Source organism: Bos grunniens, chromosome 23, assembly GCF_055505025.1.
Source record: "Bos grunniens cultivar Pamir isolate PY7600 chromosome 23, Bosgru_T2T1.0, whole genome shotgun sequence".
In the NCBI taxonomy this organism is placed as follows: domain Eukaryota; kingdom Metazoa; phylum Chordata; class Mammalia; order Artiodactyla; family Bovidae; genus Bos; species Bos grunniens.
In genome coordinates this window covers 26,957,548-27,029,636 of record NC_141187.1, presented here as the reverse complement: position 1 = coordinate 27,029,636, position 72,089 = coordinate 26,957,548, and the positions used below count along the sequence as shown (strand labels likewise).

General features: G+C 37.0%; 1 protein-coding gene and 1 long non-coding RNA gene across 2 annotated transcripts; both read right to left on the bottom strand.

The window, feature by feature from the left end:
- Positions 1-23,648: 23,648 nt before the first annotated feature.
- Positions 23,649-28,965, bottom strand: LOC147346990 (uncharacterized). Its single transcript, XR_015152655.1, has 3 exons — positions 28,877-28,965; positions 25,133-25,186; positions 23,649-23,724 (listed from the first exon to the last, which is right to left on the bottom strand). It is a non-coding gene; the product is annotated as an uncharacterized LOC147346990 (long non-coding RNA).
- A 13,946-nt stretch (positions 28,966-42,911) lies between these two features.
- LOC147346989 (butyrophilin subfamily 3 member A1-like) lies at positions 42,912-70,476 on the bottom strand. Its single transcript, XM_086370795.1, has 12 exons — positions 69,537-70,476; positions 56,417-56,527; positions 54,753-54,773; positions 54,113-54,145; positions 50,252-50,272; positions 50,144-50,164; positions 49,977-49,997; positions 48,919-48,939; positions 48,540-48,566; positions 47,817-47,843; positions 44,854-44,880; positions 42,912-44,658 (listed from the first exon to the last, which is right to left on the bottom strand). The coding sequence occupies exons 1-12, from the start codon at positions 69,595-69,597 to the stop codon at positions 44,384-44,386; spliced, it is 666 nt and encodes a 221-aa protein (XP_086226921.1). The 5' UTR covers positions 69,598-70,476; the 3' UTR covers positions 42,912-44,383.
- Between the last annotated feature and the right edge of the window lie 1,613 nt (positions 70,477-72,089).

Here is a 72,089-nt window from a genome sequence, read left to right as displayed (position 1 = left end):
ATGCACAACAAAAATTCAAATAAAAAGGAAAAAATTACCATTCTTGAAAGAAAAAAAAATCCAAGAATAACTGGAAATGTTTTTACGCCTGGGAATGCTAGGGCAATGAATCTGGGTACAATGGAAAAATGTGTGTCAAGTTTATGGGCCAAGAAGAAAGCAGAATTTACACAGGCTTTCAAAGTGAAGAAGAACTAAAGCGCCTTTTGATGAAAGAGGAGAGTGAAAAAGTTGGCTTAAAGGTCAACATTCAGAAAACTAAGATCATGGCATCCAGTCCCATCACTTCATGGCAAATTAATGGGGAAACAGGGGAAACAGTGGCTGACTTTATTTTTCTGGGCTCCAAAATCACTGCAAATGGTGATTGCAGCCATGAAAGTAAAAGACGCTTATTCATTGAAAGGAAATTTATGACCAACCTAGACAGCATATTAAAAAACAGAGACATTACTTTGTCAACAAAGATCCATCTAGTCAAGGTTATGGTTTTTCCAGTGGTCATGTATGGATTTGAAAGTTGGACTATGAAGAAAACTGAACGCTGAAGAATTGATGCTTTTGAACTGTGGTGTTGGAGAAGACTCATGAGAGCCCCTTCGACTGCAAGGAGATCCATCCAGTCCATTCTAAAGGAGATCAGTCCTGGGTGTTCATTGGAAGAACTGATATTGAAGCAAAAGTCCAATAACTTTGGCCACCTGATGTGAAGAGCTGACTCATTTGAAAAGACCCTGATGCTGGGAAAGGTTGATGGCAGGAGGAGAACTGGACGACAGAGGATAAAATTGTTGGATGGCATCACCGACTCAATGGACATGGGTTTTGGTGGACTCCAGGAGTTGGTGATGGACAGGGTGGTCTGGTGTGCTGTGGTTCATGGGGTTGCAAAGAGTCAGACACGACTGAGCGACTGAACTGAATTGAACTGAAGGGACAATGAATAGACAAACTTCATTCAGCCTGTTAGGTATCTTCTCTCAACTATGCAGATCTGGGGAAGGCTTATTGACCTAAATGTGTGCCCTTAAAAATAGAGTATGATGAAGTTCCTGACTAGGGATGTGCCCAGAAGGTAAACAGGATGGAACCCTGTGGTTTCAGTTTAATGTCCTCTGTCTCTTCAAGTTTTCAATGAGCCTGTATCATGTCCTCAGAGACAGACTGAGGAAAACAGAAAATGCTGATATGTGTAGGAAGGAAATGATGTGGAATAGGGACAGTGGGAATTGAAATGGCTTTTAGGAGGAGAAACTAAATTGAGAGAACAGCCTCTGAATAAGTCTATAACAAATTTGGAGATATAAGACAGACATCCAGGGGAAGGACAAGACAGGGAAACCTATGGATTAAGAGATTGTGAATGGTTTGGTATGAAGAAATTAGTTATGTATAAGTCATTTGTGAGTAATAAGTTTTTACTTACCACTTCTTTCCTGTGGTTCTTTTGAAAAACAAAATGGAAAATTTAGGGTCAATCATGGAAACAGAAGATCAAAAAACAAAATTTATAGCAAATATTGACCACATATGTAAAATTATAGCTCTCAGAAAGCATACACAGCAACACATAAGCACACAGAAAACACACACTGTGGACTGTGTGACAGCTCTTTTTTAAAATATAGTATTATCCTGAAATAGACAATCAAGTATTATCTTAATTGGAGAAAATGATTAAAATACTAGTTCTGAAGTTGACCTTTCAAACTGTATTTTATCTATGTTGACAGAACTAATGTATAATTATTCATATTATTAGCTCTATAAATTTATTTGGCTACTACTTAAAAGATTGGGTTAAATCGATTATTGTAATATCTAAAATGTTAAGAGCCACGAGCATTGTTTAACATCTTGAACCAGTGTTGTCAAAGAAATAATGGGTTTGTGGCCTAGATGATTCTATTCACATGTTTGTCAATAAATGAATATTTAAACTACTGTAATGCAAATTTCTATTTTACTAAAGCCTAAATGAGACAGGTCTTTCATGTATAAAAATAAATGCATGAGGAAAAGGTATGCAAATACTAAATGATGGTGAAAGGGTTTGTACATCAAAAGACTGAGCATATGTTGGAGAAAACTCACACTTCAGAAGCCTAAAACTGGTAAATCTTTGAAATATACCAATACTAACATTTAGTCGACACAAAAGAAATGTCTGCCTAGTTTGTATCAAAATGAGAAAATCACAGAAGTACTAATGGGGAAAATGGAATGCCAAATGCAGAAGACAAACAAAATGTGGCAGACTAAATAAAAAGACATATCATGTAAGTTATTTGTTTGATGGTGCTCAGGAACATGGAAATCGATTGTTGGAGAAAAAGGTATAAAAACACAGATGAAACAATGTGTAGGTTCATAGTGAAAAAAACATTTTGAGTCATGCGTTTTCCTTCTTCACACTATTGATCAACAAAAGGAAAGCAATCCAATTCATTCAAATCTGAGGACAACGTCAGGAAGGGACCAGGTCAGAAACTGGAAACACTTCCTTCATTTGCTTTTGGGTTCAAATGGACCACCATTTATTGGAATTAAAACCAAAAGTTTCAAAGTCCACCATACTAATGAGAAGTACCCATTTTCATTCCACATATTCCATTGTGCAAGGTTGGAATGGCCCCATAAGGGGAGTTAAATTGTGAGTTCTCTTAAATAGTATCAGATCCTTGCATTTGTGTTGGCACTTCTGCCTTTCTCAGTATAGAAAATTAGTGTGAACTGATAGACAAGCAACATATTTAAAAGGTGATAAGGAAATATAAATGGACTTTTGTATACATGGGCTAATGGATCAGTAACCAGTTTTAGCTTTCTACTATACTGCTAAGTTCTATTTCCTCTGCAACAAAGATGTACATGAAAAACATCAAGAGAATAAAGGAGATAAACATTTAATGCTTGAATTAGTGTTTTCTGAAGAAATCTTTTAACTTTGTATTTTGCACCAATAGAAATTTTGAGTTAAAACAGGGTGCACAATACTATGGGGCTTCCTCATTAGATAAAGCATTTGTATACCTGGAAACAACTGGATAATAAGATGAAGGGGAATGCGAGAGTAGGTTTAAGCTCACATATAATAAAGGAATGTCACTGAATTAATAGTCTTTGAAAGAGCAGAAGGCAGAGTAATTTGCTCAACAAATTTGGAGTTATCTGTTTGCTTCAGTTTTGGGTCAGTATCAATCACATGGTTATTCTCCCTTGAACTTGAAAGGTCACAGTGATTTGACATCAGTGGTCATTTACACGAAAACATCTATTTCATGGGAATGATGTGGGGATCAGCCTGATATCCCTCATCCCTACAACAATTAGAATCAAATCAAGACAACATTCAGGAAACATAAAAAGGAAAACATTGAAGTATATAGACAAGAATAGGTATATAATGAAAAGCAAGGAATAGGAAGAGGTAGAACTAGGGAAAACCAGATGGAAGAAGTTCATATGAAAATAGTCCATATAAAGAAAATTGGAGAGGGATGAGGGGAAGGATGAGAGAATAGGTGCCAAAGAGATAGAAAAGGGAGGGAATGATAGTCATTTAAATGTCTGTAGGAAAAAATGTCAGAAATGCTTACCGATTTTATTTCCTAAAATATCTAAAAAAAAATTGAGAGTTCCACTTAAATATTGAAAGATACAAACACAAAATAATTCCTTTATAAAATTTGCATTTACAATTCAGTTTATTAGTGTTCAGAAACACACACACACACACAAAACACTGATATAGAACATGCACAGACACAGAAGAGCTCACAGGAATATCAACACCCAGAACCTCATACATCTACAGTAAGAAACCCTCCTTTTGCTTAATATATTCTCCAGAAATTCAGAGTGGGCAAAAATTATGTCAATCTACTAGATTGAGATATAATTTTAGGAACATTAGTCCTAGAAGCTACCTTTTAAAAAAGTTTTTAATCACTTTTGACATTAGTTAGGCATTCATTGTTCACTTTATAAGATACGATAAGGTATTTGGAAGCTAACATACATGTGAGGAATCAAGGTAGCTTTGTTCAGTAAACGAGATACAAATATTGAATTATAGGATTAAAAGCATTCTAGAGATTACTCTTCATTATTAACTATGTGCCTCTAATCACATATATGTCAACCAATGAATACATCACCTTGATTTGGGACGTTTCTATTTTGATCCACACTTGAAAAAAGCATATATGGTTGACATATAATGCCTGTACGAAAAATACAACATTCAATGCAAGTGAAGCAAGAATTATCACTTTTGCAAGAAACTATTCCAAGGAGATCCAACCAGTCCATTCTAAAGGAAATCAGTCCTGGGTGTTCATTGGAAGGACTGATGCTGAAGCTGAAACTCCAATACTTTGGCCACCTCATGCGAAGAGTTAACTCATTGGAAAAGACCCTGATACTGGGAGGGATTGGGGGCAGGAGGAGAAGGGGGCAACAGAGGATGAAATGGCTGGATGGCATCACTGACTCAATGGACATGAATTTGAGTGAACCCCAGAGTTGGTGATGGACAGGGAGGCCTGGCGTGCTGTGATTCATGGGATCGCAAAGAGTCAGACATGACTGAGCAACTGAAATGAACTGATTCCAAGAATAACTTCTGAAATATTTCTTTATCTGGGAAGCCTAGGGTAATGTATTTGGGCACAGTGGAAGAATGAGTATCAAACTCATGGATCAAGAAATAAAGCAGAATGCTTACATGCTTTGAAGGACAATGAGAGGCAAACTTCACTGAGCACATTAGGCATCTTCTCCTCTATCTCTGCAGGTTTAGGGAAGTCTCGTCACAATAAACATGAGCCCTAGATACAGGCATTTTACAGAGGTCCTAACAATGGATGTGTCCTTGGAGATAAGCAGAATGGAATTCAGTGCCTTTTAACATAATATCCTTCATCACATACTCTTTATAATGAGCCTATAACATGTCTGGACAACAGGAACAAGCTAATGTTTACAGGAAAGAAGGATACAGATTGGAAAATAGAATGAAGGACTGAATAGAGAGACTGTCTAGGGAAGCCTATAATTCAACTGGGAGACACAAAGTCAGGCATCCGGGACAAGCACAACGCAATGGAAAGCATCTGGATTAAGAGATGGGGCCTCAAGAAATCAGTCATGTTAGAGAGGTTTTTGAGAAGTTTCAGAATACTTACCATCTTGATCACAAACTTCTATAGAAAAATAAAGTGAAATTTGAAGGTCAGTATCATGGGAATGGAACACTATGAAAGAAACTGTATTACAAAATTCATATTTAAATTCATTTTGATCTGCATGCAAAAAAAAAAACTCAAAACCTAATACACAGTATGGATGAAGAGCCATTTGGCAAGGGACTATTCTTCCAGAAGATTACAGTGTTAAGCAGGAAAAGTTGTGTCTTAATGGGGTAAAAGCATTGAAATGATACTTATGAAATTTACCTTTGAAACATGTGCTTTTCTTAACATAAAATCAGACATTACTATACATATGGTTATTGTAGTATGAACCACTTCTGGCCTCCTACAACTGTAAAGAGATAGTTTGGAAAGTTCTATTTCCCCTGAAACAAAATGTAAATGAAAATATCAAGTGGATACCTGAGGCGAAACTTTAGGCTTGACTTAATGTTTTATGAAAAACTCTTTTAAATTTCTAAGGAAAGTTGCTTCTCAATTCATTAACATAACATTTCATTATTGAGTGATACGGTATTAGGTGACCTTTTGTTAACAGGTGACATTATCATAAACACAATGAGAAAATGTTCAGTTTGCAGACCTAATAATTTAGAAATTTTTAAAAACAACATACACTATTTGGTAGAACACATCTATACCCAGAACAATTAGGTTATGTGGTCAATGTGAATGTGAGGTTAGGCTTAGAGCTCACATTGGCCAAGGAATGACATCTGAAACTCTAGTCTTTTAAAGAGCAGAAGGTAGACAAAATTTGCTCGGCAAATATGGAGTTATCTGCTCACTTAAGTTTTGGCTCAGAGTTAGTCACATAGCTATTATCCCTTGAGTTTTAAATGTCACAGAGATTCTACATCTGTGGTCACTTGTAGGAAAATGTATTTAGAATTGAAAGAATGTAGTGATCAACCTGATATCACTTATCTCTACAAATATACTAAAGCTAGTTAATTCTCTGGAGACAGAAAAGGAGGAAAAGAAAAAAGACCTAATGTTTAGAGAGAAGAAAAGATACATGAAAAAAAAGCAAGTAATGAGAAGGGATGGAATTAGGGAAAAGAGATAAAAGGAGTTAATATGGGGGTAGTCCATATCCAAAAGGTTGGAGATGGGAGAGGGGAAAGATGAGCATGGTGGATTGATACATGGTAAGAAAGGCAGGGAATTATTAGCAGTCATTTAAAGGGTGTTGGGGCAAATGATGTTAGAAAAAATTTTTAAATACTTTTCCATGATCATCTAAAAAATAAAATGAAGAGTCCAGGCAAATATGAAAAGAAACAAAGATAAATTAATCTTATGGACTCTTTTGAAGTTATAAATATATTTTCCATTATTCACACTCACACAAAACAGGAAAACACATATGGAACATGCATATACACTCAGGAGCATAAGCATATACTCATACACATGCACACACAAACACACACATATACAAAGAGGCTCACACATTCTCAGTGACCAAACCCTCTCTTTTGCTCAACATATTCCAGAAATAGAGAGTGGTATAATCTGAGTCATTTAAGAACATTGAGAGATAATTTCAGGAATGTTGTTTTTGGAATTTACCTTTTAAAAAAGCTTATAATCACTTTTGACTTTAGTTAGATTTTCATTTTCAGTTTGTGAGATATAAGTTATTTGGATGTTAGCACACATGTCGAGAGGTCACAGTAGCTTTTGTCAATAAACTAGATACAAATATTTAATTGCAGGATTGGAAAAATTTTTTCCAGAATTTACTGGGTGTCTCTATTCACATTTATGTCACCAGTGAACATACCTACTTGTCTTATGTGGTTTCTGTTCTGACCCTCTCCTAAATGATACACATTTGATTTAAATTCAGGATGCAAGAAACATAAAATAATCAATATCAGTGAAGCAAGTTATAAATTACAGGATATGAGAGTGACTTAGATTAATGCATTACACAACAGCCACACTGAAAATGACAATAATTCCCAGATATACTACCATTAACTGGACATGAAGTAAATGCTTGCAGATTTTGAAACAACAAGACAAATCACAGAATTATAAATAGGGAAAACTGAAAAAAATAGTCCATATAGCAAACATACATTATAAAGACAGAAAGGTGAGACAAAATCATACAAGAATGTGTGCATATTGACTTTGAAAAAGATGGAGATTGAGCACTGATGACAAAGGTACAATAACAGATGAAACCATGTCTAGATCCACAGGGAAATACATTAATGAAATTTGCTTTTTTTCACCTAACCTTTACTAACAAAGTCAAAGGAACTAATAAACAATTCACAAAATAAAGTAACCATGACAGGAAGGGAAGAGGACAAAATTTTCAGACACAGCCTTGGTTTACTTTGTGTTCTTAACTGATACACACTTCTGAGCATTTAACCATGAGTTTCAAAGGACATCTCACCAATTAGGGGATGATGTTCTTGTACTTTTATAAATGCCTGGTTTCCAAATGAATAAGAATGAAAATGACATCATAAAGTGGGGGGTGGTCATCCCTCTGTCTGAAATAAATGTCATTACATTCATCGATCTTGCATTGGGTTAACCTCCTTTTCCAAAATTCAATGAAAACAGACAGAAACTGAACTACAGGAGAGGTACTCGAAAAGGATATTAAAGACCAGAAAAAGGATATTGAAGAGCAGAGCAAATGTCATTACTCTGTCAATATTCATCTGTCCACAATCCACTTGTAGAAGAAGTTAAGTGAAGCTTCATTGTTATTTAATCACTAAGTTGTGTCCAACTCATTTGTGACCCCATGGACTGTTGTACCAGGTTCCTCTGTCCATGGGATTTCCCAGGCAAAAATACTGGAGTGGGTTGCCATTTCCTTCTCCAGGGTATCTTCCTGACCAAGGGACTGGACCTGCGTCTCCTGCATTGGCAGGCAAACTCTTTACCACTGAGCCAGCAAGTAAGCCTCCATGTCAAGACTACAACATACATAATTTTGATACAGATCTGAATTAAATTATCTTTGAAATAAGAAAGTCACTGAAAACTGTCATTAAAAGATGTTAATATTTTAAGGATTATATCATGCTGCAGGAAAAAAAAAATATTTGGCAACTTACTAGGGCAATAGTTTCTTAGGCTCTCACGTTGAGAACCAAGAGAAGAATGTAAACAACTGGATATTTCCTAGGATGTATATTTCTTCTCAAAACACTAAACAGAATTCAGGTTACTAAGACCATTAAAGTGTCATTCAAAATGTAAAGCAAAAAACAAATAGAAAGGAAGAGAGTACTATCGTTTGTAGAAAAAATTGCAAGAATAACATTGGAAATATTATTATACCTGGAAATGTATTCAGGCACAGTGGAAGAATGAGTGTTGTTTATGGATCAAGAAATGAAAGCAGAATTTATACAGGCATTGAAGGGACAATGAATAGGCAAACTTCATCAGCCTGTTAGCAATCTTCTCTGATCTCTGTGGGCTTCAGGAAATCTCATTGACCTATGTGTAGGCTCAAGATATGGGAACTGAGATGCATCCTGCCAGATAAATAGGATGGAATCCAGTTCCTTTCAACTTGATATCCTTTATCTCGTTAACTTTTAAGTAAGCCTATAGCAAGTTGCTAAAAGTAGATAAAAATTAAATAGAAATGAAATGATATAGAATGGAAAAGGAACTGAAATAGAATTTAGAAGGGGAAATTAATGAAGTGAACTCTCTATGGGGAAATCTCTAAGTAACATTGGAGAGGTAAAGGTAGACATTCAGAAACAGGACAATACAAAGAAAGCAGGTGGATTATGAGGGTGGGAATGTCAAGCCTCAAGAAATCACTCATGTAAATGAAGTTTGTGAGAAACAAGTTTTAGGATACTTACCATTTTTCCTCTGGGGTCCTTTAGAAAGATAAAATGGGAAATTTAAGGGCAATATCATGGAAATGGTACACCAAGAAACAAAATTTATTGTAAAAGTCATATTTAAATTTTAAGTATCCAAATGCAGATACACATACACACACACACACACACACACACACTGGCTTAGAGCTCACTTGGTTAAGATTCTCCAAAGGGAAATAAGTATAAAACATAAAAGTATTGTATTAATTGTGAAAAATTTTAAATAATAATTCTAAATTTTCAGTTAAAGAAATGTTCTTTACCTATATTGAATGCACTACTCGTGTTATTATTTGGCTTACTAGCTCTAATAAGCACCTGTGCTTTTACTACATAGATGCAGTCAACTTCGTTACTGCTATACCTAAGAGAGATTGCACCAGGACAAATCACAGAATGTGGGAAATTGAGTGACAAATGAATACATCACACAACCATCGAAAAGACAAAAAGATGAGACAGATTATAGAAGAATATTAGTATCCTGACTTTGAGGAAGATAATGATTGAGCATTGAAGACAAACGTTCAATGACAGAGGAAACTATGACTCAACACCCAGGTGTAGTACATTAGAAAGTAATGTACCCAATACATTAACAAGTTCTTCCCTTTTATTGCCTAACAGTTACTGACAGTCAAAAGACAAATACAAAATTCACCCCAAAAGAAGTAACATGTCAGGAATGGAGGAGGACAAATTTTTCAAACACTGCCGTCGTTTTCTGCGGGGCCTAACCAATACTCATTTCTGAAAATCGGAATCATGAGATTCAAAGCCCATTTCACCACTTAGAGGGAAATACAGTCTTTCTTTGTGGTTCAGATGGTGAGTCTGCCTGCAATGCAAGTGACCTATGTTCCACCCCTGGTCGGTAAGATCCCCTGGAGAAGGGAATGGTTATCCACTTCAGTATTCTTGCCTGGAGAATTCCATGGACAGAGGAGTCTGATGGGCTACAGTCCATGGGGTCACAAAGAGCAGGACATGATAAGCGACTAACACTTGCAGTTTCCACTTTTTTCATGTTGCACTTCCATATATGTCCGGGTTCCAAAGAGAATAAGATTGAAAATGACACCATGCAAAGAGGTAGCATAGCTTGGCCTCAGTGATAAAAGTCATTTCAATAATTGGTCTTGCCTTACTCCATTGTCCTTTTTAAGAACATGCAGACAACAAAGAAAAATCATTTGTAAGAGAGGTACTTGAAAAGACATGAGGAGGGACCCTCTGTCCACAAATTTACCTGTAAGAGTAGTCATGTAACTCCTGTCAAATATGTTTATTTGATATTACTGAGTTGGATTTTCTTTGAAATAAAAATTGTCCCTGAAAACTATCTTTAAAGGATACCAAAATTATTAAAATTTTATCCACGTTTAGAAAAAAAAATTCTCAGTGACTTCCCAGGACAATGGTTTCATTATCTTTTACATCAAAAATTGAGACTTGAAAGAGAATACAAACAAGTGAACATTTCCTGAGATACAAATATAATATTGGAAATCTTAAATTCAGGAGAGTTTGGATAAGATACTCAAGCCAGTGGAAGAATGTGCCTCAAGTTTATGGATGAAGGAAGAATATCAGAATACACACAGGCTTTGAAGGGACACAGCAACTGCACTCTGTAGGCAGTTTCTCTCAACTCTGCAGGTTTGGGAAAGTCTCATTTGCTTAAATGTGGATTGGTGAAATTGGAATGTGATAGAGGTGCTATCTAGGGAAGTGTCCTGGGAGACACACAGAGTGAACTCCTAACCTAATGCTCTTCATCTCATCAACTTTTCAGTGAGCCTTATAACAAACCGCCAAAAAAATAGAAAAAATAAAAACACACTAATAGGAAATGAATGATACAGAATAACAATAAAGAAATTGAAATATATTCTAGGTTGAGAAAATAAATGGAGAGAACTTTCTATGGGAAGTCTATAAATAAAATCTGTAAAGGTACACATCCAGGAGAAGGGCAAGACAAGGAAAAGCATTAAGTCTGGAAAGATAAGGGGCAAGCAATTCAGTCATGTAATAGGGATTTGTGAATGATGAGTTTTTAAAATACTTACTCTTTGTTTTCTGAGGTTCTTCAAAAAAAAACAAAATGAAAAGTTTAAGGTCAATATCATGAAAATGGAAAACCAAGAAACAAAATTTATGTATATACACAGACAGACATCACACACATAAGGGATGACATCTCACATTGTCAATAAAGGAATAGGAGTCAAAAAAAAAAAATCTTAAGAAAAAACTATTAAAACAATAGTTTTGAAGTTTATATTTGAAAAATATTCTTGGGCATCCCTAGTGCCTTGTGCCTTCATGGTAAAGAATCTGCCTGCCAGTGCAGGAGACATGGGTTCAATCCCTGGCCCAGGAAGATCCCACATACCACAGAGCAACTAAGCCCACGTGTCACAACTATTGAGCCTGTGCTCTGGAATTCGGGAACCACAACTACTGAGCCCATGTACCACAACTGCTAAAGCCTGCGCACTCTAGAGCTTGTGTTCTGCCCGCAACAGAGAGAAGTCACTGCAATGAAAAACCCACACACCACTACTAGAGAGTAGCCTCTGCTCTCTACAACTAGAGAAAAGCCTGCACGATGATGAAGATCCAGCACAGCCAAAAGCTAACTAAATGAAATTATACATAATATATATATGTATATACATATTATTTAGCTTTTTTGCTATTTTGTCATAACAAGTGATTTGGTATTAGGAATATTAGATTTATTATTTATTAAGTATATTATTTATTATTATTAATTATTTATCCATTAGGGTTATTAGTACTAGTACATTCTTTGGGTTGTTACATAGTAGATGGTGTCCACTTCATTATTATAATACCTAAGATGCCTTTGAAAACATGAATATTGACTTAACATCTTTGACCAGTGTTGCAAAGGAAATGCAGGAGTTGTTTCCTGGATAATTCTATTCACATTTTTATCAACTGATGAATACATAAACTTTCATAATAGGAATTTCTACTTTAAATAATACCTAAGTGAAGTACTTCTTAATGGAATCAAATGAAAGAAGGGATTTAAGTACTAAATGACAGTTAAACTGTTGTAAAGCAAATGACTGAGCATATACTGGAAAAAAATCATACTTCAAAATCTTGAAAGGATTAACCCAAAGGAAATGTCTGCCTAGATTGTATCAAGAAAGAAATTACAGAAGTAGTAATGAGGGAAATTGAATAACAAAGGCAGATGGCAGGCTTCCTTTGGAAAGACAATCACAAGAGAAACCATATGCACATGCATGATGTGAGTCACATGCATGATGGTGTTGAGGAGGATGATAATTCAGTGCTGAAGACAAAGTTATGAGAAACACATGAGAGTTTGCTTAGGTTCACAGTGAAATATGCTGTGAGACATGCCTTTTTCCATCTTAAATTTATTAATGGAATATAATAAAGGAAACAACCATACATTTAAAATAAGAAGAAAATGGCAGAAAGAGAAGGAGGAGGTCAAATATTTTTTTAATGCTTCCTTGGTTTTCTCTTAGATTCAAACTGAAAGACATTTATGAGAATCCAAACCATATGGTTCATGTCCATCTCACTAATGAGAAGTCATGCAATTTAAAGTTCATGCACTCTTTTCCCAAATGGATATACAATGGGAAACAGCCCCATAAGAAGAGACAGATTAGGAGTTCCTCCAGGTTAAGCAACATCAGTCTTTGTTATTGTGTTAGTCTTTCTAACTATATAAAAATAAAAATATATATATTAATACCATTAACAGACATACTGGAGATATATTTTAAAAGTGATGAGGAAACGAACAATAAAGGGACCCTTCTCTACACATGAGTTAATGGAGAATTAGGCACTTTTAGCCTCCTACAAAATATAAAGAGGTATCTTGTTAAGTTCAATTTCACTGAAACAAAAATGTAAATGAAAAATATCAAGAGAATACAGGTGGTAAAAGCTTATTATACAAATTCATGTTTTCTGAAAAACTCTTTTAAAAGTTTCCAAGGAAAAATCACTATTCTTTTCACTAACACAACATTTCATTAATGAGAAATATGTTATGAAATGAGCCTTCTTTAAGGCTCTTTAATTTCCTTCTGGAAAATTCTTAAACAAGTTAAGAAAAAATGCAGTTTTCAAAAACTAGCAATTTTGAAAGAAAACAAAATATTAGGTAAAACATTGATTAACCTCAGAACAAAGGGTTAATAAGATCAAGGTTTATTGGAGAGTTAGCTTAGATCTCACACTTGACAAATGAATGACATCAGAATTTATAGTCTTTGGAGGAGCAGAAGGTGGAGAAGCTTTATTCGGAGTTTTCTTTTCACTTAAGTTTTGGGTCAATATCAATTGTATGGATATTGTCCCTTGAACTTGATAGGTAATAGAGATTCTACATCAGTGGTTATTTGCATGAGAACATACACAGGATGGAAGTGATGTGGTGATCAGCTAACATACCTCAATTTTACAAAAATCAAAATCAAATCCACAAGTTCCTGTAGACATATGAGTATTTTTAAAGCTAATGTTTACAGAAATATAAGGTATCCAATGAAACCAAGGAATAGGAAGAGATGGAATTACATAAAACAAATACAAAAAATTACAATGGTTGCAGTCTATATAAAATATTGGTAAATGAAGGGAGAAAAATGAGTCAATGAATGAACTATAAAGAGAAAGGCAGACAATGTTACAGTTATTTATAAGTTTATGAGGTAGACAGTGTCAGAAATATTTACCAAATTTTTTTCGAAGATCCCCTGAAAAATACAATGAGAAGATCTATGTAATTATTTTTTTAAAAAAAGAGAGAATTCACTTTATTTAAAATATTGTTTGTAAAAATCAAAGTTATTCTTAGTCTAATTCATACAAATACAGGACAGTAAGACACATATGGAACATAAATATAAAAGGAGCACACACACACATTTAACACATTCAGAATGACCAAACCCTCACTTTGCTCAAGGATATGTTCTAGAAATTGAGAGGGGCATAAAGAAAGTCATTTTACTACATCGAGAAAAATATTAGGAATTTTAATTCTAGAAGTAATCTTTTTATTTCTTTATTTTTTATTTATTTTAACTTTACAATATTGTATACTAACGCATATATATGGAATTTAGAAAGAAGTAGTCTTTTTAAATAGTTCATAGTCTCTTTTGACATGAATTACACGTTCATTATTCAGTTTGTGCTTCTGTTAGGTCCATACCATTTCTGCCCTTTATGGTGCCTATCTTAATGTGGAAAATTCTTAAAGAGATGGGCATACCAGACCACCTGACCTGCCTCCTGAGAAATGTGTATGCAGGTCAAGAAGCAACAGTAAGAACTGGACATGAAACAACAGACTGGTTCCAAATCAGAAAAGGAGTATGTCCAGGCTGCATATTGTCACCCTGCTTATTTAACTTATATGCAGAGTACATCATGAGAAACGCTGGGCTGGAGGAAGCACAAGCTGGAATCAAGGTTGCTAGGAGAAATATCAATAACCTCAGATATGCAGATGACACCACCCTTATGGCAGAAAGTGAAGAACTGAAGAGCTTCTTGATGAAAGTGAAAGAGGAGAGTGAAAAAGTTGGCTTAAAATTCAACATTGGAAGACTAAGACCATGGCATCCAGTCCCATCTCTTCATGACAAATAGATGGGGAAGCAACGGAAACAGTGAGAGACTTTATTTTCTTGGGATCCAAAATCACTGCAGATGATGACTGCAGTCATGAAACTAAAAGATGCTTGTTCCTTGGAAGAAAAGCCCTGACCAACAGAGACAGCATATCAAAAAGCAGAGACATTACTTTGCCAACAAAGGTCCGTCTAGTCAAGGCTATGGTTTTTCTAGTAGTCATGTATGGATGTGAGAGTTGAACTATAAAAACAGCTTAGCACCAAAGAATTGAAGCTTTTGAACTGTAGGGTTGGAGAAGACCCTTGAGAGTCTCTTGGACAGCAAGTAGATCCAACCAGTCAAACCTAAAGGAAATCAGTCCTGAATATTCATTGGAATGACTGATGTTGAAGCTGAAACTCCAATCCTTTGGCCACCTGATATGAAGAACTGACTCACTGGAGGAGACCTTGATGCTGGGAAAGATTGCAGGCGGGAGGAGAAGGGGATGACAGAGGATGAGATGGTTGGATGGCATCAGGACTCAGTGGATGTGAGTTTGAGTAAGCTCTGGGATTTGGTGATGTACAGGGATGCCTGATGCGCTGCAGTCCACAGGGTCACAGAGTCAGACAACACTGAGTGACTGAACTGAACTAAACTGATTCCATTAGTAAGATAAAATAAGAGTTTATTATCATTTTTTAAAATAGTTTATTTTAAAAAAACAGTTTATTACTATTTAAAAAAAAATAGTTTCCCTGTCTTTTACCAGGGAAGCTAAAAGGATGGAATTGTCTATTTCAAAGTTTATATCTTTAAACTCTATCTGTAACAGTAGTCATGTGCTCATTAAATAGATTAATTTTTGAAATGAATTCCATTGAAATCTAAAATACAGTTGTAATACATCATTACCCAAAACACATTAAACAGTAAAAATTATATTTCTGATTGAAAATGATTCAAAGAAATGGGAAGATATTCCATGTTCTTGAATTATAAGTAATAATACTGCTAAAACGTCCATACTGCTGCTGCTGCTGCCGCCAAGTCGCTTCAGTTGTGTCCGACTCTGTGCGACCCCATAGATGGCAGCCCACCAGGCTCCGCCGTCCCTGGGATTTTCCAGGCAAGAACACTTGAGTGGGTTGCCATTTCCTTCTCTGAAAATGTCCATACTACACAAAGCAATAAAAAGTTTAATGTGATCCCTAAAAAATTACTTCTGACATTTTTCACAGAACTATAGCAAGTAATACTGAAATTTCTATGAAACGACAGAAGACCCAGAATTGCCAAAGCAATCCTGAAGAAAGAGAACCAAACTGGAGTCATAACTCTTCCATACTTCAGACAATACTACTATTTTCCGGAAGAATCATGTAAAATTATTTGTATACCTGAAAATGCTTGGACAATATGGTAAAGAGAACTGGATAAATGAGCTTCAAATTCTTTTTTTCTTCTCTCTCTCTTTTTTTTTTATTTTTTTAAAATATAAATTTATTTATTTTAATTGGAGGTTAATTACTTTACAATATTGTATTGGTTTTGCCATATATCATCATGAATCTGCTGCAGGTATACACGTGTTCCCCATCCTGAACCCCCCTCCCTCTTTCCTCCCCGTACCATCCCGCTGGGTCATCCCAGTGCACCAGCCCCAAGAATCCAGTATAAAATTCAATTTAACTAATGATTGATGTTTACTCATGTCTGAGTGGACAATACATGGAAAAACATTACGCACATGATAGACATCTTCTTTCATCTCTAAATGTTTGACAAGTATCATTGCCATAGAAATGTTCCTTGAACTTAATATATGTGATGGACATCTTATCTCTGGATGTGTTTCAGAAGGGAAAAGAAAACGTATCTATCAGACTAATGCCCTTTGTCTCACCAACTACTCAGTGAAATGACTGCAAGTGTCTGGAAAAGCCAATATCCAGAGGTAAAGAATGGTTTGGAATTTAAAAAGCAGGAATGGAAAATAAAGGACGCTTGGGAAACTAAAATGACACTAACTCTAGGTCACTTAAGAAAGAAGCGCCATCCCAGTGCACCAGCCCTGAGCATCCTGTATCCTGCATCGAACCTGGACTGATGATTCGTTTCACATATGATATTATACATGTTTCAATGCCATTCTCCCAAATCATCCCACCCTTGCCCTCTCCCACAGAGTCCAAAAGACTGTTCTATACATCTGTGTCTCTTTTGCTGTTTCACATACAGGGTTATCGTTACCATCTTTCTAAATTCCATATAATACGTTAGTATACTGTATTGGTGTTTTTCTTTCTGGCTTACTTCACTCTGTATAAGAGGGATGGTATGGGGAGGGAGGTGGGAGGTGGGTTCAGAATGGGGAACACGTGTACACCCATGGCGGATTCATGTTGATGTATGGCAAAACCAACACAATATTGTAAAGTAATTAGCCTCCAATTAAAATAAATAAATTTATATTAAAAAAAAGAAATCTGAGAATAAGAAGAAAAAAAAAAAAGAAGTGCATAATTGTTTAATTGGGAGGGAAATGTAGACATTCAGGAGATGAGCAGGCCGATAGTAGATACAAATTAAAAGGCAGAAAATGTTAATGCAATGAGGAACCATCATTTTAATGGAGTTGGGAGCAACAGGTTTTTTGAAAATTTACCTATTGTCATTGCAGGCCTTTCTGAAAGAGAAAACAAAGAGATCAAAGTAAATACAATATAAAAATGGGAAGGTAATTTAAATGCAATGAAAAACATATGTTTCAAAGTGAACCCACATGGATGTGCACACAAATACACACATGTACATACCACTGCATGAACACACACACTCTCACAATAAACACACGTCCAGTGGCTGAGAGCTCAAATATTTCCAAAGCGTATTTTTCTCAAAATGAAAATGGGCATAAAATGAATGAGTGTTCTGATTTGATAGAACATTTAAAAACTTCAGTTCTTGTGGTACCCTTTAAAAAGTTCCTCATCATATTTGATCATTCAGTTTGTACGATCTGATAAGTACTTTGCCTTTTAGTTAATATGTACATTCATTTTGGTTATTACATCTAAGTGATTAAAGTAGCCACAAACACTGAATTGGAGGACCTACCACTACTTCTAGTGGTACTACAGAATATATAGCTGGGCTCCACCATTAAAAATATTTTCATCAAATAGGAATACATAACACTGTGTATGTGAAGTTCTCTTTTCCTAAATAAAATTTCTCTTAAGTTCCCTGAGAACAAAAATAAAATAATGATTGTGAAGTGGGTCTGAATCAAGTAACTTAGGTATATTTTGGACAAAACTTTCATTTCAGACACTTTGAAAACCGTAATGGCTATAGAGGACTAGGATTAGTAAAATTTACTTGACTGAAAAGGAATGCTTGCATTCATTGTAATAACAGGACAAATCAAATAGCAATATTGGGAAAATAATTTAATAGCAAATGAAGATGAAACCCTTAGTTGCAAAGATAAGATTCAGAAAAAAAAATCATGTAAAATATTCACAACTTGGAGTCGAGAAAAATGATCTTTAGAAGTTGAAGTGAGAGGCACAGGTAACAGATGAAACCATGTTTACATATAAGGAAACACACTTATAGGACTTAACTTGCTCCCCTTCACATTTATCAATTAAAAAATAGAAAGAAACAATTTATTCAAAATTAGTCATGATGTCATAAAGAAGGAGGACAAAACTTTCAAATACTTCCAAAGTTGTTTCTGAGAGTTGTATTCTGAGAATACAGACTGCAATGTTCAAAGACCATCTCATCAATCAAAGAAAGATTTTTGCATTATTGTACATGATGCACCTCCTGATGACAAAGGGATAAGGAGATAATTATGGACTGCAAGGCAGTATGATAGCCCTCCCTCCAGGTTAAAGGATATGGCATATGCCAATCATTGTTTTGTATTGGGCTTTCCAACTTTTTCAGAATAAAGGGAAAACACACATTTGTAACCAAAAAGAGATACTTGCAAAGAGAAAGAATAGATCAAAGCCACCATTGCCCAATAATCTGTGCATTATATACAGCTTCATTGAAATAGTAAATCAATATATAGTTGAATTTCCTTTGAAATAGAAATTGTTTAAAAATACAAATACATGGAACCTGTTTAAGTTCTAATTGCATTATATTTGTATTGTAAGATAATATCTTAGGCAATATCCCACAGTAATGATTTCTATGTCTTTCACAGGAAAAATTAAGAAATCAGAAAAGTAAAAATGTTAGTCACTCAGTTGTCTCTGACTTTGTGAACCATGGACTGTAGCCTGCCAGGCTCCTCTGTCCATGGGATTCTCCAGGCAAGAATACTGGAGTGGGCTGCCAGTTCCCCATCCTGGGGATCTTCCAGACCAAGGGATTGGACCCGAATCTCCTGCATTGCAGGCAGATTCTTCATGGTCTGAGAGGTACATAGTAATGGAACATACCCTGAGAATTAAATTCTTTCTACAAATACAAAATAGGAACTGAAGTTCAATAAAAGTAGTTTCATTGCAAAGGTAAAAGAGAAAGAACAGCACTATAACATACATGAAAATTTCTATGAGAATCATAAAAGAATATTCATATACTTTGTAAGTGTTCTTTATATATTCTAGATGTTATTGTTGTTGTTTAGTGGCTGAGTCATGTTGGACTACTTTTCGACCCCATGGACTGTAGTCCACCAGCCTCCACTATCTGCAGGATTTCCTAGACAAGAATGCTGGAGTGGGTTGCCATTTCCTTCTCCATGGGATCTTCTCCCAGGGACTGAACCAGAATGTCCTGCATTAACTGGTGTATTTTTAACACTGAGCCATCTGGAGGGTTCAAATATTCATATATTTTGGAATGCTCTGGTAATATGCTCTATACCAGTGGAATAATGAGGCTCAAATTCATCTTTGACCAATGCACAATATCAGAATTGACACATGCCTTTTTAGATAGACAAACTGAAATCAGCAAATGAGAGTCTCCTTTCATCTCTTAGATTATAAAAGCATCAGTGGTATGAAAACTTGCTCACACACGTGGCCTCTGTGACAGGAGTCCTAATATTGGATGTGTTCCAGGAAAAGGTACAAAATGGAAACCATGTCCCTATCAGACTAGAGCCCTTTATCTCATCGCCCTCTGAGTGAAATCATAGCAAATGCTTGGGAAACAGAAAAAGCTAATGTCATAGGGAAGGAGCACTTTGGAATGAAAAGAAAGGAATATGGAAAATGCAGAAAGAGGGAAGTTGTAAGAAGAGAAACTTAATCTGGGAAAAGTCTATAAGATGTTAATTGAGAAAGTAAAGGTAGACCCCCAGGAGAAGCGTGAACCTGTGACTGACATCAGATTAAAAAGCAGAGAATATTAAGGCAACAGGAGAGTAGTCATTCTACTCAGGTGGGGAGGATGTTTACAGGATTTCAGAAAATTTACTATCTGATGTCTGATGTTGTTCTGAAATAAAAATGGAGAGATCAATGTAAATATCATGGAGAAGAATGTGAGAAAATTCAAATTTAATGCAAAATTTATATAATAATAAACCAATGAGGACAATGATGCACACACACGCACAAATGCTGTGACATAGGGCCAATTTTACCCTGAGGGTATACTCCCTGAAACAAAAGTGTTATTAAATTAGTGAATTTAGTGGTCTGTGAGAAAATTTTAGGGAATAGTAGTTCTCATGGTTGCCTTTTAAAATATTCCTTATCCTTTTCGACATTACTTAGGGTTTTATTATTTAATTTGTATGACTTCATAAGTACACTGGTTTTCAATTTACATGCACTGTTTGATTCTATTTATTATACAATCTGTTTTCCACAATAAATACTAGACGAGAGGATCCTGAAGCACTGCTTCCAGAGATACTACAGAGAAATTTACCTGAGCACCTCAATTCACATTTTAACCAACTGATACATAAATAACCTGTGCTTTGTAAGTTTCTATTTTTAATAAATGCCTAACTAATGTTCTTATTAATAAAATTCCATGAAAAGAAGGAAATGAAGTGTTACATGGCAGTGAAATGCAACTGTAATGGTTTAAATCAAATCACCTGACGCATCTTGGACACAACTTTCCCATCTGCATTATGGGAAGTGCCAATACTTTAGATGTATTTGTTTAATAAATTGCCTGGCTCGAAAGGAATATCTGCATAGGTTGCAACAAAAGGACATATTAAGGAAGAAACAGAGTGGGTATTTGAATAGCAAATATGATGGCTACCGTCCGGGCAAAGATAAGTTTGAAGAAAATAAACATATGGAAGTCCAATAAGAATGATGATTTAAGGGGTTTAGAGAAAATACAAAAAGCAGATAATACTTTGATTATGTACACAGGGAAATACATTAATGTGATTTGCCACTTTCTTCTTCATATTTATTGAGAAAATAAAAACAAGAAGAGACTATTAATCCAAAATGAGGACCCAATGGCAGGAAGAAAGGAAGACAGAACTTTCAAAGTCTATTATAGTTCTCACCACGATCCTAACTGGCACACATTTCTGAGAATTGGTGCTACAAGATTGAAAGCCATCTTGCCAATCAGAAAAAACTGTGTGTGTGTTTTATTTCCTTATACCCCTTATTGAAAAAGGAACAAGGCTGCCAGTACACCACACAAGGAAGTAGACTGAAATGCTGTTCTGTTTCTCTGGGATACAAGATATAGCAATCATCCCTCTTGTATTTTGCCTCCTACATCTTTCAGAATAAAATGAAAATACACACTTATTCATAAGAGACATACTTGGAAACAGATGAAAAGAACAGTATAAAGCTGCCCATCTGTCCACTACTCTATCTGTGGAAATAGTCACATAAAGAGTATATACATGATAAATCAGTATATTCTTGAGTTGAATTCTCTTTGAATTAAAAATTTCCATTGAAAAACTATCATTAAAACAGGTCATTCAACCTTCTAAGAAGTGTATTTGTGTATAAGGAATATGTTTTTCAAAAACTTACAATAATAGTTGCCCATGCATTACACGTGAAAAATTGAGAATTAACAGATACTCAATGTTTGAACACTCCTTGTGCTATAGAACTCCTCTTTACATATTTAATAGAAACTGCAGTTTGTGTTAATGATAAACATGACACTGAAAATACCCAAATCACAAAACAATGTTTTGGTTAAAAAAATTCTGAGAATACTAATGGGAAATATTTTCACACCTGGGATTCTTTGGACAATAAATTCTGTCACAGAGAATAAGCCTTAATTTCTCATTGTCTAATGGATTGTAACATAAATTTCATAGGCTTTGGAAGAACAAAGGATGGACAAATTTCACTCAGTATGTGAGATCACTTCTCATGTCTTTTAGTTTGGGCAAGTTTCATTGGCATCAAAATGAGCCGTTAAACTTGAGATATGTGCAGAGTTCCCATCCTGCAATGTGTTCTGCAAAAATATGCAGAATGGAAACAGTGAGCCTTTCAACTGAATGCTCTTCATCTCAACAACTTCTTAATGAAACTATAACAGGTATAGAAAGACAGAAAATACTGATGATTATGGGGAAAAATTATATGGAGCAGAAAAAGTGAGAACTGAAAAAGATTATTAGAGAAACTAAGGAATGAGAACATAATCGGAAGATCTGCAGCTTAAAAATTAGGGAGGGAAAGGCAGAGACATAGGAAAAGAACAAGACAAGGAGAGGTGTATAGATTAAGAGCATGGGAATCTCAAGGGCTCAAGAAATCAATCATGTGAGAGCAGTCTGTGAGTAACAAGTTTTCAGAGATTTTACTCTTTTTTCCCTGAGGATCTTCTGAAAAATAAAAAGGGAGATCAATAAAAACATAATGTAAATACAAATCAAAGCACAATTAATTCAAAATTTATGTTTAAAATTAATCCTATCACAAGTCAGATAAACACATTCTTACACACACACACAAGCATGCATACATTGCATGAGGTACACATAAACTCATGCATACAGATGCACCATATCTAAGGTCTCAATTTTGTCCATAGCATGCATGCGTGCTAAGTTGCTTCAGTTGTGTTCAATACTATGCAACCCACTAGTATCTATTTATGTATCCACAAGTATAGATTTATAGGAATTACCTTTGACTTCTTCACATTCATGAATAAAATAATTGAGAAAGAAGCAAATCAATATGAGGACACAATATCAAGAAGGAAGGAGGATAAACATTTTATATACTTCTATAGTTTTGTCTGAAGCTCTAATTGATACACATTTTGTAACCAGGAAGTTCAAAGACCATCTTATCAAAGAGAGTAAACACTGTTTTACTAGAATACACCATTTGCTGTCAACAACTAAACTTGAAAATGATTCCATATTAGGAGAAAGAGTAGCACTTCCTCTGGGATAAAGATGTATATATAACAAGCATTGATTTTTCGTTGAGGCTTCTACATTTTTCAGAATAAAATAAAAACCTACACTTACACAAGAAAGATGCTCATAAAGAGATAGAAAAACAGCAGAGTATAGGCACTGCTCTGCCCAAAACTATTTTAGAGGTAGTCAGATAAAGCCCAGTATATGTATTAATTTGATATATTCCTTAATTGAATCCTCTTGATTAAAAAATAAGTTGAAGAAATGGCATTAGAAACAGGATGCTATAGTCCTAATAATTATATTATTGTAAGGAAAAAAATGGCAACATTCTAGAATAATTGCTTCACATATCATGTAAGTGAAAATTAGGTCACAGGCCACACAGTGCACTTGGCTCCTGCTTCTTTTGACACACAGCTGGTAAGAGGAGAGATCCATTAGAATCAACATCCCAGACAAAGTATATTATCTATCTCCATTGCTACTTCATTTGATTATATTATGAGTTCTTTCCAATGAAATAGCAAAATTTATAGGATTGTTTCTTGCCTGGAACCGGTTTCCACTGTGCCTTTCTCATGACCTCTTTCTGCATGAAAAGGAAAAATATTAAAATCATTTACTTCATAATTTTTGTTAAATTCATTCAATTTCCCAGTTTTCTTACTCTGATGAAATACACATAACAAAATTTATTATCTTAACCATTTTCCAGTGTAGAATTTGGTTGTGTTAAGTATATTCATATTGTGCAACCATCATGAACAACCATCTTGCAACACTGAAACTCTGTACCTATTAAAAAATAATACCTACGGTTCCCTCTTTTCAATCCCTGGGAACAATCGTTCTACTTTCATTTTCTTTCCTTTTTAAAAAAATTTCTCCCTTTTCTTCATGCTCCAGTTCCTGGTAGAGCAACCTTCTATTCCGTTTCTGTGTTTGGATTTTTTTTTTTTTTTTTTTTGAGTTCACATATAAATTAGATCATGCAATATTTATCTTTATATGTCTGGTTTATTTCACTTAGCAAAATGTCTTTCATGCTCATTCATCTTGTCAAAAAAAGGTAATATTTTATTCTTTCTTAAGGCTGAATAATATATCATTGTATCCTATACATATTCTCCTTATATACTTGTCTGTTGATGTAAAATTAGGTTTTTCAATGTCTTTATTGTTGTATAATGCAGCAATAAACTAAGAGCGAAGATATTGCTTTGAGATCCTGTTTCCTGCTAGTGGTTTTATGATTTCAGGTCTTATGTTTAAGTAATTCACAAGGGAAATAATTCCAGAAGAAAAATCGGAGCATCAGAAAATAAACAACATCAAAAGTGGTAAATATCTATGTGTATATGTGTAGTTGAATCTTAATCACTCAGTCATGTCCAACTCTGTGACTCCATGACTATAGCTTGCCAGGCTCCTCTGCTTACATGGAATTTTCTAGGCAAGAATACTGAAGTGGGTAGCCATTCCCTTCTCCAGGGGATCTTCCTGATCCAGGGATTGAACCTGGGTCTCATGCATTGTGGGCAGATTCTTCATTGTCTGAGCCACCGGAATAAAAATCTAGGTATATAAAATAGTTAACTTTCCTCTTATTTTCTTCTAAAGACATAAATATCTGTTTTATAAAAAATCAAATATTGATGTGTATTTTTCATAAACTATGAAAGGTAGGGGAGATAAAAGGACCTATGTTGTTGCTGTTTCTATATTTTGAATAAATATAAAATGCAAGAATGATGTAAAGTGTTAGAGCTAAAAAGTCAAAAGATAAAACAATATCCTATCCTGAAATTATTTGAATAATCCAAAGAAAACTGAAAAGGGCAGACAAAGTACAAAAATCAGAGGAGATAAGTAAAAATATATTATACAAAATGGTAGACATGCATCCAACCATATTCAGAATTATACCAATGCACTGCAGAACATATTCTAGAAGCAAATTGAATGCAGAATATAACTAGAAGAAAGGCAATACTTACACTACTTTGAATGCTTTTTTAGCAACTTGTCAACTTCCACAAAACAACAAAAATCTAAAAAATAAAAGAAACAAATAATTGGGAAAAAATTTTAAAAGTCAAAATTTGGGTCTTTGCAGAGAGCAACAAAATTGATAAAATATTCATCTATCAAATCAAGAATAATACAGATCAAGAGATATTACAAATCACCAACATTAGGAATAAAGGTAGAGCTGTCACCATAAATTCTGTATATATTAAAAGGATAATGAGAGAAGATTTTATCAACTTATAGGGTAAATTGGCGGAGAAGGCGACGGCACCCCACTCCAGTACTCTTGCCTGGAAAATCCCATGGACAGAGAGCCTGGTAGGCTGCAGTCCATGGGGTCACTAGGAGTCGGACACGGCTGAGCGACTTCACTTTCAATTTTCACTTTCCACTTTCATGCATTGGAGAAGGAAATGGCAACCCACTCCAGTGTTCTTGCCTGGAGAATCCCAGGGACGGGGGAGCCTGGTGGGCTGCTGTCTATGGGGTCACACAGAGTCGAACACGACTGAAGTGACTTAGCAGTAGCAGCAGGGTAAATTGGACAACCTTTATTAAATTTTTTAAAATTCCTTGAAAATACAACATACTAGAGGTGATGCAAGAGAAACATAGAATATCATTATCCCTAAAGTCTATTAAAGAAATAGAATTTATCAAAACCTTTCCTCAAAAAAAGTTCAGAACAGTGATTTCACTGGTGAATTCTTCTGACTATTTAAAGAAGAAATAACAAGTCTTTTACAAACTCTTGCAGAAAATAGTAAATGAGGAAACATTTATCAATTTGTTTCATGAGATCAGTATATATCTGAAAACAAAACCAGGCAAAGATATTACAGAAAAAGTAAGTTTCACACCAACAGCATTAATAAGCAAAAATAAAAGAAATCCTTTACAAAGAAACTGCAACTCCAAATCCAAAATACATGAGAAGACGGGTCAGCAGAATTTGTCCCCACTGCAAGACTGTTCAATACTCTTAAAGCAATCAGTGCAACTCTTCATATTAACAAAATAAAGGGAAAAAAACAGATAATCATTTCAAGGACTTTTAAAAAAGCCTTTGACCAAATATGCCATCTATTCGTGGTTTTAAAAAAAACTAAAATGCCATTGTAATAGTAATGGGGGGAATCTCCTCAACTTGATCAATGACATTCATGAAAAAATCCTAAAGCTTATATTGTACTTAATGTTGAAATACTGAATGTTTTCCTTCAAGATTGAAAGACAGGAAAAGGAACCCATTCTCACCACTTTTCATCAATAATTTACTTGAGGTACTAGCCATTGCAGTAAGAAGGAAAAGAACATTTTAAAATCAGAAAGTTAAAAACTAACACTATCTCTATTTGCAGATAATGTGTAGAATATACATGTAAACTTTCTAAGGAATCTACAACGTCTGCAACTAATGAGAGTATTTAGCAAGGTTACAGAATACTGTTAATACATAAATATCAATTTAATTTTATGGATTAGCAATAGACAGATGACAAATTAAATATAGAAAATGCATTTGTATTAACAAAAGTGTGAAATACTTAAGACTATACATAACAAAAGACATGCAGGATATCCTCTGTGAAAACTGAAGATTATTGTTAGGAAAAATTAAAGAAAGCATGAAAGGAGAGAAATTCCTTTTTTATTTTTTTTTTTTACAATTTATAAGTCTCATAATTGTTAATTGTCTGCCGCTGCTGCTAAGTTGCATCAGTCGTGTCAAATTCTGTGTGACCCCATAGACGGCAGCCCACCAGGCTCCTCCGTCCCTGGGATTCTCCAGGCAAGAACACTGAAGTGGGTTGCCATTTCTTTCTCCATTGCATGAAAGTGAAAAGTGAAAGTGAAGTCGCTCAGTCGTGTCCAACTCCACAACCCCATGGACTGCAGCCTACCAGGCTCCTCTGTCCATGCGATTTCCCAGGCAAGAGTACTGGAGTGGGTCACCAGTGCCTTCTCCAGTTAATTGTCTATTCTCCCTAAAATCATCGATAGCACCAACCTCATCCCCATGAACAATTTAGCTGCCTTTTCCTTTGTGGAAATTCACAAACTGATACTGAAGGGCGTAGATTAGTCAAAACAATATTAAAATGAAGAAAAAAGTGAGAGTTTATATATATAGTTTTAATTTCCATAAAGGTACATTAACTCAGAAGTATGACATTAGCATCAGGAGAGACATATAGACTAATGAACCTGAGAAATACAGAAATCCACCCTTATTTATATGCTTAAATAGCAATAAAAGTGCCAAACTCATTGAACGGGAGAGAGAATAATTTTTCAATGAATGGCATTGAAACAACTGAGTATCCACTTGGAAAAAAATAAGCAGCAACTCTAACTTCATAATATTTAAAAAATCAAATATTAATAGAGTTGCATATAAAACAAGTTATAGATGTTCTAGACAAGCACACAGGGGAAATTTTCAAGACTTTAGGCAAGTATTTCTTGGAACATATAAAACATGAATCAAAAATAATTTATAAATTGGATCTTCAAATTTTTAAATTTTTTTCTTCAAAAGATATAATCAAGGAAAGAAAGGAAAATATTTACAAAATAGCTGGCAATTTTTTGTGATACAGCAATGCCAGTTCTACAGTAATCTATTCCCTTATAGGATGACAGAGCATAGTACTCTCAAATTGGCAGCAAAAGTCTAATTGGTACAATTCTTTTGTTTTCTTAAAAACTAAAGCTTTGATTTGAGCATCTGTATGAAGGAAAGTGGAGGGCATTATGTTTTTAAATCTTACAGGTCTCTTTTAACATGCATTGTATTTTCATGGTTTTCATATCCTGTTTTGTTGTTGTTGTTTAGTGGCTAAGTCATATCACACTCTCACAACCCCATAGACTGTAGCCTTCCGGGTTGTCTGTCCTTGCGATTTCCCAGGCAAGAATTCTGGAGTGGGTTGCCATTTCCCTCTCCAGGGGATCTGCCTGACCCAGAGATCAAACCTGTGTCTCTTGCAAGTCTCTTGCATTGCAGGTGGATTCTTTACTGCTGAGCCACCAGGGAAGCACATCCTGTTTTAGACATTAATGTTAAATAAGTAAAAGAGTATGAAGAAGTCTTATGAGGGATTTCAGTTTATAAAGGATTGACTTTAAGTAGTTCATGCATTGGAGAAGGAAATGGCAACCCACTCCAGTGTTCTTGCCTGGAGAATCCCAGGGATGGGGGAGCCTGATGGGCTGCCATCTACGGGGTCGCACAGAGTCGGACACGACTGAAGCGACTTAGCAGCAGCAGCAGCAGAGAAGTACAAGGCAGAAACAGGACTCAGAATGTTCTCACCTACAGAAAAAAATGTCTGTTGGACAGATGGTGGTGGAAGGAGAATTCAGAAATGAAGGAAGCACACAGAGACCATGGAAGGGATCCATGACCAGTAGGAAAAGAGCCAGACTAGTTGTGAGAGCCAGAGAGAGAAGGGTGAAAGCCCAGTATCCAATGCTGGAGAGCGTTCGGCTCTTCTAGAGGAGCTCTTAAGGTTTCTAACTAGAAAAAGAAAAAAAGAAAAGATGGACAAATCATGAGGATCAGAGCCACTAAATCTAGAACCTTTTATCTAAATTCACCATGTCTCTATTGATAGTGCTTTCTCAGGCCCTTCATGCGCACACACACACACACACACACACAAACCACTTCTAAATTCTCAGGAAACAAAATACCTTTAACTCACCTGGCTTAATTATCAACAAAGCAGTGTCAGTGTCCTCTCTTCTCTTGAGCCCCCTTTGAAATACTGAAGTCTCAGTCAGACCACCCAGCTATCTCCCTCCCTGTTCCGTAACCAACAGGGATATGAGGGTGGCACAAGGGCAGGAAGCAGCAAAGAAGGGAACTCTGGACTGTACTTTACTCCTCTTCATTCATGTGATGGTAATAAATATGGTCTCACATGAACCTAAAGCTGATATATATGCCCATGTGAAGACACACACACATTTAAAACTCTGTGAAGAATGGCTGTCCTTACTGTTTTTATTATATTATTTTCAAGAGAGTAGTGCAGAGGTAGATATTTATGTAAAATATTATCATACAAACTTTCTAGAATTATGCTATTCCCTTTACAGAGTAAGGAATTGTGTGTGTGTGTGTATATATATATATATTTTTTTGCAATCTAAACTTATTAATCTTACAGTTTGTGGAAAATCTACCTGGGACAATGAGGGTGGCTGATTCTTAATTTTATAGTCCCATAATTGTTTATAACCTGTCTGTGCAAAAAGTTCTGATAGATATTTACAATTGTCAAGAGTTTGCTTTCTCCAGGATACCCCCATGCCTTAAACAATATCAATCCATAAAACTAAATTAGAGATTCTAATAGTTACTACAGGCAAGAATTCAGAAACAACCCAGCTTTCATTTGTTGGTCATTTGCACTAACTTTTTAGGATATAAACTGAACTCTAGGGGTTATTACCTGAGTATACTAGATACATCTTGATTCCTTCCATTTTGATCCCTGCTTGAGAACACCGTTGACCCTCATGGCTGTCAGTCCCCACGCTAACATCAGCATCATGCATTTCTTTGGCCTTGAAGTCAGTCATTCCCTGTCTGAGAATGATCCCTGCTCTCAGGTGGGCAATTTGGATGACTGAATACAAGAAGTCCCCACACCTACCCCCTCCTCCTGTCAGACAGAGTAGTGAAAATATGTATCCCAAACATGTTGTAGATGAGAAATGCAGAACTCTGCTATTTGGAGGATGTACTTTGAAAATAACAGAAAAGATTAAAAGCAGATTTTAATGGTCTTATATGCGCAAAGGACATCAGATAAGCAAGCTCCTCTAGATCCTTCTTTCTTCCATGCTTTGTAGAATTTCAAGAACTTGAAGAAAATTGTGGCCATAGTTTTGTGACTGTATAGATATCATAATGTCAAGATGACGGTTTTCATATCCCTCCTAATCTATGAGCCTATTACTTGCTATTCACTGCCTAACTACTGGTGAAATTGTTGTTTCACATTAGTGTAAAAAAATCAAATAGGAAAAAATTAAGCCCCAAATAACATTCAAGTCCTATGATAAAAATCCTATTGAAAGTATCAGGAATTTCTGCTAAGTAAGTGTACTTAACTTTCTAAGCTACTCAGTGACAGACCTTTGGCCTATTGCTGACTAGACTAATGTGGGGGTGGTTTCTCTACAGTTAACTCACTATGGAGAACAGAAAAAAAGTTAATACTGATAAAGGCATTCTGGGGAATCTTTAGAAATCCTTCACTTTAAATCCTAATCTTATTGGTAAAAATGACTGGCTCAGCTTCCCTAGATTGAGACTAGCTTGTGTCTCACTCAGGTATGTCAATCCTCTGTGCAACTGCCCTTCCATTTCAGTTTTTGGCACTTCTAAGCTATATATATATATTTTTTTTTTTTTTTTAACTTTTGGATTGTGCTGTAATTTTGTGTGTCTGTGATTTTGTGCTATGTTACTTTAAGTGTGAACTCCATGGCCCAACCTGTTGATGTCAGAATGGGAATTTAGCCTGGCACAACTCTTACAAGGGCAGATGGAGAAATGCCATGATGTACATTCTGCCAAGTACATAGTTTCCTCTCAAAATATATTTTCAACAATAGAATTAAGTCAGATATCAAATAAAAGGATAATCATTTACTTGTCCCACCTAATGCTCAGATTCCTTGCTATCCAGCTTTTTACATTTTTATTAGTTCATACTTTCTTGTGAAGTATGAAAAAGAGTGTAACTGAGTTAAGTGCTTTTAGAACAAATGAACAGTTGAATTAATGGATTTCATATGCCTTTATATTATTTTTATGACTCAGTTGTAACCTACATTTTTAAGTAGGTCATATGGCATAATTCATGCATCTTCTTTTTCAAGAGCTTGCTGATTTTCCCATCTCCATTTCTCCCCATGAATTCTCTACTGAGTGTAATCAGGAGTCTGTCTCCCTGTCATTCTCTTCCTCTTCACTCACTTCTTGGTATGTTGTTGATCTTTGAACACAGGACTTTAGAAAATATGAGAAAGGCATACAAATGTTTTTATTGCCCAGATAAGAATGACTGAAGAAATAAATCAGCCAGAACTAATACTTAGCAAAGATATCTCTCAGGGCTATAAATTTGTTCACCTTTGTAATTTCGTCCATAAGGTTGGGGAGGGGTGGTATTGCTCATACTGCTGGAATAGGAACTTAATGTAAAAACTTTTTTGTGTTTCATCATTGAAAACTTGAAGAATATTCTAGGTTTTATAAAAAGGAATTAAAATAGTGGTACTTTTCAGAGGCAAAAGTCATGATAAAATTAGTGCATGAGAGCTATTAGAGGAAAGATTTTAAAAGGACCAAGAAAGCAAATATACAGATGAGAGGGACTTTCAGAAAGAATAGAGAGAAAAATGCAAGGACCCCACAGAATGTTGGAAGATCATTTCTGCACAGAGATAAATAACATCATCTATGGAGGTCAGTATTAACTGGTTGGTAGTAACAGGAGCATGAATCTGGGCTAAGTTTAACCTTGTGATTATAAGATACAAAGCTAATGACACATGGTAGTGTGTGAGCTCCTCCCTCAAAAAAAAAAAAAAAAAAAAAAAAAGACCAAATGGTGACAAATCTAGACCCTAATTAACTGAGAAACAAAAATGCAACTAGGACAATTTCTATGATTTACCTGCACAAACACTCCCATGGTTTCTTGCACTTTCTCATCATCTCAAGCACTCAGAGATGTCCCTCTTCTCCAGAATCTACAGTTCCCTTTGCTGTCATAATATTTCTCCTGGTTCAGTATGGTCTTGGCCTCCATAGGTATTAACTTTCCACTAGATCCATTACTTGTGCAGATTATGTTAGTCACCTCTTAAACCCAGCCTGAGAGTATTTTAACCACCATGTTGGTAGATAATGTTTCTCTCTTAAAGATCTTTTCCACCATATGTACCCTTATTCAGACTTCAGTAGTAATCACTAAACCTATGACACTCAAATCTTGTTTGATTCCCATGAAATACTTGTTTTTTTGTACCTATGGGACTCTGTAGGCCTGTTACAGGGTCTTTCTATTGATCCCAGCTCCTAACCTCTTCCCTTTACCCCAGTTATATTCCTCTTGAGCACCCAACAGATATTTAATGACTTCTAGAACATCTCATTTTGGTCATTTTATTTGTTCTTTAAATTCAGCATATGCAAACATGACTTCACCATTTGCTCCTCAAATTTTGTCCTATGCCATGTAATTTTGTTCTCAAAGAATGTCAAATCATCCACTCATATTTAGGAAGTTCAGTGTTATCTGATCATTGTTCTTTAGGGAAAATACATTTTTGAAAGATACAGCATTTTCTATTTTTACTTATCAGTATTTCAATAGAAATTTTTCATTCTTATCATAATTTCAGGGGATTATTCCTAGGAGTACAGTTGTATGTGTTTGATATGTTAATGCTGTCTATCCAACCTTATATTTAGCCAGAATATAAGTGCAAATGATCAGGTTCCTACGGGTTTAAGTTCTGCTATCTTTGAAAACATGGTTCAAAACCTGGCAAACATGCATTTGTTGAGAGTTTTTCTTTCTAGGAAAACTTTTTCTTTCAAGTACTTCAAAATTGTGGGAAATTTTATACTACTCTCCTCTTTTCCCCTGCTACCCCTGCCAACCTCCTGCACTGCCCCAGCACTTAAGAAATGTCCCATGGGAAAAAATATCTTTCAGAGTGGGAGCCTCTAATTTCTACTTGATTGCTGCAGATTCACCTGTCAAAGGCTACACCAGTGTCCCTCTGCTCAAACTAAGCCCTTTCCTGAGTTAGCAAATGACCCCCAGGAAATAAACTGCCCAGTGAATCAGCTCATTTGTTCAAGTCAGTATTTCTTCCTTAGCTTTTGGTCATTGAGACCAAGCTCACTCTGCTTCCAGCACAAAAGTCCAATAAGAGTATAAATAGGATGTTAAGGCAAATGCCATGCTGCATTTCTGAGTCTGTCTGACTCTTTGCGACCCCATGGACTGTAGCCCATCAGGCTCCTCTGTCCATGGAGTTTCCCAAGAAAGAATAATGGAGTTGATTGTCCTTTTCTTCTCTAGGGGATCTTCCCAACCCAGGGATCTAACTCAAGTCTCCTGTGTCTCCCACATTGGCAGACAGATTCTTTACCACTAAGCTACCTGGGAAGCCTCCCAGGTTGAGGCAAGGGATGTGACTTTATTAGGAAAGACAGCAGATTAAGAAGATGGCTTACTAGTCAGACAAAGGCCTCAAAATAGCCATCTTCTCAAGGTCTGGATACTAGATTCTTCTACAGAACAGAGTTGAAGAGAGGTGAGGAAATGAAGTTAAAAGGCCATTAATCTTGCAGATATATGTTAGAATGGCAAGCCTCAGGGAGAGGATGTTGCTCATTTCTCCCTTCCTGTAGCCACCCACAGATGGACAGGCTCCCAAACAAAGGCATTTTGGTTTAACATTCAAGTAGAGGGGCAGGGTTCCCCAAGGCAGGCCATTATGTATAAACAATATCTTTTTAGTGAGCAAAAGCAATGGGAAGGTTAACGTCAAAGAAGCAGATCCAACATGGAGACAAAATTGGCTCTTCTAGTAACATTTTGACTTGTTTAAATCTATAATTTAATTTACTCATTTCATTTGTTCTTGATAGGGCCCACATGGGGTCTCATTGATAAGATGGCTTGTTATGTCAACCTTCCAATGTCCCCTTATGCCACAGCTGGGACATGAACATGGAGGGGCCCTTGGCTTTAGGCATGAGTGGGCCCAGTGGTCTTTTTTGCCACATTTGAAGCAGGGCCCAGGTGGCTTCTTTTCTTTGTTGGTTGATGGAGGCTTGGAGCCATGTAGGGCAGTGGCTAAAAGGTGATATTCAGCCTGATCTTGTTGGGCCTTCTCTAGCTTTGCTTGTTTTTCTTGGTTATTGAAAATCTTAAAGGCTAAATTTAAAAGGTCTTGTTGAGGATTTTGAGGGCCTTCTGCCTTTCTTAGTTTCTTTCAGATATCTGGGGACGATTGGGAGATAAAATGGGTGTTAAGGACAATGGTGCCCTCTGCTGAAGTGGGGTCTAATTTTGTATATTTTTGTAGTGCTTCTATTAACCTAGGTAGAAATTATGCTGGGTTTTCATCTAGTCTTTGACTTATCTCCTGGAGCTTATCAAAGTTCACGGGTTTATGCCCTGCCTTGTGAAGGCACACAACAAGGCAAGCAACCATGTGATTACAGGCTGCTCATCCAGGTCTCCCTGCCTGATAATCCCAGTTGGGATCATCTAAGGGGACAGCCATCACCCTTATGGGCTTTGTGTATCTCATCAGCATGCGCCTGAGAGGCTTGCGATACTCGTTCCTTCTCTTCTGGGAGAAGAGTGGAGGAAAGTATGATGTAAATACCATGCCAGGTTAAGTCGTAATGAAGGAGGAAACAGACAGAACAGGTTCTATCTTGAAAGCAGGACTCCATCTTGGGTAGGACTGTGGACTTTGAGCTATACGCCCAGTATCTATGGAAATGACATACCAACTAGAAAACCAGACTCTCTGGATGGAAGAGCTAAAGGGCTCGTACCTAGACTCCCTGCACCTAAAAGAATACCTTTATTTTCTGTGTAACCGAATAAAATTATAAATTCTATTATGCTTTTTGGGGTATGACCACAGGCCTATTGATAATTGTCCACTGTTAACTACCTAGGCTTAAAGCATATGAATCACGGGTTAACTTTGATTGTATCTTTCTTTTCTTTTGTTCAGACTAGTTTCAGGGAATTTGGGGAGGTGGGTTTGGGCACATACACTTAGAGTATATAAGGTTTTCACAAAAACTGGTTGGAGTCCTTGCCTTTGGCCCACCAGTGTAATAAACTGCAGTTCACTATCTGCATTGTACTTCTTAGTTTGTTTCCCAGAACACGGGGCTACAACAGTAAGACAGGTCAGAGTCTGAGGAGAAGGAGCCAAGATGCTTTTCAATCTGAGATAGATCAGTGAGGGAGAATGGGACTTGAACCGAACAATGCCTTCTGCTCCAGCTACTTCCCAAAAAGGGAGGAGTAGGGCAAGGGAAGGAACAGGGTCCTGCGGTGAAATTTCCTATTTTAAAGTTGTTCAGGACAGGGTATGGGGAGGGGATCTAGGGAGGTCGGAGTAAAGGCTTAGGACCCTCAGGGTAGAGGGTGGGGCTGAGGTCTCAGAGCTTTTCTCAGGCACAGGCTGGGGAGGGGTTTGGGAGCTGTCATGGTGGCAGATGTCTGCACTAGAGAAGGAGGGAGGGAGGAGGGGACCTAAGGTGGAGGTTGTGGAATTGAATCTAAAGTGGCTGCAAAGGGTCTGGGAGCAATAGGCGGTGGGCTCTGGTTGGAACGGTCTAAGGAAGAAGAAGAAAAGTCTGAAAAGCGATCAGGAGACATTGTATTAGGAGGAAGTGGCCCAGAGTGGGCTATTTAGAAGTAGAACAGAATTCACAGAGAGAGGGTTGAGAGCGAAGAGCAAAGAAAGCCTGAACATAAGGGATTCTATTCTTATTGGGTTTCTGTATGTAAGAGAACCCCAAATAAGATGGTAGGTGTTGCAAGAGGGCATCAGAGGGCAGACACACTGAAACCATAATCGCAGAAAACTAGTCAATCTAATCACACTAGGACCACAGCCTTGTCGAACTCAATGAAACTAAGCCATGCCCTGTGGGGCCACCCAAGATGGGCAGGCATGGTGAAAAGGTCTGATAGAACGCAGTCCACTGGAGAAGGGAATGGCAAACAACTTCAGTATTCTTGCCCTGAGAATCCCATGAATAATATGAAAAGGCAAAATGATAGGACACTGAAAGAGAAACTCCCCAGGTCAAGGAGGTGCCCAATATGCTACTGGAGATCAGTGGAGAAATAACTCCAGAAAGAATGAAGGGATGGAGCCAAAGCAAAAACAATACCCAGTTGTGGATGTGACTGGTGATAGAAGTAAGGCCAGATGCTGTAAAGAGTAATATTGCATAGGAACTTGGAATGTCAAGTCCATGAATCAAGGCAAATTGGATGTGGTGAAACAGGAGATGGCAAGAGTGAACGTGGACATTCTAGGAATCAGCCAACAAAAATGGACTGGAATGGGGGAATTTAATTCAGATGACCATTATATCTACTACTGCGGGCAGGAATCCCTTAGAAGATATGGAGTAGCCATCATAGTCAACAAAAGAGTCTGAAATGCAGTACTTGGATGCAATCTCAAAGACGACAGAATGATCTCTGTTCGTTTCCAAGGCAAACCATTCAATATCACAGTAATCCAAGTCTATGCCCCAACCAGTAATGCTGAAGAAGCTGGTGTTGAACGGTTCTATGAAGACCTACAAGAACTTTTAGAACTAACACCCAAAAAAGATGTCCTTTTCATTATAGGGGACTGGAATGCAAAAGTAGGAAGTCAAGAAACATCCAGAGTAACCGGCAAATTTGGCCTTGGAATACAGAATGAAGCAGGGCAAAGACGAATAGAGTTTTGCCAAGAAAATGCACCAGTCATAGCAAACACCCTCTTCCAACACAAGAGAAGACTCTACACATGAACATCACCAGATGGTCAACACCGAAATCAGACTGATTATATTCTTTGCAGCCAAAGAGGGAGAAGCTCTATACAGTCAACAAAAACAAGACCAGGAACTGACTGTGGCTCAGATCATGAACTCCTTATTACCAAATTCAGACTTAAATTGAAGAAAGTAGGGAAAACCACTAGACCATTCAGGTATTACCTAAATCAAATCCCTTATGATTATACAGTGAAAGTCAGAAATAGATTTAAGGGACTAGATCTGATAGATACAGTGCCTGATGAACTATGGATGGAGGTTCGTGACATTGTACAGGAGACAGGGATTAAGACCTGTCTTAATCTCCAAGGCAAAGAAATGCAAAAAAGCAAAATGGCTCTCTGAGGAGGGCTTACAAATAGCTGTGAAAAGAAGAGAAGTGAAAAGCAAAGGAGAAAAGGAAAGTTATAAACATCTGAATGTAGAGTTCCAAAGAATAGCAAGAAGAGATAAAAAAAGCCCTCCTCAGTGATCAATGCAAAGAAATAGAGGGAAACAACAAATGGGAAAGACTAGGGATCTCTTCAAGAAAATTAGAGATACCAAGGGAACATTTCATGCAAAGATGAGCTCGATAAAGGACAGAAATGGTATGGACCTAACAAGCAGAGGATATTAAGAGGTGGCAAGAATACACCAAAGAACTGTACAAAAAAGATCTTCACGACCAAGATAATCACGATGGTGTGATCACTGACCTAGAGCCAGACATCCTGGAATGTGAAGTTAAGTGGACCTTAGAAAGCATCACTATGAACACAGCTACTGGAGGTGATGGAATTCCAGTTGAGCTATTTCAAATTCTGAAAGATGATGCTGTGAAAGTGCTACACTCAATATGCCAGCAAATTTGGCAAACTCAGCAGTGGCCACGGGACTGGAAAAGGTCAGTTTGCATTCCAATCCCAAAGAATGGCAATGGCAAAGAATGCTCAAACTACCACACAATTGCACTCATCTCACATGCTAGTAAAGCAATGCTCAAAATTCTCCAAGCCAGGCTTTAGCAATACATGAACCATGAACTTTCTGATGTTCAAGCTGGTTTTAGAAAAGGCAGAGGAACCAGAGATCAAATTGCTAACATCTGCTGGATCATCAAAAAGCAAGAGAGCTCCAGAAAAATATCTATTTCTGCTTTATTGACTGTGCCAAAGCCTTTGACTGTGTGGATCACAACAAACTGGAAAATTCTGAAAGAGATGGGAATACCAGACCACCTGACTTGCTTCTTGAGAAACCTATATGCAGGTCAGGAAGCAACAATTAGAACTGGACATGGAACAACAGACTGGTTCCAAATAGGAAAAGGAGTACATCAAGGCTGTATATTGTCAACCTGCTTATTTAACTTATATGCAGAGTACAACATGAGAAATTCTGGGTTGGAAGAAGCACAAGCTGGAATCAAGATTGCCAGGAGAAATATCAATAACCTCAGATATGCAGGTGACACCACCCTTATGGCAGAAAGTGAAGAGGAACTAAAAAACCTCTTGATGAAAATGAAAGTGGAGAGTGAAAAAGTTGGCTTAAAGCTCAACATTCAGAAAATGAAGATCATGGCACCCGGTCCCACCACTTCATGGGAAATAAATGGGGAAACAGTGGAAACAGTTTCAGACTTTATTCTTCTGGGCTCCAAAATCACTGCAGATGGTGATTGCAGCCATGAAATTAAAAGACGCTTACTCCTTGGAAGAAAAGTTATGACCAACCTAGATAGCATATTGAAAAGCAGAGACATTACTTTGCCAACAAAGGTCCATCTAGTCAAGGCTATGGTTTTTCCAGTGGTCATGTATGGATGTGAGAGTTAGACTGTGAAGAAAGCTGAGCACTGAAGAATTTCTGCTTTTGAACTGTGGTGTTGGAGAAGACTCTTGAGAGTCCCTTGGACTGCAAGGAGATCCAACAAGTCCATCCTGAAGGAGATCAGCCCTGGGATTTCTTTGGAAGGAATGATGCTAAAGCTGAAACTCCAGTACTTTGGCCACCTCATGCAAAGAGTTGACTCATTGAAAAAGACTCTGATGCTGGGAGGGATTGGGGGCAAGAGGAGAAGGGGACGCCAGAGGATGAGACAGCTGGATGACATCACTGACTCGATGGACTTGAGTCTGAGTGAACTCTGGGAGTTGGTGATGGGCAGAGAGGCCTGGCGTGCTGCGATTCATGGGGTCGCAAAGAGTCAGACACGACTGAGCAACTGAACTGAACTAAACTGAAGGAATTCTAACCACTTGCCCTTGCGATGGCAGAAGTTATTGAGGTCCCGTAGAATATTATAATCAAGAGTTCCATTTTCTGGTCATTTGGATCTGTTATGAGGTCTTTATTGCAGCCAGACAGTGTTAGAATAGTAAATAAGTCTTTTTGGTCTTATCTCCCCTTGGAAGCCCAAAGCTTTTAGGTTTTGGAGAAGGCATCCTAGAGGAGTAGATTTTGAGGACTGGGATTAAGAATTTCCCATTGCGGCCGAATAGGGAGGTTAAGGGACGAGGAAGCCTGGTGGGCTGCCTTCTATGGGGTCGCACAGAGTTGGACACGACTGAAGTGACTTAGTGGCAGAGAAAGTGAGGAGAAAGGGCTGAGAGAAAAGGTGTGCCCCTTCTCAGAGAGTAACAATAGTGCTTTGAAATGGGCGTGCCCTGTTTCAAAGTCAGACGGAGTACAAGGCCGAGGGCCTGAGGGCTGTGGGATTCCTCCCGCCTAGTGCTAGGACTTGGAAACGAGGTGAGAGAGAGAGGATCCGAGGAAATGGGATTTCACGCACCCTTGTAACCAGTGGATTCAATGTGGGCAGGTGGGTGGATGTCAGTCCAGCAAGGCGAGAGGAGAGTCCTGCCCCGGAGCTCGTCTCAGTTTCTAGGCAAGGTCCAAAGGAGGGGACCACGGGAGGTGGGCTCCTGAGAGGAGCCCACTCAGTCCCTATGTAGACTATCTTCAAATCTTAATGCTCTTTCCACCATCCTTTACACTGATTCATATAAATTCCAGAGAGGTTAAACAAATATTCAGATCGGTGATCAGTTTTGCCATATAAAATTTTGAAATATTAGCACTGAAAATATATCAAAGAATATTAGAAGAAAATCTGAGAGGAACATTAATATCAAAATATCTATCTATATCTATCTATGTGTGTCTATATGTAGACACACATAGAAAGATAAAGATAATAGTAATTGGATGACAGTGGAGAGTAATAAGAAGAGATTGAAAGCCCTAAACTGCCCGATTATTGTTTGCATTAGGAGGTTTTGAAAAGTCTACATCTCAATGGCTCCCTGTAAAACACCAGCAGGGATATGGTAAAAGATGCATTCCCAGTTGAGAACAGTATTCCCACTACTATCCTCCCCACCAGACCTGCCCTCATGGGCTCATTGTGCCCCACTACATCTGGGACATGGAATCCATACATGTTCAAGCTAGAAAATCAAGCTGATATCTTCCCTCCTTAGAAAGTGAGGTACTGTTTTGGTCTTCTCCAGGTAACTGAAAGTTCCTACATGCTGGTTTCACATCCAGAAAGTAAAGCCATTGCCAAATAAATTGACTTTAGCTATTTCAGAAAATTTCTAATATGATTATTATGGCTTAAAATTCTTTGAAAGAAACCAATATATCCTTCACCAGGAGAATGGATAAACAAACTGAAACACACTGATGATGGAATGTGAAAGTGATAGTCACTCAGTCGTGTCTGACTCTTTGTGACCCATGGACTATAGCCTGCCAGGTTCCTCTGTCCAGGGAATTCTTCAGGCAAGAATACTGAAGTGGGTAGTCATTTCTTTCTCCAGGGTTCTTCCCAACTCAGGGATTGAACTCAGGTCTCCTGCAGGCAGATTCTTTACCATCTGAATCATGAGCGATGTTATTCATCAATGAGAAGAAATGCACTATCAAGCCACAAAAAAGGCTTGGAGGTAACTCAAATGCATTTCTCTCAGTGAAAGAAATCAGTCTGAAAAAGCTACAATACTATATGATTTCTACTATATGACATGCAGAAAAAGGCAAGACTATAGAGACAGTAAAAAGATCAGTGGTTGCTAAGGATTTGGAAGGAGGGGAGTAAGAATGGACAGGTGGAGGGTGTAGCCCAGTTGATGTTGGTTTATCAGTTATAATGGGTGTACCACACCAATGCAAGCTGTTACTAGGTGTAACAGTGTTCATGGAATAAGGGATATAGGTAAATTTTCTGTATTTTCTGCAAAACTCTTCTGTAAACCTAAAGTTGCTTTTAAAATAAAGTCTATTATAATGTTTGTAAAATGGATTAAAGACGCCCAGAAGGCACACAAAGAGTAAATAAGCACAGGATTATTATTATTAGATGGATTCAAATGATAACACAATGAAATAACATCCCATACTTATTTTAATGGTTAGAATTAAATATCAATAATAAATAGTGAAACAAGAAATTAAAACTAACAATACCAGGTGCTGGTAAGGATATGAGGCAGTTGGAACTCCCAATCATTTCTAGTAGGAGTGCAGAATGGTACGGCCACTCTAGAAAGAGTTTGGCAGTTTCTTATAAAGTTGTAACTGCTCTAATCACATGACCCAGTCATTTCATTTTTAGATGTTTACCATAGAAAAGTGAAAACTGATATTCACACACAAATGTTTACATAAATGTTTACAGCATCTTAATTGTGGCGGTCTGAACCATGGGTTTGCAAAGAATTTCCAGACATAGAGTATTGTAAAAAGGAGGGAGTTTATTAAGAACAAACAGCAGAGATAATGCGGTCACTGCTAGTGTCTCAGGTGCACTCTCAGTGCAAATTCGACACTTTTTTGTGGGTTAGTAGCCAGTTTTTCAGAGAAGGCAATGGCACCCCACTCCAGTACTCTTGCCTGGAAAATCCCATGGATGGAGGAGCCTGGTGGGCTTAGTCCATGGGGTCGCTAAGAGTCCGGCACGACTGAAGCAACTTAGCAGCAGCAGCAGCCAATTTTTATAGCTTCAAGACAAAGAAAATTTCTGCTGCTAAGTTGGCATTAGGGTGATATAGGGTGGGTATATTTTTGCCTAATATGTGGTCAGGAAGCATACTGGTGGTGTTCATGGGGGCTTTTGACAATTATTATAATGGGGCTCAGTCAGCTTCTGAGATGACCTTGGTGCTGTGCTCAGCTTCTGTGGCCTTGGGGCAGGACTCCACATTAATTCATAGTCATCCCAATTGGAAACAACATTCTTTAGAGATTAAATGGTCAAATTACTGTACATTAATTCACTGGAATACTACTCAGCAAATAGGAATCAAGTATTAATACCTCTAATACCATGGTTAAATATCAAAAGCTTTATTCCAAGGGAAAGGAGCCAACCTCAAAACACAAAATATAATGGTTCTATTTATATGAACTTCTGGTAAAATACAAAACACACAGAATCACTAATCTGATCAATTGTTTCCAGGTTAGGTATTAATGAAATGTTTGACTACACAAATCTATCACAAAATAGTTTTTCTGTGTAATGGAACTATCTTTTATCCTGAATCTAGTAGTGGCTACATGAGTCTGTATAAGTGCTAAAACCCACAAGATTGTTCTAAAATATAATTCATACTCCATGTACATTAAGAAACTGTCTTCCCAAGTTATACATAGTAACAAGAAAAGGCAGGAACGAACCAATACCTCAGGGTGAATGGGAGGGTAAAAAGTGTAAGGATGGAATATAGATGCTCACACAGAGGAAGCTTAAGAATAAGCTTGAAAACATCTGGTTCCCTCTGAATGCCACCACGTTAGACAACTGAGAACAACTCAATTATTTTTTATTTGAAGGTTTTATTTTTCAGCATTTCACTTTATACATGCAGTACAAAACCCAAAGGTGCCAAAGAATACAATACAAAAAGTTATTCTCCCCTCATTTTCACCTTTGACATTTTAAATTTGTAATCTTAAAGACATTGCAACACTATATGGACAATCACATACTCTAGTGCTTTGTATACATTTAGAATGATGATATGATTATATTTTATGATCTATTTTTCATTACACATACCACAAGCAACACACAGTTTTCTACTTTGCACCATGCTGTGGGGAAGCTGTTTCTGAAGGAAAAAAAAAAAAAAAAAAAAGGATAAGGTGCCAGAGTCCAGCTCCAGCAGCCAGGGGATCAGCCTGAAGGGATGAGCAGTGTCAGTGGAAAATGATGGAGCCTCTGACTCGAGGTATGGGACTACATGTTTATTTCAAGCATCAGATCTTCTTTTATACTTTTTCAAAAACATTAGGTCAGAGGTTTTACATTTTCAGCTCCCCCTCACCCAGATTTATTATCTCCTTGTTGTCCTTCAAACAAAGTTCCTGCTTCAGTGATTCTCTCAGAATCATGTTTACTTGTGATTACATTGTAACTCATGCATACCACATTTCTCAGTTTATTTTTTATCTTTCTAAATCCTGCTTGCCCCTAGTATCTTAAGCTCACTATCTCCTAAAAAGGCTTCTATGCTATGCTATGCTAAGTCACTTCAATTGTGTCCAATTCTGTGTGACCACATAGACAGCAGCCCACCAGGCTCCCCCGTCCCTGGGATTCTCCAGGCAAGAACACTGGAGTGGGCTGCCATTTCCTTCTCCAATGCATGAAAGTGAAAAGTGAAAGTGAAGTTGCTCAGTCATGTCCAACTCTTAGCGACCCCATGGATTGCAGCCTAACAGGCTCCTCCGTCCATGGGATTTTCCAAGCAAGAGTACCAGAGTGGGGTGCCATTGCCTTCTCCGAAAAAGGCTTCTAGCTATTCTTAATTATTCCTAAACCCTAAGCTCAGCAAACTTCTTTTGCCAGAAACATTTCCCTCACAAACAGGTCTCAGATAACAGTCTTTCCCATGGCTTCAAGCTGTGGCCTACGTGCTCATCCTGGGACATTCTTTGCAAAAATCCTTGAACAAATGTCAATGGTTATTTTATAGATTATTTTCTGGGCACAACTGCAGAAGGCTTTGTGCTTTCTTATGCTTCTCTCAAGAACAATAAGCACCTTAACATTCTTTCCAGCCAACTGAACCGAAGAAAGGAAGAAACAAGTCAGAATACAGAGCTAACTCCTGCATCCCGGGTCTGTGCCTGCGGAATGAGGAAAGGGGGCTGGGGCCATGCCTCCATTTTGTCAGTAATGCCTAACACGACTCCCGACAATAAGGAAAACCATTCAAATAGATAAGAAAAAATAATTTGCTTCTGGTCTAGGAGAATTCACGTCATGATCAAATGCTTCAAACCACACTGACCTGCAGCTTATATGATGCTCCTAGTACAGGGGATTCTGGGCTGCTTCAGGCCCTGGACAGATGGTCAAAGGCTCTGACTCACTTGGCCAAAGCCTGAAAAAAGGCTTTAAGGGCCCACCAAAGGCGCCTTGAGACAAGGTGTGAATGTGAGATTTATCTACCATATTATAAAATGAAATGCTTCCCTCCTCATATTCTAGGAAGATACACACTCTGGCCGGGTGCACCTTTACAGTGAGTTTTGTTTCTGGAGAGGTGAGTGCCCAGTACTCCTGCTTATAGAACCTGAGGGCCTAGAAACCATCCTCAGGTTTGATACAAACTCTGCCCTTTCTCATTACATGAGGCCTACAAATCCCCAGGTCCCATGCGCCATGGGTCCCGACCTCTACTTCCCAGTACCACGTCCCTGTGGTGATGACCTGATGACCCAGCACACAGGGAAGAGAATAAAATCTCTGTGGGTCCTCAGGCAGGTCTTGAGACTTCTCTCCCCAGGTTACACGTCTGTTCCCTTCCGACAAGAAGAGGGAAGGATGGGCGGTGGCTGGATCCAGAGTAATATCCACTGAAAAGACAATAACCATTTTAATATCTGAAAAAGAGGGTGCTATTATTACCCTGAGATATTTTTGAGCTTGTGGGGCACTCATATATTTCCACTTGGACTCTTTCATCTGCCCTCTTTCAATAAATCCTCAGACTGATCCTGAGAGAGTAAGAAGTAGTCTCTTTTCTGCCATCAGGGAATAATTTCACTTACCAGCCTGGAAAAATTCTTTCCTCCAGTCTAAAAAGAAAATAAATAGTCATTATCATACCTAGTACCTGAATTTCCTTGTACAAGAGGCAATTTCTTCTTTCTAATGCTTCTTTTGCTAAGGATCCAAAAGTATTCTATAACTTATCCTTGAACTAAAGCTTTCACTGTTTTTCTTATTAAATATTCTTATAAGAATGAATTCCTCTAAATTATTCTTTATATAGTGCAGACTATAGGCATTCCCAACAAACAGTTACCCTCTTCTTAAACAAATAGCTAAATTATATGCTTGCCTTTCACCACCTTCACTGAATTTAGTTGAGACTACATGACTGAATTGTAGGCAATAAAATGTGCTCAGCACAAGACCATATCATTTCTAGGTTTGACAATAAAATAGTTCATGTTATTTTTTTTTTCATTTTCATTCTTACTGTACACTTTCCCACCCAACCAAGAACTGTAAGGCCCTAAAAATGGAGAAAACTGGAAAAAAAAAAAAAACCACCTAGTCCTCAGAGTTACTGTTTTAAGTGAGTTGCTGTGGAGAGCCACTGACCAAGATGATATAATTTATATGAGTGTGGTTAAACTGTGGAGATAATAGGAATTGCTTTAAAAAAAAAAAAAATCAAAGCTAATTACACTGCTTGTTGCAGAAATTGCTATTGTAAAGTGAAAGCAAAATACTGTAACCAACACTTTAAAAATGTGTGGTCTTGGTTTAATGCTTAGGTAATAGGAGTGACAAAAAAAGGTGAAACTGACTGCATGTAGAGACATCCATGATACGTGTGTGTGTTAAGTTGCTTCAGTCATGTCCAGCTCTCTGCAACTCTATGGACTGTAGCCCACCAGACTCCCCTGTTCATGGGATTCACCAAGCAAGAGCACTGGAATGGGTTTCCATGCCCTCCTCCAGGAGATCTTCCCAACCCAGGGATTGAACCTGTGTTTCTTATGTCTCCTGCATTGACAAGTGGGTTCTTTAACACTAGCACCACCTGGGAAGCCCAGGATATCCATGATAAGAGGAGACAAAACAGTTGCTAAGACAGTTTCCTATGAGTATTTAGGAAACATACCTTATGCACTACACAGGACTAAAGGAGCTAATTTGAAGAGGGTATTCACTGGGTCTGTTACTAACATCCTATTAAAAAAAAACTATTCATTTAATAATAATTATTCACCTTTTTTCACTCATAAATCAAAATAAATGTAAAGCTTCCAAAATGGGTAAATTTTCAAAGTTAAAAGGTGACTATCTAGCCAAGAGTGAACAAACTATGTATGGCCTGGGAGCCAAATCCGGCCCATCCCATGTTTGTTTAAATACAGTTTTATTGTAACACAGCTGTGTGTGTGCATGTGTGTGTTCAGTTGCTGAGTTGTGTCCGAGTGTTTGCGATCCCATGGACTACAGCCCACCAGGCTCCTTTATCCATGGGATTCTCCAGGCAAGAATACTGGACTGGGTTGCCATTTCCTTCTCAACACAGCCATACTAATTATGTATTGTCTGTGGCTGCTTTTGTGCTAAAAGGGCACAGTTGAGTAATTGTGACAGAGACCATGTAACCCATCAACCTTACAATATTTACAGTCTTGGCCTTTACAGAACAAGTATGGCCATCACTTTTGTAGGCCACCTAAAATAAGAGATGAAATTAAAAGTGCACTCAGCACAAGGGAATAGTGCAATTTATTTATGAAGTAGAGTCTTTTAGGAAAATTAAGAGTGAGCAGAAATCAAGATGATGGACTTTTTACAGCTTTACCAGGGACCTTCAAGTGAGCAAACATAACGGGGGACCTTAGAAAAAAAATGAGATTGGCAAATAAGTCTATAGTTGTATTTTTCCAACAATGATTGACACATGAAACTAACTGAAAGAAAATGTATGAGAAACCTATCAACATGAAGAATATTTCTGGAAGAGCTGAGTAAATAACTAAGCAAATGTTCTTCCCCAAGGCAACAACTGAGACTCGAGAAATTGTGAAAAATGATCACTTTATATTGAGACATATATGAGTCATTCATGAAAAAATATTTAAAACTGTTTAATTGAAGAATGACAATAAAAGGATGATCTCTTTTTAAAATAAAATTAAGTTAGTAATAAAAAAGAAGCAAATTTTAGATACACAGAACATCTGGGTATTAATCAATATATTTATAAATAATCTGTGAATCAAAAAGAAAATTTTGAAAATATTTGGAATTGAATAAAAATGAAATCACTACCTACCAAACTATTGAATGCAGCTAAAAGTATTGCCTAGAGGGAAACTTAGAGCTTTAAATGTTTGAAGCAGAAACAGTATTATTTTAAACCAGTAACCTAAGCTTCTCCCCAAATGGACTAAAAGGAGAAGAATAAACTAAATTAGAGCAACAGAACAGAATTTTGAATCTAGAAGTCAATTTATGATCAAGTGATGTCTTTTCAAAAGTTACCAATGCAACTCAATGAGGAAAAGTATACTATTTTCAAGAGTTGGTGTTAACACAGTTGGATATCCACATACAAAAAAAAAAAAAAATACATTTAGATCTTTCTCTCTACCCACTCAAAACAACTAACTCAAAATGTGTTATAGACCTAATGATAATAGCTAAAAATATAAAATTTTCAGTAGAAAAAAATAGATAAAAAATTGAATAATCTTGTTATACAAGGATAACTGAAGATGTAATATAGTAAGAATAATAAAAACCGCAAAAAAGAAAATTATATTTTACTGTCATTTTTAATTTCTGCTTTAATCAACTTGTAAGATGCATGTGAGAAAAAGATGAAAAGAAAAAATGCTTTAAAAATTATTGTTCTTGCTATGTTTGCTAAGGAAAAGAAGTTGTGTTCTGTACTTTTTTCTGTTAGCAGTACAATACTGCATAGACTTTAGGAGCTTAATTCTGTATCTTAGAATCATCTTCTTCAGGGCCATGCACTTACCAGGGTACAATGATGTCTTCTGCCAGCCTGAAAGTGAGCAAAATGAGATACTGTTATTCCCCTTTTCTGGTCCTTCTCATAGCTTTTCCTCTCTCGTCACTGGCATTCTCTGAGTATTCAGTGACTTATTTACCTCTCCATCCCTTCCCTTCCGCACAATACTGTGACCATGCCTTTAACTTTAGAATGGTTTGGCCTGTGAGTGGGAAAAATATATAAAGTTAGCAGGAAAATCAAGCTAGAAGCAAGAGAAGGAAAAAAAGAAAAAAAGATAGAAAATAAAGAAGTGATGGAAAGAAAGGTAGGTAGTTTAGGAAATGAAGATGGAAAGAAAGAATAATAGACAAACTGGAAGGAATGAGGGGAGGAGGAAGGAAGGGAGAAACATGAAGAACAGACGTGAAAGGATAAAGAACTAAAAGAGTAAGACAAAGACGGAAACAGTAAAGAAAGGAATAGTAAGGGGATGGAGAGAAAGGAAGGAAAGCTTTAGAAATATCCATCAAAATTACTTTTTTTTTCATCTCAAGGAAAAGATATCATCAATTAAAAAAGAAAATGAGTTAATTCATTTTTACAGACTCTCTTCCATTCATGCTTCTATGGTGAGCACATACAAGGGTATATTATGCCTGACTCTTTTGGGAAGGAGGTTTAGAGAAGAGTTAGGTATTTGATTATCTGTGGAATTCTATCCAGTGAATGAACTTCTGAGTTACTTACCATTCTGAAATTGAGCTTTCCTCTCATCTGAAAGGAGATGTACATGTAAGACAGGGACTCTCAAAGAGATGAAGAAGACAAAGAAAAAAAGATATGCTTTTTACTGAGGGGTTTATCTTAATTATTACTATTATTAGTCAAGCCATTGCTCTCTTCTGAAATTGTTTTTTATGAATAAAACGTTGAATCACATGATTTTAAGTGTTAAATCAAGGCAAGCAGATAAATTATTCCTAGCATGATAGCTGCAATATGTACAGGCAGTAGGGGAATGCAAAAGACACACGAAATAAGGAGTTAAGGGGGAAGAATAAAGGAAAGCAAGGGGTTACCAGCAGAGGACAATCTTGCAAATATTTGACTACTAGAATACAATTACCAATTTCATTTTGCAATTTTCCTGAAAAACAAGAGTGAAAAACGCATTTTAATGTTCCAGTGTAACAAACACCTAAAGTTGCTTGGAAGGACGACACTAGATGACTTAAATTAGCTCATTAAGGTTTAAAAAACCCTCAGTTTTCTCCAACACTTGTTTCAAAAAAGAAAGAAAATAAGAAAACATATTACATGTTAATATAGATAAATAAGTTTACAGTTAAAATTCAAGAGGGAAATTATCCAATTCCTCCATGAAGGTATCCTTTTAGTCATGATAATCATCACATGCAATGCTGTCATGCTATAAATCATCTGTGCAATGGAAACTACAATTTATTCAATGTTTCCAATGACAAATATTTGCTAAGTGCTTTATGTAATTAATTAATACTAGAAAACTAATTGTGAAATAGTGCTCCTCTGTTCACAAAAGAAAAATCTGAGAATCAAAGGGGTAAGTAGCATGAAGAAATTTCTGTTGGTTAATGGACAGATCAATAATTTGAACTCAGCTCTGTTTAAATGTGAAGTGAAGATGCTGTATCCCTATGTCTCCCTGTCCCTATCCCTTCTGTATCCCTATAAACGTTCACTCCTGGTCCAGCCTGCTGAGTCTTCAATCACAAGACAGAGAACAGTGGCATTCTCTAAAAGGAAGAATTTATTGTACTTTTTCAACAGGGTCCTGCATAGAAGAGGTTTTGAATTTTTCTTAGAATCAGATCAAGGGCATAGTAAGCACCACGAGAGTTTTTTCAAATATATTCTCATTAGAATTTCATTCATTTCAGAGGCATGAGAAGGAGTTACTGTTAACATCATGGAGACAATCAAAATATAACAATACATCAGATAAAGAGAACAGTGAATAGGAAAAGTGAGTTAGCTGATGAAAGCAGAACAAACAGAAACAGGTAATAGAAGTTAGTAATATAGTAAGAATGAATAAAATTCACAAAAGAGAAAATTATACATAGGAAGTAGGAGGATTGAAAAAGAGAAGATGTAAGAAAAATCACTATAGATCATATCTTATAAATTGTTATTAAAGTTTACCATTTTCTATCCTGAGTTGATCTGAAAAAATAAAAAGTAATATATAAATCACCACAATATTGTAAAATAATTAGCCTCCAATGAAAATAAATTAATTAATTAAAAAAGAATTCTTATTAAAGAGCTAATAGGAAGATCATATTTTGTAAAGAGTCATTGAAGTTTACCATTTTCCTTCCTAAGTTGATCTGAAAAAAATAAAAATAATCATATAAGAATTTTTAAGAAACAGCTAATAAGAAGATTATATTTTGTAAAGAGTCATTAAAGTTTACCATCTTCTTTCCTAGGTTGATCTGAAAAAAACAAAAAAGTAACATAAGAATTCTTATGAAACATTTAACAGAAAGATCATGTTTTGTAAATAATCATTAAAGTTTACCAAGTTCTTTCCTAAGTTGATCTGAAAAGTAAGAAGTAATATAAAAATCACTAAGAAATGGAAGCAAACACAAAAACCTTCCAAAATCTCTTCACCTGTTTTATATATAATAGATTACCCACTTTAGAGTGAAGAAACATATTTATTTTCTAGGTGGTGTTCTGTAAAATATACAGGGGTCACATTGCTCTTTACCAAATGATGAAGTAGAAAAAGAAATTTTAATTTATTATGACTGAACTTAAAATCCCACAAAATGATTTCCCAAAGCCCTTTTAATGATATGGTAACAATACTGTTATCATCACCATCATCATCACCGTTACGACAATTGACTTTTACTGAAGTACTTTCCCGGTACTAGACTCTATGATACTTGTTTTAGAGGTAGCATTACATTTGGTCATCAGAAGTGCTCCAGATAAGTAATTACACATATGCAGAGCAGTAAAGTGAAGTTAGAGCAAAGATACATTACTTGCTGAATTCCCCACAGTTGCTTATTTCAGAGTCAGAGCTTTATCCAACATTTGTCTGACATCATAAATAACTATTTTACCCAATACAAATATCTGTTCTGTTTTCTGTATTATCTCTGGGCATTTCAGCATCATTTTTAAAAGCAGTCTTTCATCTTCTTGTTGAAGAGTATGTCAAATGATGGATGAGATTTAGTAATGAATTCACTTTTAAAAGTAATGCCATTTAAAAGAAAACTGGACATCCTCCATCCCTGAAAATAGCTTTTTTAAAAGGTGAAACTCTCCCTAGGATTATAAGAGGTAGAGCTAGCCATTATTTTTAAAACTATCTAAGTAACAGTTAAGAAAATTTTTTCTTTAGAGAAATTCCCTTTTCATAAAAGTGAAGTACTAGTTATCTTTTGTTACTTTGATGACCAAGTTCTTAGATTATTAAAACTATATGGCAGAAAAATTCATACTGGAAAAGAATCATAAATCTTGTTTCCATATACACCCTATTTTCAACTCCACAATGCACTTTAATTCTTCGTTACCTTTGACATTGATATGTCAAGAAATTGTTAAAGGTTTTTATGGGATTTGGACTTCCTCTTCTGTTTTATGATCCTATTTACTACATACAAATAATATCTATTTTCCATAAAATTTTTTGTGTGTGTTATTTTTTATTTTTATTTTTTTTAATTTTATTTTATTTTTAAACTTTACATAATTGTATTAGTTTTGCCAAATATCAAAATGAATCCGCCACAGGTATACACGTGTTTTGTCTGCATATTTCTATAAAATTTAACACTGTTTTGGTCCCTCTCTATTTGTTATCATTTGCTTTGACTTTCATTGTAATATGAGTGAGTGCAAGTCTCTCAGTCGCGTCCAACTCTTTGTGACCCCATGGCCTATACAGTCCATGTAATTCTCCAGGCCAGAATACTGGAGTCAGTAGCCTTTCCCTTCTCCAGGGGATCTTCCCAATCCAGGGATTGAACCCAGGTCTCCAGCAGTGCAGGTGGATTCTTTACCAGCTGAGCCATAAGAGAAGCCCAAGAATACTGGAGTGGGTAACCTATCCCTTCTCCAGGGCATCTTCCCCACCTAGGAATCGAACTGGGGTCTCCTGCATTGCAGGTGAATTCTTTACCAACTGAGTTATCAGGGAAGCCCCTCATTGTAACATAATTCTTCCAATAACAGGTCTCTCTGGTAAAAATATATAAGCATATAAAAACTGTTAGTTATTTTTAACCAACCTACTCCAATAATCCATAATTGAACCTAATATGTGTCAAAACAGAAAAAATGGGATGTGCACTTGCCTGTGTATTTTATTATTAGACAAAGAGACTTTCAGTAAAAGAATGAAGCCTTAGATAAAGTAGCACCCTCAAATACTATGCAGTACTATGTAATATTGTGTGATACATAGCAAGACTATGTAAAGAGTTTGTCAGACACTCAAAAAGTTAAACACTTCATATTTCCTATTTCAACCACAGTAGTGAAAATCAAATTAGTCATTTAACATAATCAAAAACCTCCAACTATTAATTCTTTTATTTACTATATTTTATTATTAACTCTTGTATTTACTATATTATATTTTACTACATTCATATTATGTACTCCAAATGAAACAAATCTAAATGCCAAGTGCTTAAAACCATAAAAAAAAGAAAACATAAAGTTACATTATCATAACCTTGGGTTTGAGAATGAATTCTTAGAAATGATACCAATGCAAAAGAACACAAGAAAGAACAACAGATAAATTGGAGTTGATTTTTTAAAACTTTGAAAACTTCTGTTCATCAAAAGATTGAATAGTGAAGAGACAAGGTATAGAATGGGAGAAAATATTTGCAAATTACATATTTTAAGGGCCTAGGATCAAATATATATATAAAGAAAATAAAGTTCTGACTGCTCAGTGATTGGAAAAAAAAAAAAAAAGAATCCAGTTTTAAAATGAGCAAAGGTCTTTTAAAAAAAAATGAGCAAAGGTCTTGAATAGACATTTCTCCAAGGAAGATGTACAGTTGACTAACTAGCATATGAAAAGATACTCAATTTCTTTTGTCCACTGGTAGATGCAAATCAAAACCCTAATGAGATACCACTTTCCAGGCACTACTATGACTATAATTTTCAAAAATAAAAAGTAACAAGTATTATTGAGATAGAAGACACACTGGAACTCTAATACATCGCTGATTGTAATGTAAAATGGTGCCATCTTTATAGGAAACAGTTTGGCAGATTTTCAATAAACTAAACAAAGTATGCCATATGACCCAGTAATTGCTAAGTATACACCCCTACAACTGAAAACAGGCATTTAAAGAAAAACATAGCAATCGAAAGCAATACCATTCACAATAATCAAAAAAGCATAAAAAGGCCAAATGTCCATCAACAATTTATGGATAAGCAAAATGTGGTATACCTAGACAATGAACTCGGCCTTCAAAAAGAATGAAGTACTGACACATGCAACAACATAAATGAACCTCAAAAACCTCATGCAAGTGAACAAAGGCAAACACAAAAAATGTGGCAGAGAATATAATTCCACGCATATGGGATCAGAGACAGAAGGCAGACCAGTGGCTTCCAGAGACTAAGAAGTGGGGGAATGAGAAGTGACTTCTTAATGAGTGTGAAGTTTACTTTTAAGGTGATAAAATTATTTTGGAACTAGATGGAAGTGATAGTTACTCAGTATCATGAATGTATCAAACGCCACTGAATTGCACACTTCAGTGGTTAACTTGACATTAGGTGAATTTTACCTCAATAAAAGTAAAAAATAAATCAATAGAAGCAATCCAAAAATTAAATAACAGAAGGTCAAATCAATTCATTTTCTCACGGACAAAGCCGTTGGTTCTAACAGTGCAAAAATACTCATAGATAGAGTTGCTGTCATGTAGAAGGGAATGGCACCCCACTCCAGTACTCTTGCCTGGAAAATCCCATGGATGGAGGAGCCTGGTAGGCTGCAGTCCATGGCGTCGCTAAGAGTCGGACACGACTGAGCAACTTCACTTTCACTTTTCCCTTTCATGCATTGGAGAAGGAAATGGCAACCCACTCCAGTGTTCTTGCCTGGAGAATCCCAGAGACAGAGGAGCCTGGTAGGAGGCCGTCTATGGGGTTGCACAGAGTCGGACACGATTGAAGCGACTTAGCATAGAGTTGCTCTCATAGAGTAAAGGGCTGACATTGCTCTAGTTACGTAATGTATATTTGTCTGAAGATAAAAGACCCACCTTGTTCTAAGTTCTTTTCTTCCTTCATTGTCTCTGAAAACATATTAGACAAAATTTGAACAATAGGCAAAAACAAATTGAAACAAATTTACTACAGATTATATTGAAGCAAATTGCAAACAGGACAGAGTTTCAAATAGATTGGTTTGCAGGGGAAAACTTTTATTTTGTGTAATATCAAAATACTGGAAACCTTTCCTTGTTATTATCTAATACTATGATGTTTGCTGCAAGGATATCTTTTAAGTGGATCAAAACTTGAAACTCACAGTTTTTTTATTTTCTCTGCAAAACAGGTAAGATAAGTATTGATACTAAAAAATGGAGGTAATTAACAAATTAAAAATTCACAAATAAAATTACAGAGAAATGAATAGTAATTCTTTTATGGACAAAATTCTATTTTACATAATGCCAATGTACCAAGAACATAGCTTTTATATAAATCAGGTCTGATTTTTCTTCAATTATTTATTTTCCATTTGGGAGGAGATAAATTGTCCTTTTACTTCTTTCTCTTAATAAAAGATTAGATAAGCTCATTTATTTCCAATAAATTTATACAACTTACAAATGAATTAAGAATTAGAATCAATTAGGTTATTAGTCAAATCTTTGTACATGGATGAAGGTAACATACCTTTTTCTTTCTTCATGTTTTCTAAAAAAAAGGGGGGGGAATTTTTAATTTTCAGAATAAAAACAGATAAAGACAAACTCTTCACCTTATTTCTATCCACCAAATCCTTCCCTTGCTCTTTATTAATCCCTCTGGGGTCATTTCCTTTAAGCTTGCACAAATTCCTTTAGAGTTTCTCATTAAACAGATTCTAATACTATATTGATTGCTTTAGTTTATTATTAGGAATTTTAAAAGATATTTGGTGAAATTTTGCATCCTATTTTGTGCCAATATCCATTTTTCTGTTGTGATGACTATATTAACTTAAATTGAGTTTTTAAAAATTTTATCTTGATTTGATTTAAGATTTTATCTTGATTTTATTTAAAGCCAGTGTGTTAGTTTTTAGAATAAAATATTTTCATGGGATGTCATTCAATAATATTCATTGATTTCTACTGCTAAGTATCTAGGCTGAAAAAAAAAAATCTGTGTTTTTCCTTGAGTATTTCTGCATATTCAGAAGTTTTGAATTTGTATAATATTGCATATTTTATTTTCTAAGGAGTTGCTTTTTTTTTTTTCCTAAAAGCAACTTTAAAAATTGTGAAAACCCTGTGGTAAAATTTTCTTAACATTACCCTGCAAATCTTGATTGAGAATATAGGATTTTTTCTTTACATATTATAATGCAATCCTCCACCGGATTTAGGAATCTACTCTCTAATATAAGAAAAATAATTCCTATATACGACCATGAAGATTTCAACAAGGACTTCCCTGGTGTTCCAGAAGTTAAGAATCCATCTGCCAATGCTGGGGACAAGGATTTGATCCCTGATCCTGGAAGATCCCTCATGCCACAGAACAACTAAGCCTATGCACCACAACTACTGAATCAGTGCTTAGAGCTCATGTGCTGGAACTATTTTAGAGCCCACATGCTGTAATCCATCTGCCTAGAGCCTGTACTCTATGATGAGAAAAGCCACTGCAATGAGAAGCTTGTACACCACAATAAACAGTAGCCCCTACTCATCCCAACTAGAGAAAGCTGGTGTACAGCATCAAAGACCTAGCACAGCAAAAGGAAAAAAAAATTAAATAAATAAATTTTTCAACAAAATTATATCAGTGGTAGTCAATTCATAATATTTTTGCAGATATATCTGATAATGAAAAAAAATCATCATTAAAATATTTCCTAATAGATACTAGAGCTCATATATGACTCTTTACAGCTTCAAGCAGGTATTTCTAATGATAACAATCAAAACAACTCTGGAGAGAAAGAGAGAAACTGAGAGACTGAAAGAATCTACTCTCAATGAAAAGTTATCAAAATAGTTGACAAAAGTCAACTATTTATTCTGTTAATTTAAAAGAAATGTTTTCAGAAACTTTGTAGTTTGGATGAATAGTACACTTGATGAATTGCAATTTGTCAAAATCATTCTTAAATAGTGTTGTCCAAAACTAAATGAATGAGTTCCCATCAAAAGTACACAGTGGAGTGAAACTATTCCTGCTCTTGCCTCCAGTTCAGCTTTTATAAAGGAAAGTTCAGATTCTGCTCATCTCTATTATCATCACCATTCGGAAGCCATGTCAAAGTCTGTCAGATAGTGGACAGTTCCCTTAAGATATCATGACTTTAATTATTTAAGTATTTAGTAACTTACCATTTTTGTGATATTCCCTCCAGGATACTCCAATAATAAAGAACGTCACTAAGAGGTAGAGTAGTTGAATTGCAGGGAAAGTGTCTATGTCATTTACTCTGGGGGGAAATTCTGGAAAAGGTACACCAGAGAATTTTCTTATTAGTATCCAGACCAATCCTATTGTTTAATTCCACACTTCAATTCCACACTTCAAGTAACCTGTAAGTCTATGACCAAGTTTAAACCTTCATAGATAGACTTGGAGTGGAATGGATAGCAGCAACCACTCAGTAAACAATGTGGAATTGAATATCTCAGGGTAGGCCAAGGGTTGGCAAGATGCTTCTCCCATGGGTTGTAAAGGATTGCTGAGTGTGGACCCTTCACAATAAATGAGGGACTCTCTGTCAAATTCTAGATATGCCCTCATCATTTTCCTATATCCTATGAAGTTTAACATGATCTAGGTCAGGCATTGTCTGACAATGGCCTACAGGCCAAATCAAATCTGACATATATTTTTGGAAGATTTGTGATGTCTGAGTGAATTTCACATTGCTACATCAATGGGAAAATAAATAGTATTTGTGACACAAAATTAAAAACTCAAATTTTGTTGTCATTCCATTGAACTCAGCTACGCTTATTCATATACATGTGGTTTATAACTGTTTTTTTTTTCACTATAATAACAGATGAATAGTTTCATCAAGACTGAAATACAGTGACAGTTATAACTCCCTATTATTTTAAGTGGCTGGACTGTCACAGCATTGCAAAATTTTACTTTATATCTTTGCTTTATTGCCAGGTAATACTAAACATGTCAAAACATGTAAAAGGAGGGGGAGTAGAATTTGAATAAAACATTTTGAGATACATTAGGGTATGCATTGTCTTATTACTGAATTACATGTATTTATTATGCAACAATACTGTAGCTTTGTTAAAAGATAGCAATATGCACTGGCATTGCCAGACTAGCACTCATTACAATATTTTCAAATTATGGTAAAGCAACCATAAGAAAAATTATAAAATTAAAAATTAAATATCTCATTATAGAAAAGATCTGTTTCATGAAAATATAAAATGAAAATAAGGCTGCACCAAAGAAAGTTTTATAACTCATTTCTTAGTCAAGTAAGAGATGCCATTAACCAACAGTGCTGCTGCTGATAAGTCACATCAGTCGTGTCTGACTCTGTGCGACCCCATAGACAGCAGCCCACCAGGCTTCCCGTCCCGGGGTTCTCCAGGCAAGAACACTGGAGTGGGTTGCCATTTCCTTCTCCAATTAATGAAAGTGAAAGTGAAATCGTTCAGTCGTGTCTGACTCTTCGAGACCCCATGGACTGTAGCCTACCAAGCTCCTCCATCCCTGGGATTTCCCAGGCAAGAGTACTGGAGTGGGTTGCCATTGCCTTCTCTGTAACCAATGGAAGTGAGATTAATTTTGTTTGATTGAAGAAGCTAAAGAAATGTGTCCAGACTGAGAAAATAAACTCAAATCTATTAGTGCTTTGGTGAGCACATTTTTTCAAGTAGTTGAAGATATTAGAAAAATATCATCAGTCAATTAAGAAACCAGGGGACTATCTAGTTCTGGGAAATAATGGAATAGACACCTTTCCCTATGCCGCTAATAATTGAAGCCCCAAGCACTACATATATATAACAAATACAAAGAGACTCTAAAAGATGTCAGCAATGACATATATTGTGACTCTCTCTACCTCCATCTTTTTTTTTTTTTTTTTCTCTCCTAATGTATCCTTGAGTGGACGCTGGAGAAACCAATAATCCAGAAATGCCAATGGGTAAAGACAAAGCTTCCCAGATGCTGGTGGTGCTGGTGAAAGTCACTCAGTCATGTCTGACTCTTTGCGACCCCAAGAACTACACAGTCTACGGAATTCTCCAGCCCAGAATACTGGAGTGGGTAGCCTTTCCCTTCTCCACGGGATCTTCCCAACCCAGGGATTGAACCCAGGTATCCAACATTCCAGGTGGGATTCTTTACCAGCTGAACCACCAGGGAAGCCCAAATGACTCCTTGGTAAAGAATCTGCCACCAGTGCAGGAGACACAGGAAACACACGTTGGATTCCTGGGTCAGGAAGATCCCCTGGAGGAGGAAATGAAAGCCCACTCCAGTATTCTTGGCTGGAAAATCCCGTGGACACAAGAGCATGGTGGGCTACAGTCCATGGGGTGGCAGAGTCAGACACGACTGAGTACACACACGCATGCTAAGACAAAGTAACCCCCAAGAAAAGCTTGCTCTTTGTGGTCACAGGACCAGGAATGGACAACCTAATGAGATGAAAACTTGTAAGTGATAACTTCCTGACTCCAGCCAAACACCACAGAGAAAACCATAATCCCACTCCTGCTATTCAGCAAAGACTGAGTAGCCTAGTGATTCACCTAAACTCAGTTAAAAATGTGCCCCATCCTGTCCTGGCTGGTGTCACTGAGGGCAAAGTGGAGAGCTGGAACTTTCATTCCCACTCAGCAGCAGTGAGGTCAGTGCCCCTGCCCTGCCACAGAGTCGGTGGAAATACACAGAAAATAGTAATGAGGTGCCCTCACTCTACCAAGTGAGGTACTGTCAGCAGAGGACCAAAGGGGAACCTGAGCTTTCAGCCCTACCCAGCAGCAACAAAACGCCTCTCTCCTTCGACAGTGTTAAATAATGCTAAGTGGGAAACCGCTGCTTCCACCTTCACTTAGCAACATGAGATGATATCTTCATTTTCCCATACATGCGGTACCATTTGAGGCTTGATACAATAGATGATGTAATAAAATACACAGCCTGATAATATAAGACCCAAGATGTCCAGGATACAATAGAAAATCACACTTCATACCTGGGAGAACCAAGAAAATATCATCTTAAATGAAAAAAAGGCAATACATACTAACATCACAATGACAAAGATACTTGTCTAGGATTTTATGTGGTAATCATAAAAATAAGTAATTACAAACTCACTTTTGACAAATGAAAAAATATAGTCTTCATAAACAAATAGAAGATACAAAGGATAAAATAGAAATTTATGAAATAGAAAATACAATATTCAAAATAAAATAATCACTGAAGGTTTAACAGAGAATGGAGATGATAGAAGAATTAGTCAGTGAACTTGAAGATAGTACTATGCTAATTATCCAAACTGAACAATGAAGAGAAAATAGACTGAAATAAACAACAAAATCTCAATAACAAAAGATCTAATGTACATGTCATTGGGGTCCCAGGAGACTAGAAAGACTGTGAAGCTGAAAAAGTATTTGAAGAAATAATGACTAAAAATGTCCCAAATTTGACAAAAGACATTAACCTATATACTCAATAAGCTGAGCAAACCACAAATAAGATAAAACTAAACAAATCCATGCCAAGATACATCATAACCCAACTTCAGAAAAGTAAAGAGAAAAAAACTTTAGGAGTTTTTTTAGGAGTTAAAGGGAAATAGGCCAGGGGCGGCGGCCAGGAGGAGCAACCCCACGTCCAAAGAGTGGTGGCTGCATGGGCGCAGGAGGGCCTAGAGGAGCTATCCCACGTTGAAGGTCAGGTAGGCGGCGGTGAGGAAATACTCCTCGTCCAAGGTAAGGAGCAGCAGCTGCACTTTGCTGGAGCAGCTGTGAAGAGATACCCCACGCCTAAGGTAAGAGAAACCCAAGTAAGACAGTTGGTGTTGCAAGAGGGCATCAGAGGGCAGACACACTGAAACCATACTCACAGAAAACTAGTCAGTCTAATCACACTAGGACCACAGCCTTGTCTAACTCAATGAAACTAAGCCATGCCCGTGGGGCAACCCAAGACGGGCGGGTCATGGTGGAGAGATCTGACAGAATGTGGTCCACTGGAGAAGGGAATGGCAAACCACTTCAGTATTCTTGCCTTGAGAACCCCATGAACAGTATGAAAAGGCAAAATGATAGGATACTGAAAGAGGAACTCCCCAGGTCAGTAGGTGCCTAATATGCTACTGGAGATCAGCAGAGAAATAACTCCAGAAAGAATGAAGGGATGGAGCCAAAGCAAAAACAATCCCCAGCTGTGGATGTGGCTGGTGATAGAAGCAAGGTCCAGTGCTGTAAAGAGCAATATTGCATAGGAACCTGGAATGTCAGGTCCATGAATCAAGGCAAAGTGGAAGTGGTCAAACAAGAAATGGCAAGACTGAATGTCAACATTCTAGGAATCAGCGAACTCAAATGGACTGGAATGGGTGAATTTAACTCAGCTGACCATTATATCTACTACTGCAGGCAGGAATCCCTCAGAAGAAATGGAGTAGCCATCATGGTCAACAAAAGAGTCTGTAATGCAGTACTTGGATGCAATCTCAAAGACGACAGAATGATCTCTGTTCGTTTCCAAGGCAAACCATTCAATATCACAGTAATCCAAGTCTATGCCCCAACCAGTAATGCTGAAGAAGCTGGTGTTGAACGGTTCTATGAAGACCTACAAGACCTTTTAGAACTAACACCCAAAAAAGATGTCCTTTTCATTATAGGGGACTGGAATGCAAAAGTAGGAAGTCAAGAAACACCTGGAGTAACATGCAAATTTCGCCTTGGAATACGGAATGAAGCAGGGCAAAGACTAACAGAGTTTTGCCAAGAAAATGCACTGGTCATAACAAACACCCTCTTCCAACAACACAAGAGAAGACTCTATACATGGACATCACCAGATGGTCAACACCTAAATCAGATTGATTATGTTCTTTGCAGCCAAAGATGGAGAAGCTCTATACAGTCAACAAAAAGAAGACTGGGAGCTGACTGTGGCTCAGATCATGAACTCCTTATTACCAAATTCAGACTTAAATTGAAGAAAGTAGGGAAAACCACTAGACCATTCAGGTATGACCTAAATCAAATCCCTTATGATTATACAGTGGAAGTGAGAAATAGATTTAAGGGACTAGATCTGATAGACAGAGTGCCTGATGAACTATGGAATGAGGTTTGTAACATTGTACAGGAGACAGGGATCAAGACCATCCCCATGGAAAAGAAATGCAAAAAAGCAAAATGGCTGTTTGGGGAGGCCTTACAAATAGCTGTAAAAGAAGAGAAGCGAAAAGCAGAGGAGAAAAGGAAAGATATAATCATCTGAATGCAGAGTTCCAAAGAATAGCAAGGAGAGATAAGAAAGCCTTCCTCCGAGATCAGTGCAAAGAAATAGAGGAAAATTAGAGATAGAGAAATAGAGAATGGGAAAGACTAGAGATCTCTTCAAGAAAATTAGAGATACCAAGGGAACATTTCATGCAAAGATGGGCTCGATAAAGGACAGAAATGGTATGGACCTAACAGAAGCAGAAGATATTAAGAAGAGGTGGCAAGAATACACAGAAGAACTGTACAAAAAAGATCTTCACAACCCAGATAATCATGATGGTGTGATCACTGACTGCTGGGAGCCAGCATGAGGAATTCCGCCCGTGGCAAAGGTCATGAGGAAGGAGGCTCGACATACACAAAGGCAGGATCGAGCCTCAGGAGTCCCCTTGGAAATTCTCTAGCATCTACCCCCAAGACCAGAGCCTGCCTACTTTACTACTTTGTGCTCTCACCTCTGACTTTACAGGGAGCTGTCCCCCACCACCTCTTTCAGAGAAGGAGTTAACTTAGAGCTCCAGTTAATAATAATTCCTGGGCGTGATAGGAGTGTTTCAACCTACAAACTCCTCTGAAGCTTCTCTAGCCTGCCTGACCACATGTCTGGCCACATGTGATTGTTCACAGCCTCCCAACCATGAGAGGCACGAGATGCTTTAAACCTTCTAAAAACAGGTTCTTTAGAGAAGTTAGAAAACTATTAGTATAGTATAGTGGACTGATTAGAAATTGTATTGGTGAAGGGTTTTTCATTTGTTGAGCCAATGTTTGCTGCTAAGTCTCCACATCCCCTGCCCTTATACACATTAATGAATATATAGAAGAAATAAGTATTAACCTTTGATATTAATCACGTTAGACCTTGGGTTAAGTAAATTCTTCCCTTAATTAAAACCCACTACACCCTCACCCTATAGAAATGTAACTTTATCTGGTACCTTCGGAAGGTGGCGTCTGTTTTAAAAATAATCACCCCTGGAGAAATAAGTGTTCTGGTTGACTGACTGCTGTCACAAGGAGAGGGTCATAAATTGTCAGCAGGCCCCCTGGCCAGAAGATGATGTAACGCCCCTAGACCTCTGTATACATCTGTATGAAGCACCTGACTTTAATAAAAGTCAGGACTGCTGACCCCACATGACTTGTATAACATCTCTGTGTATAAAAACAGACCCTGGAAAAATAAAAAATGGGATCGGTTCCTCAAAATACTGGTCTCCTCATGTCATTCTCTCTCTCAACCTCTGGCTGAGTTTCCATCTAGAGCACAGAGGCCCGCCAAGCTTACTAATTTTGCCTGGGCTTCTAAGATCCGACTGGGGAGGCCGCAGTGTCTCCTCTCCCACGGGAGAATGGAAGGACACCTGCAGCCTACGTAAGTGGTGCAAACTTCTTGGCTTGAAGTTTTATTGGTTTTTCTCATAAACCAAGCTACTCAGCCTCTTTTCTGCACTGAATTTTCCTGCTGAGCTATCCTCATTCTATTACTCTTTATATCTCTAGTTAATATTTAATTAAAGCCAGTGTATTTGCCGACGCCGTCTCTCCTTCAAATTTCCCTGGATCCACCGGGGCTGGACCCTGGCAACTGACCTAGAGCCAGACATCCTGGAATGTGAAGTCAAGTGGACCTTAGAAAGCATCACTATGAACAAAGCTAGTGGAGCTGATGGAATTCCAGTTGAGCTATTTCAAATTCTGAAAGATGATGCTGTGAAAGTGCTGCACTCAATATCCCAGCAAATTTGGAAAACTCAGCAGTGACCACAGGACTGGAAAAGGTCAGTTTTCATTCCAATCCCAAAGAAAGGCAATGCCAAAGAATGCTCAAACTACTGCACAATTGCACTCATTTCACATGCTAGTAAAGTAATGCTCAAAATTCTCCAAGCCAGGCTTCAGCAATACGTGAACCGTGAACTTCCTGATGTTCAAGCTGGTTTTAGAAAAGGCAGAGGAACCAGAGATCAAATTGCCAACATCCACTGGATCATGGAAAAAGCAAGAGAGTTCCAGAAAAACATCTATTTCTGCTTTACTGACTATGCCAAAGCCTTTGACTGTGTGGATCACAATACACTGTGGGAAATTCTGAAAGAGATGGGAATACCAGATCACCTGACCTGCCTCTTGAGAAACCTGTATGCAGGTCAGGAAGCAACAGTTAGAATTGGGCATGGAACAACAGACTGGTTCCAAATAGGAAAAGGAGTATGTCAAGGCTATATATTGTCACCCTACTTATTTAACTTATATGCAGAGTACATCATGAGAAACGCTGGACTGGAAGAAACACAAGCTGGAATCAAGATTGCCGGGAAAAATATCAATAACCTCAGATATGCAGATGACACCACCCTTATGGCAGAAAGTGAAGAGGAACTAAAAAGCCTCTTGATGAAAGTGAAAGTGGAGATTGAAAAAGTTGGCTTAAAGCTCAACATTCAGAAAACGAAAATCATGGCATCCAGTCCCATCACTTCATGGGAAATAGATGGGGAAACAGTGGAAACAGTGTCAGACTTTATTTTTGGGGGCTCCAAAATCACTGCAGATGGTGATTGCAGCCATGAAATTGAAAGATGCTTACTCCTTGGAAGAAAAGTTATGACCAACCTAGATAGTATATTGAAAAGCAGAGACATTACTTTTCCAACAAAGGTCCGTCTAGTCAAGGCTATGGTTTTTCCTGTGGTCATGTATGGATGTGAGAGTTGGACTGTGATGAAGGCTGAATGCTGAAGAATTGCTGCTTTTGAACTGTGGTGTTGGAGAAGACTCTTGAGAGTCCTTTGGACTGCAAGGAGATCCAACCAGTCCATTCTGAAGGAGATCAGTCCTGGGATTTCTTTGGAAGCAATGATGCTAAAGCTGAAACTCCAATACTTTGGCCACCTCATGCAAAGAGTTGACTCATTGGAAAAGACCCTGATGCTGGGATGGATTGGGGACAGGAGAAGAAGGGGACGACAGAGGATGAGATGGCTGGATGGCATCACTGACTCGATGGACGTGAGTCTGAGTGAATTCCGGGAGTTGGTGATGGACAGGGAGGCCTGGTGTGCTGTGATTCATGGGGTCGCAAAGAGTCGGACACAACTGAGTGACTGAACTGAACTGAAAGGCATTTTCAGATTAAGGTAAGCTAAGAGAATTTCTTGCCAGCAGACCTGTCCTAAAAAAATAGCTAAATAAACGTCTTGAAATTGAAAGGGAATGATAAAATAAGAAGTCTTGGAACATCAGTAAGGAAGACAGAATAGGGAAGGAGTACAAACATGGACAAATATGATAGGTTTTTCTTTTTTTTTTTTTTTTTTTTTGAGTTTTCTAAAATATATTTGATGGTTGAAGCAAAAGTTATAACATTATGGATGTGAAGGTTGGACTGTAAAGAAAGTTAAGTGCTGAAGAACTGATGCTTTTGAACTGTGATGATGGAGAAGACTCTTGAGAGTCCCTTGGACTGCAAGGAAATCAAACACAGAATATTCACTGGAAGGACTTTTATTGAAGCTGAAGCACCTACTTTGACCACCTGATGCCAAGGGCTGACTCTAGAAAAGACCCTGAGACTGGGAAAGGTTGAAGGCAGGAGAAGGGGATGACAGAGGATGAGATGGTTGGATGGCATCACAGATTCAATGGACACGAGTTTGAGCAAATTTCGGGAGATAGTGAAGGACAGGGAGGCATGGGGTTCTTCAGTCCAGGGGGTCTCAAAGAGTGAGCAACTAAAGAACAATAGCAACAAAGTTTCAAGCATCTATTCAAAGTAGTGAAATGTCAGCACCAGTAGTCTGTGATAAAGTATCCACACAGCATACTCTCAGACTATTCTCCTATTTGTCTACTCAGAGAACCCTTAATTTTTGCTTTCATTGTGATGTAAGCTACACACTCAGCCTCCTAATATTTTTTCAGAATCTGGTGACCCATCTGGACCTTCTTTTTCACAACCATTTCTCTTTTTTCCTTTTTCCTATTCGACTCTCACTTTGACTCTTTAACCATCCATGCTATCATGAAGCTACCTTCCCACCTAAGACCCCATGTCACATTCCAGCTCAGTGTGAACTGGTCATCTTTTAGGCCTTGTTTCCTGCTTTGTGTGCGGCCTCAGACACACCCAGGAGTCCTAAGCCTTGCATATGGTACAGAGGATCATATTCTTGGTGCTGCAAGGAGGGAGTGTGATTACATTAAAAACAACAAGCAATTATTCTCTTCCCCTTTTGAAAGTAAGCAAATAAATGTGTACATAAGTCACTGTATCACCCACAAGAGCAGAATAAAATGCTATTGCGTTTTCTAGGTAGTTGTGTAAGAAATCCCATTTTCTACGTATTCTTTTATTTTGAAAAAGGTCATTTTATATGTGTGTGTGTGTGTGTGTGTGTAATATATGTATATGGAATATTCAGTTCAGTTCAGTTGCTCAGTCACGTCTGACTCTTTGTGATCCCATGAATTGCAGCATGCCAGGCCTCCCTGTCCATCACCAACTCCCGGAGTTCACCAAAACTCACGTGCATCCAGTTGGTGATGCCATCCAGCCATCTCATCCTCTGTCATCCCCTTCTCCTCCTGCCCCCAATCCCTCTATGGAATATTATTCAACCACAAAAAATTAAATTCTGCCATTTACAACAAAATGGATTGATCTGGATGGTATGAAGCTTGATTAAATAAGTCAGACAGAGAAATAAAAATACTGTATATTTTCTATTATATGTGGAATCTGGAAAACAAAACAAATAAACCAATACAACAAAAGAGAAACTGACACAGAAACAGAGAATAGCTAGTGGTTACAAGGAGAAAGAAAGCTGGGGGAAGAGGACAGATAGGGGAAGAGGATTAAGAGGTGTAAACTGCTAGATATAAATAAATAATATACTAGAATGTAATGTGCAGCACAGAGTATGTAGCAACATTATGTAATAATTTAAATGGAGTGTTAATACACAAAAACATCAAATCAATATGTTGCATACATGAAACTATAAATCAACTATACTTCAATAAGAAACAGTAAAAATGATACACTTAAATATTCCAGTTATGAGTGCTTCACTTAAACATTTAAAACATCTAACTGCAAACTAACAGCGGTTAGCAGATAATTTACTTAAAGATATAAATTTGGCTAAGAATCCAACAGAATTTTGTATAAATAGTAAAATCTTTTCCAATTGATTTCCTAGAAACTTAAATTTGAGTACATAACAGTACTTTACAACAATATATAAAAGATAAAATCTGAAATTTTATTTGGTGAGGCAAGTCACTATGTAAGACAGAATCACATCCAAGAGAATCAAATTTTATGACAAAAAGCAAGAATCTGAGAAATGAGCAATAAACAGGGAAAATCCTTTTTCATCTTTGAATCTGATCTTTACTGTGGAAGCCCACATGAAAAAACGTTCATTCTTTTTTTATATACAGTTTTAAAGGAGGTGGGCAACATAAGAGTGGTATGGGTGTGGGAGGTACAAACTATTGCGTGTAAGACAGGCTACAAGGACGCACTCAACAACACAGGGAACCCAGTCAATGTTTTGTAATTACTGTAAATGGAGCATAACCTTTAAAAGTATGTGAAAAAGCTCATTCATTTAAATGTAAATTCTAAGTGTAAATTTTTTCAGAAAATGCATTTGAAGTTAATAATATAGTCTTTTATGTCATTCAGATTATTTAATTGCTGTTTTTTTTAATGAATATCTAAGTAATTGATATAAATTTCAAGAATTCTTAGAATTTAAGTCTGAGATGTAGCCATCTCTACTTAATGAAATGTCATTTTACAGTTTCATTATGTGTAATGATGTATTTTACACAAAAAGAAGTATAAAATATTCTTATTCTTTTCATTTATATTAGTATTCTTCTTGCTAGAGGTCCACTAATTTCCTACCTATTTTCTCAGCCAAATGCCTGAGAAATGCCTGAGAGAACTGATTTTATCTACTTAATTGCTATTGGTACCATGTGAGCAGAAAGTTTGGTCCAGCTCTCCTTCTAGGTAAATGGTCATACCATCTACTGGTATTTTAGCTCCTTCATCCTATCTTCTTCCTCAAAAAGTGACCAGATCACCTGCCATTGTCTTATCTATCATGTATAATCATACTTCTTCTCCTAGCATTATCGGAGAAGGCAATGGCACCCCACTCCAGCACTCTTGCCTGGAAAATCGCGATGGAGGAGCCTGCTGGGCTGCAGTCCATGGGGTCGCTAAGAGTCGGACACGACTGAGCGACTTCACTTTCACTTTTCCCTTTCATGCATTGGAGAAGGAAATGGAAACCCACTCCAGTGTTCTTGACTGGAGAATCCCAGGGACGGGGGGAGCCTGGTGGGCTGCCATCTATGGGGTCGCACAGAGTCGAACAGGACTGAAGCGACAGCAGCGGCAGCAGCAGCCTAACATTATACTGCAAATTCACAGATAATGGTCAGCAGCAATAACATTGCTAAATCAAATTTTTATTTTTCAACCAATGTTCTTCAGTTTTCTACAGCATGGATATTATCTACCGTTCCATTCATTTTTTAATATAAATTGATGTGTCTTTCTAAAACATTATTTCCTACATCTATTCCTATCCATAGGACTATCATTCTCTGTCACTTCTTTGTCCTCATATTTTTCCACTACTGAGTATTGCTTTGAAAGCAAGCAAATTATTATGTATATTAACTAAATGCATAAAATCATAATCAGTAAAGCAATGAGAAAAATTGTGTTCAATTTCAAAAGTGACATATAATCATCATTGAGGAAGTCAATGTAACAAACTACATTATCTTTCCTATTATATATGCATATTTTAGACTCTAAACAGATTAATCAATAATAGCAAAAATGTGTATGTGATAATATGGTCTTCTACATAAGGAAACACTGGAGAAACCTACCTGTACATATCAACCATTCTAATGAAAAAAATAGCTACAACAAAAAGGTCTTCACTACATATTGCAAAGCAGTTCAATGTGTAAAGTTAACATCAAAGTAGCCCAATGCCATATTCTTGCATAAAACAATTTTAGAGCATTATATAAATCTTATGTTACAATAATTTGAATAATACCCCACTGATGGCCAGAAAAACTTTTTCCATACTCTATCTGTTCATGAGTTGTCCTCACTTATTTTTCCAAACAGATGGTTGCTTACTCACCTACAGTGGCATTATACATCAATTTTTTCAGGACTTGCTATATATCAGAATATTAGCCACCACAAGTTGGATCTCTACTCCACTCCTAAATATTTCTAATTAGTGCACATTAAAACATATTCACCATGGATATTAAAATTCATGAATATAAAAATATTAAAATAATATCTTGGAATTTCACAGCATTGTGTTCCTTAAAAGAAGCCTTTATTTCATCATTACACAGAGTGGCCAGTTTTGAGAGTAAAGTGTGTTAGTTGCTCAGCCACATCCAATTCTTTGCAACCCCACGAACTGTAGCCTGCCTGCCAGGCCCCTCCATCCATGGAATTCTCCAGGCAAGAATACTGCAGTGGGTAGCCATTCCCTTAGAGTAGCTTCCTGACCCAGGGTTTGAACCCAGGTCTCCTGCATTGCAAGCAGATTCCTTACTGTCTGAACCATGAGGGAAGCCAGTATGAGAGTATTTGTTTTCAGTTCTATGAGGTAATTTTTTATGACTTTAGAATGCAAATATCACACATTAATTGCTAATTGCTGATTATATTTTTGAAATAAGTGATGTTCTAATGACATACAGAAAAGAATGTATGGAAGTCAGATTGACCAGACCTGAAGGAGTGGAAATCCAAATCTCACGCCTTGTACCCTGAGGTCTGCTCTGTCTTTTACAAGACAAGTGCTTTTGTTAGAAGCATTAGCTAGACATACAGGCTTGCTGTCTCTCTCTAACACATGCAAACACAAAAGGACAAACAATATCAGCAGTATCAAAAAATAAAACTCACCTTTATGATTTCCATTCGTCATAGGTGATTTTCTATAGTGATCTATTGGATAAGTCACCATCTTAAGAAGAAAGATGTTTCACGTCAGTCACTTGTGGCCCAGAGAAAGTCTAAGCTTGGTCCTGAGTTGTGTTGGCAGGATTTTGAAATATCTTTGTGTCCCTTCTACAAACACAGAGGGAGAAGAGATTATATGACCCAAGGCAATATCCCCGGGTCAGAGAGAAGTTTCAGTCATATGAATTAGGTTTCTGGTTCTTGAGTGCTGCAGGTGCAGCATGGAATTAACCAGAAGCAGGAAAGGAGACCCTGTACTCTGAACCTTATATGATCATAAAACAATACTTCAGAAGCAGTTATTCATTTGAATATATCCACAAACAGCATATACACAGAAACTCAATTGATAAATCTCCGATTAGATTTCTTTTTTAATTTTTCTCGTCATGCAAGTCAACCATAGAGTATCTAGTGCTGAAACAAGAAGAACTTTTATGTTCACTTGATCATTTACATAGACCAATTATAGGCCAATTAAACTAAACCAGACTTGTTACTGCTTAACAATCCTGCCCAGGTCCTATCTCAGACTAATCAAATAGAAATTTCTTAGAGGTGGAAAGAAGGAAGAGAAGATAGAACTATGAATCAGTAATTTAAAATATATTCTCAAGTGACTACACTGTGCCCTAGTGCTCCCGTGCTCAGTTGTGTCCCACTCTTGCATGCCCCCGTGGACTGCAGCCTGCCAGGCTCCTCTGGCCATGGGATTTTCCAGAGAAGAATACTGAAGTGGGTTGCCATTTCCTCCTCTGGGATCTTCCCAGCCCAGGGATTAAATCCTGATCTCTAGCATTGCAGGTGGATTCTTTGCCTCTGAACCATCAAGGAAGCTGATTATACTGTACAGTCCAGAATTAAGAAATGCACTCTTAGGCTGGCTGACTTCTCCACGCCTCCTACCCCTTATCTGTCAGCTCCTGTTAAGCACTCAAATCAAGGTGAGGTGGAAGGGAGTGTATTGTTCAAGGATCCTCTTATCAAACCAGCCACTTTTTATCAAAAGAAGTATTTTGAACTCTGTTCTTCAGTTAATGTATAATTAGTCTTTCAGTAAAGGTAGGGCTTAGTACTTTGCCCTAAGCCCACACAGGACATTATATTTTGAATCCATTTGTAAAACTTGAAGTTTGGACCTCAAAGCCCTGTTAACTAAAAAATTTATTTACAATGAAAAGTTGAGACTTACGTTCTTTTTTAATTAATTTCTTTCTTTTAATTGGAAGCTAATTACTTTACAATATTGTATTGGTTTTTGCCATACATTGACATGAAAATAGCCATGAGTGTACTTGTGTCCCCCATCCTGAACCCCCATCCCATCTCCCTTTCCATCTCATCCCTCAGCGTTGTCCCAGTGCACCGGCTTCAAGTGCCCTGTTTCATGCATTGAACTTGGACTGACGATCTATTTCACATATGGTAATATACATGTTTCAATGATATTCTCTCAAATCATCCTATCCTCACCTTGTCCTACAGGGTCCAAAAGTCTGTTCTTTATATCTGTGTCTCTTTTGCTGTCTCACATATAGGGTCATCTTTACCATCTTTCTGAATTCCATATATGTGTGTTAATATACTGTATTGATGTTTCTCTTCCTGACTTACTTCACTCTGTATAATAGGCTCCAGGTTCATCCACCTCATTAGAACTGATTCTAATGTGTTCTTTGTAATAGCTGAATAATATTCCATTGTGCATATGTACCACAGCTTTCTTACCCATTCATCTGCCGATGGACATCTAGGTTGCTTCCATGTCCTAGCTATTGTGAACAGTGCCGCCATGAACATTGGGGTGCACGTGCCTCTTTCCTTGAGTATATGCCCGGCAGTGGGATTTCTGGGTCATATGGCAGTTCTGTTTCCAGTTTTTTAAGGAATCGCCACACTATTCTTCATAGTGGATATACTAGTTTGCATTCAAACCAACAGTGTAAGAGCATTCCCTTTTCCCTGCACTCTCTCCAGCATTCATTGTAGATTTTTTGATAGCAGCCACTCTGACTGGTGGGAGATGTTACCTCACTGTGCTTTTGATTTGAATTTCTCTGATAATGAGTGATGTTGAGCATCTTTTCATGTGTTTGTTAGCCATCTGCATGTCTTCTTTGGAGAAATGTCTATTTAGTTTAGGTCTTTGGCCCATTTTTTGATTGGGTCATGAATTTTTCTGGAATTGAGCTGCAGAAGCTGCGTGTATATTTTTGAGATTAATTCTTTGTCAGTCGCTTCATCTGCTATTACTTTCTCCCATTCTGAAGGCTGTCTTTTCACATTGCTTATAGTTTCCTTTGTTGTGCAAAAGCATTTAAGTTTAATTAGATCCCATTTGTTTATTTTTGCTTTTATTTCCATTACTCTGGGAGGTGGGTCATAGAGGATCCTGCTGGGATTTATGCCAGAGAGTGTTTTGCCTATGTTTTTGTCTAGGAGTTTTATAGCTTCTGGTCTTACATTTAGATCTTTAATCCATTTTGAGTTTATTTT

Coding starts and splice junctions, on each gene's coding strand:
- LOC147346989 (XM_086370795.1), bottom strand. CDS start 69,597: ATGGTGACTTATCCAATAGATCACTATAGAAAATCACCTATGACGAAT. Junction 54,146..54,752: donor AAACATGAAGAAAGAAAAAG/GTATGTTACCTT, acceptor ATATGTTTTCAG/AGACAATGAAGGAAGAAAAG. Junction 48,940..49,976: donor TCAACTCAGGATAGAAAATG/GTAAACTTTAAT, acceptor CTTGTTTTTCAG/GAAAATTGCAAAATGAAATT.